Here is a 69210-nt window from a genome sequence, read left to right as displayed (position 1 = left end):
ACAAAAACACGCCAGTGAAGACGGACTGCCTCAGCCGAAAGAGCTACCTGCTGAGAAATGGCCTGCTGTTTTGGTATCTCAAATTTCTAGCCATGTTGATCTGTCTTAAACCAGGTGACTGCAACCTGGCGCCCGAGATCTGTTGCGCTCCATGGTAGAGAAAACAAATAAAAGAGCTGATGGGTCAGATCTCCTGTGATGACATTTTGATTTTCACTCGGTCACAAAAGATTTCCAAGACCCAGTGTTAAGAACGTGTGTAACAAGAACTGTTCTTGCTCACAAGGCTCACAGTGGAGGTCTTTCCTGACCCAGGTCTGGAACGTTAAGTCTGTTGCAGCAAATACGACACAGAGGGTGGTGGCACCTTAAAGGTGAAATGATCATGGGGGGGGGGGGGAGGCTGTGCAGGCTGCTTCTTCAGATGCAGCTGACTGAGTCTTTAAAGTACCACAAGACGTTTTGTTGCTCTTGATCCAAGCTCAACAAGGGTATGCTTGAATATACTAGGACAGCCTTGCCCAATCTGGGGCCTTCCAGATGTGTTGGGCTACAACTCCCAGCATCCACCAGCTGGTAGATGCTGGGAGTTGTAGTCCAACACATCTGGAGGGCCCCAGATGGTTTGACTGACTGATTAGCTTCAAATATGCCTCTTCCCTCTCCCAGGCTATTTTCTCTTCCAACCTCCCTCTTCTTAAAACTTCCCATTTATCTTGGGCTGTTGTCACCTCAGGACCCTCCTTTTTCTACTGCTCCATCTCTAGACTTTGCTAAAGAGTCACAGCAACTGAGCCTACCGGCCATGCCACTCCCCACTTAGTATAGGAGTATAAGAATCGCTTTCAGCCTGAAGGTCAAATTCCATTTTGGAGAAGCTTTCCGGGGAGGGAGGGAGCGAATTCCAAAACTATCAGCATGTTTTAGCTTGAAGCTCTTATCCTGCCAGTAAGTCGGCCTTAGGAGAGGCATTTCAACCTCCTAGAACAGAGGGAAAATATGTAACAGCCAGGAAAGCAACAGAGATTTAGGGTGAACTATATGAAGGAACGGGTGGTGACCAATGAACAGTGTCATCAAAGAAGTAGGCACGCTTGAAGCACGTTTTTAAAATCTGGCTCTTTTACCCATTTCAAGGAATGCTGGACACAAACACAGCCCAGATAATAACAAGTGACAAAACGTGGAGGGGAAATGGCAAAGCCAACTCAAAACATTCCCATCGCCCTGCTTTTCAAGCCACTGAGACAAGCCAAACTGGGATCTTGCCATTTTAGACAGCCACTCTGAAAGTGACAGCCCTTTGTCAGATTAAACTGGCTTGCATTCCGTCTCTTACACTAATTAACGGGGCTTTTTAAAACATGTAGCTGATGAGGAAAAAAGTCCCAGAGGGAAGTGGGTTTGTCTTGGTCTGGGAACAAAGGGAGCACTTTGGAGCCCCCTCCGGTAGTCCTGAGCAAATGCTTGGTGTCGAATGCCTCTCCCATTGCCCTCACTGTTGTTTCTACTGCAGAGCTGGGCCAGCTCCAAAATGGAGGGTTGGAATTCAGAAAACAAGGTGCTTTGGGTAGCAAAGCAAACTTAAATTGTTTCTGCTTGTACAGCTTTCTAGCTGCAACTGCAGAAGGGAGGAACGAAGCAAGAATAAAGCTTACGGCAGGATGCTCCTTTGTTCCCAACGTGGTCCCTTGAGAGGCATCTTCCAAAAACACAAGATATGTACATGGCTTTAAATGCAGAAGATGCCAAACCCACTCTGTGTGTGTGTGTGTGTGGCAAACAGGCCACTCTTTTCAAGCAAACATTTTACGGAACACCAGGAATGGGCCATGGCAGCCTCTCAACCCAGGAAAGGCCCCCGCCAGACAGGATTGATGCCTCTTGGCAAAATCTCCTGTGATCAAATCTGTTGAAACAGCCAACTTCAGGACATTCCCTGGCTTTTGCCATCACAGCAGTTCCCATATGCACTCTAACTGCACAGGCCACAACCAGGAGGCAGTATTCGCAGGCCCCGTCGCTAAGGCACATCCTTGTGTCTGCCTCAGAAATCCTCTTGGGCGGCTTTTTAAGGTCAGGAGACTGAACAGACAGTGCTGGATTTTTGGTCCGTCAGAGCCTGCTTTTTCTGAAGCTCCCTTGTGATCCGCCGCTTTATGCCAATCAAATAGAGTTCTCGGTCAAACTGTCCTGCAGCCAGCGGGATGCTGAAAAAAACCCACAAGGAAACCCTTAGGCAAACGTTGTAAGGCCCTGTGGATGTTATCTTCACCGGTTTATTTATCCCAATTGGTTTATTGTTTCTTGGTTTGGGGCTGGGATATATTTCCTGTGTGGTCACATTAGCTCATGCAGCCCTTTCCGGGAATCACATGACAAGGCCAGCATTGCCCACCTCTAGCAGGGCTTCCATGCAGATGTACCCAACGGTCATGGCAGACACGCAAAACCTGCAAATGTCAGGGTCAGCTGAACCACCATTCTACTTCTGAGCCTGTTTGGAGCCAAATGGCTGCTTCGTTCACCCTGGGCCCCTCATCTGAAATCCTGGATCAGCCTCCCGCAACCGAGAGCCTTCCGGATGCGTTGGGACTACAACTCCCAGAATGCTCTAGTCAGCATGATGCCGAGCAGCCTGGATTAGCTATAGGAATGATGGGAGTTGCAGTCCAACACATCTGGAGGGCACCAGGTTGGGGAAAAGCTGCTCTACGTTATCCGGCAGTTATCCGTTATCAAGGTGCCTTCCAAAGCCACCACACAGACACTTTGGTCCCAGTGTGTCATGTATGAGTGCTGCCTTAATACTAACTTGTCTCTTCCGGGTCTCACTTTGACACGAAATAACCCATATACAGGCCGGTGGTCTGACGTTTTGATCCCAAGGCAGGAGGTGTACTTTACAGCGTGGATTTCATCCTTGTGGCGGCTCCGGTATATCACTCGATCCTGAGGAGACCAAGAGTGGGGAAAGGTGAGTGAACTACCACAGGGAAGTCTGCAGAGGCAGATGTGCGAAGGATCGCTTCTGCTCGTGAAAAGGAGGACATCCTGAACTGGGCAGCTCCCAGGGGCAGCCAGGGCTTCCAGAATCTTCTGCAGGCTATGCCAGGGCCTCCTTCCCTTGTTTGTCCTGCCTCTGCTGATGTAGTAAGCTTTCTGTTGTTCTCCCTGCTCCCTAACTGGACTAGGGATGCTTAAGAACAAAAAACCCAGGAGATTATCCAATGCTCCACGCATGTGAAGAAGGTGCCCAAACAGTAGGCATGTAGCATATTTTGATCTGGTTCACACGTAATGCCAACCTATCATTTATTTAAACCATGGTTTGTTGCCCTACCTAGGGTTTGTCTGGCTGATGATCGAACAAACCATGGCTTGTTTTCTCAGTTTCTAGGTCATTTGTTTCCCTCCTCCTTCACCTGCTCCCTCCCTGTATCCCAACTGCCTTTGCAGCACTGCGATACCGGCATGTAAAGAGGCTGGGTTTTTTGACCGCTCTTGCCTGCTACCTCTGTAGCCTGGCGAAATAACCCACAAACAACCCATGCTTCTGGGTTCACACATAACATGGTTTAAGTAACCCACAGTTCACAACCCAACAACAAACCATAGCCTCACTTTGAAGTTAAACAACCCATAGTTAACCCATATTTTTGGGTTTCCACATAGCAACAACCCACAATTAAACCATGGTTTGTCATTACATGTGAACCAGGTCAGTCTATTAGCCAGTCCAAAAGAGCAGATTCACAGTGAGCCAAAAATTGTTCCATATCCTCAATTAAGCCAGCCCCTGGCTGCTGCTTCCTACGTCTTACCTCAGGGTATTATAGAAATCGTTTTGTTTGTGCAATGAGGAAGAAGCAGTTCCAACAAAGAGTCACATATGTCACTTACTGGATTTCCCCCCCTCCCTTCTATCCTGCCCTCTGGCTTAGGGGCATTCAGTGGTAAAAGGTTCTTTTTTCATTTAACTGAATTTATTCTTCAGTTGTGGAAGGCTCCAAAACAGACAAGTTTCTTCTTCTAGTGGAGAATTCCAGAAGTCCCTGGAAGTCCTGCCTCCTCAAAGCGGATGGGATGAGTCGCCCTTCTAAGGATATCCTCCTTTCAGTGGGCATAAAGATACTTCTTGGGTAAATCCAGTGTTTCTTTCCCATGAACTCCTCCTTTCGAAGGGGAGCAGTTCTCAGTTGGGATGCCTGTTTGTGGCTTACCTATAAGTCCTTACCGTGTACGAAGGTGTCCTCTGCTTGGAGGTAGTGTCGTAGGTGTCCCGCCCAACGTCGAACTTGTAGGAAGGACGGAAAAAGATGGGAGCCTCTTGGAACCCCTTAAAAATAGAACCTGTGGGAGAATGTAACATGATGAGTGAACTCTACCCTCCGCTAATGGTCCATCACGAAATCCCGCCCTGCATGGGAAGACCTTCTTAGTGGGTTGCTTGACATAAGAACATAAGCAAAGCCCTGTTGGATCAGGTCCATCTTGTACACACAGGGGACAAACAGCTGCCATTGGAAACCCACAAGCAGGACATGAGTGCAACTGCACCTTCATGGTTCAGTTCCCCAGCATACTGCCTCTGATACTGGAGGTACCATTTAGCCATCAGGACTAGTAGCCATTGATGGTCTTATCCTCCATGAATCGGTCCAGTCCCCTTTTAAAGCCATCCAAATTGGTGGCCATCACAACATCTTGTGGTAGTGAACTCCAGAGTGTAACTCTGCACTGTGTGAAGGACTTCCTTTTATCTGTCCTGAACCTCCTGCCAATCAGCTTTATGGGATGGCTCCTTTGGATACTAGAATTATGAGAGAGGGAGAAAAATGTCTCCCTCTCCACTTTCCCCACACCAGGCATGATTCTGTACCACTCTATCATGTCTATCCTGTACCCACCTCTTCTGCTAAGCTAAAAACAAACAAAATATACGAAGTCACGAATATGACAAGATGGCAGCTGAATCAAATTTTGGTGCAACACGCACGGTCATTGGCACTGCACAGAGATGAGTCCATGGAACGATGGAGCCATTCATAAGATAAATAAACAAAATTCAACATAGTCTACATAAAGGCAACTTGGACTTCTTTTGAACATGGAACAGGGTGCAGGCATGTGTCGGTACGGCGGTGGGACTGGGGTTCTCCACATCTCTTTCTCTTAGAAATTAAGAGTTTATTCAAGCCCAGCGGTTTGCCTCAGATGAACGGGGTCTGCCACTCAGCTAGCCAACTCGATGCAGAGAGCAGGGTACAAAAACATCTCGGCACGCAATTGCTGCAGCAGCTCGTCTGCATCTGCGTCAAGGAGCGGCACAGCCAGTTAGTGGGTTTTGGCTCTCAGGAGCAGAACTAGCCAGCGTTTGGGACGGGGAATGCGGTCACGTGGTTGCCCTTACCATTGCCCATTTCCTTGATCAGCTGGTCGTGCTGGAGCAGCTTGGACACGTCCAATTCTTTGCCTTGGTTCAGGATCTGCTCCACCACCTTCCGGTTCTCGTTCAGGCGGAAGTTGAAGTCCCCAAACCAGAAGACATTGTCAAAGCGGGTCGTGACGTCTGCTGCAAGGGAACAAGAGGGAGGAGACCAAATTCCACGTTAGGCATAATTAGGAGAGTAATGGAAAATAAAACTGTCTATATCAGACTTTCCTCCGGTGCAACTGCATGATATACAGTTCTGGTCACCGCATCTAAAAAAGGATATTGTCGAGTTGGAAAAGAAGTGCAGAAAAGGGCCACTGAAATGATCAAGGGGCCAGGGCATCTCCCCTATGAGGGAAGGTTACAACAGCTGATATTGTTTAGCTTGGAAAAAAGGAGAGTAAGGGGAGACATGGTGGAGGTCTACCAAATTATGCCTGGTGTGGAGAATGCGGAGAGGGAGACATTTTTCTCCCTCTCTCATAATACCAGAACCCAAGGAGTCATCCCATGAAGCTGATTGGTGGGAGATTCAGGACTGATCAAAGGAAGGGCTTCTTCACACAGAGCAGAGTTAAACTGTGGGATCGCTTCCACAACCTGTACTGAGGGCCACCACTTTGGATGGCTTTAAAAGGGGGTTGGACAAATTCCTGGGGGAGAAGGCTAGGAGTGACTACTAGTCCTGATGGCTGTGCGCTCCCTCCAGTACCAGAGGCAGTGAGCCTATGTGCACTGGTTGCTGGGGAACACGGGCGGGAGAGTGCTGTTGCGCTCCTGTCCTGCTTGTGGGTTTCCCACTGGGGCATCTGGCTGGCCGCTATGGAAACAGAAGGCTGGATTGGATGAGTCTTGGTCTGATCCACCAGGGTTCTTCTTACGTCCTTCACAGGAGAGGTGTCCTGGGCTTGGGCACAAGTCCTCGTTCAGCTGAAGACCGAGCTGTGGATCAGGGGTGCTGAACCTCTTTCAGCCCAAGGCTGAATGGGAGGCCACCTGCCTGGGGACCCCATGAGCGCCACCCTGAGGTCCCTGGTGCCTTCCAGATGTGGTGGACGACAGCTCCCAGTGCTTCCGACCACTGGCCAGGCAGGCTGAGGGTGATGGGAGCTCAGTCCAAAGCGCCCAGAGGGCACCGGGTTGGGGACGGCTGTTTTGAAAGAACGTAACAATGTAGCAATGGGGGGAAGCGGGCCAGAGAAGGGAGGCCCGGGTTCATCCAGGGAGCTTCCTGAGCAGCCAAGTACAGTCTTTCAGCCCTAAACCACCTGTGGGAATAAAATGGGATAAATCCATTTATTCTACTCTGAACTCTTTGGAGGAAGGCAAGAATACAAGTGTGATGGACATACAAATTTTTTAAATGCACATATCCCGTGGTGGGCAGGAGTGAAAGTGAAAAAATTGTTCATGACCGTTTAACATTGATGGTGTTATCTTTCGTTTAACGAAGGAACTCTGCCTGGAACCAGGTCTGGCATCAAGGGTCGACATGGTCAGGCACCTGCCGAGGGCCCATACCCCAGCCAGGGCCCATTTACAAGGCCCCCTGGAGCTGCTCCTCCTCTCCGCCACTGCGACCTGCCTGTTCCCCTGCCTCTCGCTCTGGCCCAGGCAACGGTGATGGTGGTGAGGAGGATAAGGATGCCATGGAGTTGCTCCTCCTCTTCCCCATCGCAGCGTGCTGGTTCCCCTGCCTCTCGCTCTGGCCCAGGCAACAGAGGTGGCGAGGAGGAGGAGCAGGAGACGCCGCGGCCATCTGGCTCCCTGCCTGCCCAGCAAGCGAGTGGGAGCGAGGAGGAGAAAGAGGAGGAGGAGCAACTGCAGCTGGTGACCGTGGTGGCGAGAAGGTGGACTCACTGAGGGAGGGGGCCCATGGAGGGTGTCCTGCCCCAAAGGCCCACAGAAACCTGGATCCGGCACTGCCTCAACCACCTACATTCTCTACCTCAACCCAGTTTCATCCCTTTGCAGCACATGTGATTCGTTTCCAAACCACTGACTAGTTTCCAGGAAAGAAAACCTTTTCCTGGTGGAGATAGTGACACAGGAAGGATGGATAAATTAGTGTGAGCAGTAATTCACTTTCAAAGGAGAGCACTTCTGAGCTGCCGAGTTACTCACAGGAGCTGGAGCGGTAGGGGTTTGTATCCGGAATGTTTTTGGGCAACGCAAGAGCCTGGATGGTTTTGTTGTAGTCTAGCACTCTCTCGTACACTTTGCCATCTCCAGCTGAAAAAGAAGAAGAGGTCTGCCCAGGGTGGGCCCTCAAGGGAACACAGAGATGGGGGCAGAGCCTGGGGACAGGTTCCATCGGATGGGTTAAGGCAGTTTTCGCCAGCCTTGTGCCTTCCAGCGGTGTTGGACTACAACTCCCAGCATCCCCCCAGCGAGCAGGGCTGGCTGGGGGATGCTGGGAGTTGAGGCCCAGCACTGCTGGAGGGCACCAGGTGGGGGAAGGCGAAATGAAGGGATTTTCTACCTGGAGAATAGAAGACAGACGCTGCCTCGAAACTCTGGCTCACTTTGAGAAAGCCTCCAAAGACTAACGCATCGTGAGGGTACTGCGAGGGGTGGGGCACAGCCCACAGGGCAAAGGTACACTCAGCAGTGCCGAGGGAAGCCCAGTTCAGCAGTCAGAATCCGATTGAGCAAGTTAAGCAACATTCTTTTACGAACCTGGGAAGCTGCCTTCGACTGAGCCAGACCCTGGGTCCTTCTAGCCCAGTACTGTTGACACTGACTGGCAGCAGCTCTTCAGGGCGTCAGGCGGGACTGCTTCCTCGCCCTGCCTGGAGCTGCCAGGATTGAGCCGGGGGCCTTCTGCATGCAAAGCGCGGGCTCGACCATTTCAAAATGCAGTTATCAAAGGGCAACATATTTCCCCCCCCACAACAGAAAGAGGAGGATGGTTTGGAGAACTGGGAGAGGGAACAGGGATTCCAGTTGTGGGACAAGGAGCTGTTCCTCCTCCCCACTGGCTAGCCCAACCTTCTCCCCTCCCAAAACTTCCGAGACTTCAGCAGAAGCATGTTCCGTTTTTCTCCTAAACTGGTAAGGATTACGACAACTTGCCTGAGGCGGAAGGAAGAGGAGGGGAACTGAGACACTCAGGATGCCAGATACTGCATCCACCCAGCAATCACACACCCAGGGGGACACACAGAACTCTGCCTGTGCAGAAGGGCGCATTCTCCTCTCTGCAACCCACTCCCCAAGGCAGGATCTCCATCTAATCCAGGTTTGTAGAACCTCAGGCCTGGGGGCCAAATCCGTCCCTCTGGGATTCCCCCAAAGGCCCCACCCCTCTCCGCAAAGCACTGATTAACTGGTATTGTCCTGGCTTTTTGCACTTTTCCCCCCATTCTGAAAAGCTGGAATGTCTCTCCAACTTTTAAGTTGTAGTTACTGGCAGTAATTGCTTTCAGCTACAATAGGCTGGTATTTTTGGCCCTGCCCATTTTGCTTTTGGCCCTGCCCTTCCTGGAATGCAGCCCCCAAGAGCTTCTCTGAAACGGAATTTGGCCCTCAAGCTGAAAGCGGTTCCGCACCCCTGATTTAATCCAGCTTTTGAGGGAAAATGTCTTTCCTCTATCATGGACACATTCAGAGTCCCATATCCCACAAACCTCCAGCACTTTTTTGGGGGGAAGGGCAAGCTGTGCAATCTTAAAAGCAGGCGCTGTGCATCGTCTGACAAATCACATTCAAAGCATGAATTAATTCTGGAAGGGAAATCCAAACCCTTGCTTCGGCATTTATGCCAGGCGAGCTACTCACATGTGAAATGGGACGTGATGAAAAGGAAGGACGTGCCGAAGAAGGTGAAGCTCACTCCAAGGGCACCCTTGGTTTTGATCTGAGACACAATGCGAGTTGTCACTGTGGCATATTCCACCTCTGGAGGGAGAAACAAGGGCTGTCAGGGGACACCTCAGAGAGACCCTTCCAAGATGCTGCTGGACCCAACTGCTGGCCCGCTGTTATTGCTTGCCCATTAATTTCGATGGCAAGGGTAGGGAATGTGTGGTCCTCCAGATGGATCACAACTCCGATCATCCCTCACTATGGGCTATGCTGGCTAGGGCTGATGGGACTTGAAGTCCAACCTCAGGAGGGCCAAATGTTCCCCATCTGGGTTCTATGGTGAAAAATGGGGTAGATGCCAATTACTGTGGTTAAATACTGGACTTTGGGTTACCGTCGTAAGGACAGTGGTGGCTCTTGCTTACTACATTTTGGGTTCTCTCACTCTTCTGAAAAGCCATCCACGATCATCAGGTTCCTCCAGAATGCAGCTTCATTGACTATTAGCAATACGTGAATTGATTCAAATGTATTTCGCAACTGAAAGACCATTCGAGAATACCTCATGGGCATCACGTACCTGAGCAGAACCAGATGAGGTCCCTCCGCAGGAAGACCGACATGTACAGCGCACCATGGGCAGCTGCATAGAGCATGACGTAATGCGGGCCCAGCGTCTCCTGCAAACGGGCCTCCCACTCTCGCCTGAGGAAGAGAAGCAAAGCAAAGCTGTGGCTCATTTCATCTCGTCAGGCCTCATATCCTACCGGAGGCAGCTAAAACTCCACAGGGTTGTGGGCGACAGGTCGGGCTTATTTACGTGATGGGACACATCTCTGAAATTGCTCTAAAGGTCAAATGTTCAGCATGCTTTGTTGACCCGGGCAGGGGATCCTCTGCTTTTGCTTCCAGTCTTGGGCCAAGCTCAGGTCTCAGGTCCATTGCAGGGAGCTCGGCACTGCACCCACAGTCCCTTGCAAGAGGCGGATGGGCTGACGGCCTCCAGCTACCGAGGCTTTTAGCCGTTGATTGTGTACACCAGGGGTGCAGAACCTCTTTCACCCCAAGAGCTAAATGCCATTTCGCAGAAGCTCTCGGGGGCTGCATTCCAGTGGTGAGCGGAGCCCAAGGCAAAAAGGGCAGGCCAAAAACACCAGCCTATTTTAGCTCCAAGCTCTTCCTGCCAGTGGCTCAGCCTCAGGAGAGGCATTTTAGAATGGGGGAAAACTGCACAAAAGCCAGGAAGCCACCAGACAATCGGTGGCCGGGGAAAAGGAGCCATGGAGGCCTATATTGGGACCCCAGGCAAGCCGGATTCGCCCCCCCAGGCCTGGGATTCTACACCTGATATATACCGATGACAAAAGATGAATGAACAAGGAAGGTGAATGACTTGCTAACATCCGGGATGGCCCTGTCCATTCCTCAAGGCATTTGTACAGAAGGGGGCCTGCACTTGCTATGCTCTCTCCCAAGACACAGCACCCTGTTTTAGCACAAAGCTTCCCCCCACCACAAGACCAGGGGACGTTGCTTGATCCAGTCCTAGCCCTCTATGACAGAACTCTCCTCTGCACAGTGGGCAGAGATCAGGACGGAGGCTGGGGTGTGTGACAGGGGAGGAAAAGCAGCCCTGCGCTTGGGAAGTTGCTTTGCTTTTGTTCCCGCACCTATCTGGGCAGCCTTCCTGGATCCCAATCACATACATGTCCTGGGCATAGTCGGGGTCGGATGGCAGCAGGAAGTCATCCAACATCTCCGGGAGTTCCTGCAAGGAATGGAAGACCTTGAGCTGAGCATTTAGGAGGGAGGGAAGAAGGGAACCTGGCCAGGTGACCAGGGGTGTAGCTCGGCCCTTAAAAGGTTCAAGGCCCAAGCCCAGGCCCACAGGGCACAAACCTGCACAACAGTTGCATTGGTTGATGTGTATGTATATATGCGACTGTAGAAATGATTAGTAGCATTTAAATTTCACAGCCAATTCATTTCTCATCCAAATCACTTCAAATAAAAAAATAATCCTTCAGCTAATTTGCACCCTCCTCCTGATCATCTCAAAGCAACGGGAAAAGTTCGGTATTTTTTCTCAGCTTATTTGCCATGCAGGAGAAGTGGGTTATTTATAGGGCAGGGGAGAACTGCATCAGGGGGGAAGGGGAGAGTAAACCCTTCCCTCCCGAGCTCCAGTCCCCTTGAAACCTGCCCCTGAAAATAAGCTGAGAGAAAAACACACACCCTCCACTGGCATCCACGGAGGCTCGGGGATCTGGGGAAGCGATCCAGGCCCCTGGGAAATACATTCAGGGCAGGAGCCCACGGTCCCAGACCTAGCAGCACCCCTACAGGTGACAATGACACACGTGCCAATGGGAGAAAGACCATCCGGAGCACGAGGCAAGTTTCTCGGGCTCAGGATTCATGTCCCCCGCCCCCCACAGCGTGAACAGCTCCGGGTCTCATCGAGGCTGTCCCACTTGACAGCCTGTCATCCTCTGCCAGGGCTCAGAAGATTAGTAGTTCTAATCCATGGATGGACATTACGGGTGGGACTGAAGGGCTGCTTGGCATTGTTTGCCCTCCCATGCACAGCAGGCTGCAACACCGGCCCCAGACGAATGGCAGTTCCAGTTCCACACGGCTTCAAGTGCCGGGGGCCGTGTGTGCCGGGAAGGGAGCTGCTGTAAAACAGAACTTCCCCAGGAATCTCAGCGCTGCCCTCTCCCCCTTTTCTCCTTGACGCTGCTGCACCTGCCTTGCCCTTCTGGACCTGGTACGCCGTCACGGCTGAGAGAGCGGGCATTTCGCCTGGGGTCTCCACGCGGCGCCTGCCAGGCTCCCTGCTGCTCCTGATTTTTATTTTATTTGTTAAGATTTCTTAAATTAATTCTTTCAACTGGGAGGCTGGCATGCAGCAAAGCAAAGTGCTGCCCCCCAGCGCCATCTTGATTTGGGTTCCAAAGACTGCTTTTGTGTGTTGGAGCTCAGACCCCCACCTCTGCCTCCGACTTCAGTTCTGGGGCAAGGGACTTTTCTTTTGGCCTCACCACTTTGCCTTCTGGGAAATGGGTGCTTTGTGACTGGTTGTGCCCAGTGTGGCAGCCGTTTTCTGAATGGGCAAGCCCCACCCCCATGACAGCCATTTTGTGAGAGCACCCACAACACTCTCTCAAAATTCCAAGTATGCCACCCACCGAAAGAGGTCGGGGACCCCTGATTTAACCTAACAAATCTCAGCAACAGGCTGCGGGCTTTCCTCCCTTTGGTTTTCACTTCTGCACCCCATCTCTCAAACTTGTCACTTCACTGCAAATGGAGCTGATTTTTATGCTTCTGCCCACATTCAGTTTTATACCTTGGTTAGGTTTCACAGGATTTGAAACCTAACCAAAAAGGGAAGGGGGGGAAAAGCCCTGGTATCCGGGCATGGAGGAGACGCACATCGACTTGGGCAGCATAGCCAACGGATCAATCACAAATCAGAGCCAAGCAGGTTAATTCAACCAGGAGCGTGCCATCAGTTTAGAAATGTAATTGCTAGCCTTCCGCCATGCTTTTCACAATGGTTTATGAAAGGAGTGCCAACTCTTTCAGTTTCAGAGAAACTCTTGGGGGCCTCATTCTGGTGGTGGGCAGGGCCAAAGGCAAAGGGGGTGTGGCCAAAAATGCCACCCAATTTTCATGAAAAGCTCTTACTGACAGTAACTAACTCTTGGGAGGCACATTTCGACCTTTCAGAATGGGGAAAGAACTACACAAAAGTTTAGCGTTGGAATGGGGGGAAAACTACCACACAAAAATTGGGACACCGCCCAATGATCGGGGGGCAGGAAGGGGATCACCTGATGACGTGGGGTAGGGGGGCGTGGCCATCTGGGGAACACTGGAGGGCTAGACTGGGACCCCAGGAGAGCCGGATCTGACCCCTGGGCCGAAGGCTCAACACCCCTGGTTTACGTAAGGACTAAACCGAAGACAAAGACAAAGCCAGAATCATAATGTGACATAGCCAGAGGAACGGCTGCATTCCTGATGATGCACTGCTCCGAAAAAGGGGAAGCGTTTCCCGTTCAGAAGTGTGTGACCAGCTCTTTTGCTATGTGTGGGCGAAGCTGCGCTGTCCCTGTGTCCTGCTGCCTTGTCTTTTCTTGGTTCACAGAAATGTGTGTGTGAGTGTGTGTGAGAGAGGGAGAGGGAGAGCGTGACAGGGGAGGAAGGCCTGGAACAATTCTGGAGCCCCCTGCACAGCTTCCAGGCCCTGGGAGTTTCAAACTGCAAGTTCTTTTTCTTCTCGACTTAGCTTAGCCAGGGTTCCTGGGGCAAGGGCTGACGATTAGACAAAAGCCCCTGGAACTCTTCTTCCACTCACCTTTTGCCCCTGCATGTTCCAGGTGGCTACGAAGATACCAACGCTCCGATCAGGGAAATATCGGTTCAGCTCTTCGGCTCCCAGCAGCGCACCGCTTGCAAGAAGGCTGCCTTCCAAATAACTCCTGTAGGAAAAGGACAATATAAAGCCATTTATCGGTTTGTTTTGAAGCAGGCCCCATCCCACCCTTCTGTGCCAAATGTTAAAGGCAGCTAATAACAGTTAAGTACAATAAAACAATTATTAAGATATAAAAGAGGCAGAGACAGCAGATGAAAAAGGCAAATGCGCATGCCTGGGAGATTAAAATCAGCAGCTTGACAGGCCACGCACATCAGGGAGGGGCCAAGGCAGGGCTCTCTTGGCAGAGAGTTCCAGGGTGTAGCTGCAGCTAAAGAAAAGGTTCTCTCCTGTCTCCCAACCAAATGCAACTCAGACGTTGCTGGGACGGGGAGAGAAGGGCATAATCGCTTTGTGGGCTGGACTGGGGTACCCAGCAGGCCAGTTCAGGCCTGCGGGTTCTACACCCCTGGCACAGTGGTTAGAGTATTGGACTGGGTTTAAATCCCAGCTCAGCCATGAAGCTCACTGGGTGATCTTGGGCCAGGCATTATAGCATCATAGAAGAGCAGGGTTGGAAGGAGCCTACAAGACCCTCGAGTCCAACCCCCTGCTCAATGCAGGAATCCAAGTCAGAGCATCCCTGACAGATGGCTGTCCAGCCTCGTCTCGAATGCCTCCAGTGTGGGAGAGCCCACCGCCTCCCCAGGTCATTGCTTCCATTGTCATCTTGATCTAACAGTATCTCTCAGTTTAACCTTCCCCACAGGATTGTTGTGAAGATAAAATAGGGATGGTAGCAGAAGCAGTTGTGCTACCAGCTTGAGCACCTTGGAGGAAACCAGGCATGTCACAAAAACAAATAAATGTCATATAGAAATTACAATATCTCAACTGGCAAGCAGGTTTATGTGAGAGGCAGCTGTCTTTTCACTATCCCAATTCCAAGCCATGTTGGGCTTTAAAGGTCATAAGCAGCCCTTTGAATTGCCTCAGAAACAAATTTAGGGCACAATCCTATTTATGTTTAGAGAGAAAAAAGCCTGACAAGTCCCAGCATTCCCCAGCCAACTATGGTTGGGGAATGCTGGGAGTTGTCGGACTTTTTGTCTCTTAATATGCATAGGATTGCGCTCTTAATCAATCAGTCCATGAATTCATATCCTGCCTTTTGGCCAGAAAATGGTGCTCCAGGCAGCTAACAATACAACTCAGATTAAAAGCAGAATCTTAACTAAAACATGACACAAAAACAAGCACATTAACAACATGTTTAAAAATACAATAAAAGAAATGAACAGCACCCAACCAATTAACACTCCCCCCCCCCCCCCCCATGAGCCAATGAAGCCATTGTAGTTGAGAAGGGAGAGCCTGCCAATACCTGCCCGCAGCATTCTGGAGCGCTGTCAAAGGCAGCCCCATGCAGAGTGTGCTACAGTCACCCAGTTGTAACTAAAGCATCACCAAGGCCAGATCAGCACACCATGGGAGCTGGCGCACTGGCCCAGCTGGCCACAGGCCCTCCTGGCCACGACTGTCACCTGGACAACTGCAAACAAAATTGCAGTATAACTGCCCCATACTTCCTCATTCCTTCCTTGCCTAGTGCAGAATCCAGCGGCGGAGGGGAAAACCAAACCAAATACAAATCCTGAAACACACCAACGAAAGCTTAAATGCTTTGAATAGTGAGGCTGTCCATTTTTGCATTTATTCCAGGGTTGCAGGACCTCTGGCCTGGGGGAAAAATCCAGCCCTCTGGGGTTCCTAGATAGCCTCACCCCCTTTTCCCCAACCAGCGATTGTGGGGAGGCTTCCTGGCTTTCGTGTGTTTTTCCCCATTCTAAAAGGTCGAAATGCCTCCCCTAAGGCTCAGTTAGGAGCCATAAAACTCCCTCCCTCATCATATAGGAACATTAGAACTGCCAGTCCTGCCTTTTGTCTAACCACCACCACTACCAGACAATGGAGAAATCCTCTTGTTTATCTTCAGCCCCCTGGTAATTATTTTTTTCTGAATGCAGAAGCTACGTTTCTGGTCATCATACTGGCAACCACTCGCAGGGAAATATTGGTCATTATTTTTTAAAGCATTCTGCATTCAGAAACAATTTAACCCCAAAGTCTCAGCCTCAATGTATCTGCAATATGGAGTTAACAGTGCTGGCCTACCTTGCAGGACTGTTGTGAAGAAAAAAAGATCACGGATGTGGAACACTTTGAACACTTGAACAGTCCATCTAGCCCAGCATTGTGTGGGAAGGGATCCTCAGGGTTTCCCATAATTTACTACCTCATCATTTTAGCTGGAAATGCCCAGGGATTGAACCCACAACTTTATGCATGAAAACAGGAGCTTTATCACGCAGCTATGGCTCCTTCTCCTCATGCCAGGGCAATGAGCAACTGATTTAGAAAGGAAGGGCAAAACTGATTGTTTTTATTTATACTCCACCAAGATAGGCAGTGCTTTCCAGAGTAGCATGAGCATAAAGATGCCTGCCCCAAAGAGTTTATAATCTAAAAGTTTAAACCCAATACTGAACATCAATCAGTCCATTCATCCATCCATACGCTTTATACTGCTTAATATAATAAAATCTCTAAGCGGATTGCACTAAAATGCATGTATAACACAATATAAAAACATAGAAAATAACAAATCATTAAAAACTTTATAGCAAAGACAACAATAAAACAGGGCAGTGTCCTAGTCCCTTACAGGTCAGGGAAAGCCTGCATAAACAAATAGGTTTTCAAGGGGTGTCTGAAGCTTCAAACCACACGTGGGTTCCAGAGGGCCCGCTTACGTGCCATGACCTAGCGACGTTCTACTGGTTGCAGAACAACCAATGACGTCTCCTTTGAAGATCTCAGGGGTCAACTGGGTGTATGTAGGGCAGTACAGAAATGAAATAAATAAATAAAAATAATAGGGGAAGGAGGTCAGCTGCGTACCCTGGCTCCGAATTATTGAGGGCTTTGTATGTCAACAACAAAACCCTGAATGTGGCTCCGTAGCTAATAGACAGCCAGTGCAGTTCTTTTAACACAGGTGTAGTATGCGCATAGCTAGGTGCGCCACTGAGCATCGTGGCTGCCGCATTCTGCACTACCTGCAGCTTCCAAACCAACTGCAAAGGCAGCCCCCAAATTTGCAGTGTTTTTTCAGGAAAGATCTGTGAATGTGAAACTAGATACTGGCCAACCCCTGTTCCTAAGACTTTTCTGTAAAATCCCCAGGGATTTTCCATTCCAACAGATTTTCCTTACAGGCTGCTCAATGTTAAGGAGTGCAAAAGGATTCCTGTGAAAGAAAACTCTGCCTTGAAACCGCTACCCCCCCATCCCGATCAGCATGTAAAACAGTTGGGCCCGCGGGTCCAAGGAGTGTACCTGTCCCGCACATCCCTGATGCGGATGGGGGTCAGAAGGCTGAACGTGGACTTCATGGAGGCAGTGGAGTCGTTGCCGCAAACCATGCCTCGGCTGTGGATCTGGGTGTCGCTCCAGCTGCTGCCTGCCCGCGGAAAGCAGCTCTGGGAAGAAAACCGATAATCCGCGCAATCTGGGTCGATCCGATTAGTCGTTCTCAGAGAAGGGAAGGTGCCGTCAAGTTCCAGAGGGGGTGGGGGCCGGGTGGCCCTGACTTTGCACAATGTCTCACGTGAGTCCGAAAGGCTCAACGTGCTCTGGCTGGCGTGGGCCGCCTCCGAGGCGCCCTGCAAGCTGCACAGAGATCCCTGGCCGTGGTGGTGATCACTGCTGGAAGTGATCCTCTGCTGGAGGGGGTTCCCCCCCCAGAGGGGTCCATTGGAAGAGCCTGTCTCGGTGGGCTCCATCAAGCTGTCCTGGCTCATTCTGAAGAGTCTCCGGCGGCGCCAGATCAGCTCATCGAGAGACGAGGTCCGCTCCAGCCTGGATTTGGGGGGAGGCTTCGGGGTGAATGATTTAAACTTCGCGTGAGCCTGGAATCCTTTGGGTTGGAATCTTAAAGTATTGTCAAAAAAGGAAGGTTTGGTTTCTTGCTGGTCCTTGGAGAGGAGGTCCCCAGCGTCGCCTGCCTCCTTTTTTGCAGAGCAGCCAAAGCCCTTTGGCAGGAGGTTTGGAGACCTTTTGCCATCAGGATGCTCCATCGTCCGCTGGGAGAATCCATGGGATGGAGCAGGTACAGGGAAGTCAAAAGATGGTGCTCTCTCTCACTTGAAACAGCCTAAGACATGTTCTTGCTCGTGGGAAGGAGACCCAAGAGAAAGGATGCGCAAAAACAACACCGCAGTCAGAAGGGAATGCTAATTCCGTCGTCTGCATAGTAAGATGCATTGTTGGGACCCACCTAGATATAAAAATAAGAAGAAAAGGATTAGCCACGTATTTTATTATTTTTAAATAATTTCCCAACTGAGGCTTTCAAAAGATAATCCACATATTTGTCAGGTCATGTCCATTTTACAGGTGCAGGTCTGAGGCTTACTTCCGAGTAATGAACTTGGGATGAGGATACAGGTCCCATCGGTTTCAAGTTTGGGACTTATTTCTGGGGAAGTACATTGATGGCAACCTGGAGGCTGCATTTGCAGAACTCTGTCACCAGCTCAGTCTCTGAAGTGCTTGGATCACCGAGACACTTTTGGCTGTATAGGATCTTCATGAGCAGAATATAATACATATTTCAGTGTTTTTGTTTTTAAAAATGCAAGTTTCCATCCCTTCTGTCACGGAGAAAAGCTTGCAAACCTATGGAAAGTTCTTGGTAAAAGCACACATGTTAGAGACATGAAGGACTGGACTTCCAGGGGACGGGGGTGTCAGTGCCCTGTACAATTCCTTGTCTAGTCAACGCTAACACACACACACACACCACAGTTCATCCATTCCTAACCTTGTATCAGTTCCTTTCTCACCATCTTTTGAAAACATGGATTGCAGAAGCAGAATTATGCAAAATGAGCACATGTTAACAAGCACATAATTTATTACAGCACATGGCTTATCAAGCTGACAGATTTTGCTTATTATTATTACTATCTATCTATCTATCTATCTATCATTCACACAAGAGTTCACAGAGCAGTCAAGATCTCATCTGATCTCGGAAGCTAAGCAGGGTCAGCCCTGGTTGGTACTTGGATGGGAGACCGCCTGGGAATCAGGCTTCCTGCACTTAGCAGAGGGTTGGACTCGATGGTCTTGTAGGCCCCTTCCAACCCTATGATTCTATGAGGTTCTATGAGGACACAGTCCCATTAGGGGAGGGATTGCAAAGGGCTGGATGTGCCTGATCTCGTCTGATCTTGGAAGCTAAGCAGGGTCAGCCCTAGCTGGGAGACTGCCTGGGAATCAGGCTTCCTGCACTGAGCAGGGGGTTGGACTCCATGGTCTTGTAGGCCCCTTCCAACCCCATGATATGATTCTATGATTCCTCTGAACAGTAGTGCGTGGCACACCGATTACGACAGTGTTTGTGTCCATGGAACCTGGCTGTTGGAGCTATGCCAATCAAAATCTTACACGAACCAGCCAGACACTATGACCAACATCTGAGGCCTTCCTCCAAGTGCCACCTCCAAGAAAGGCTCAACAAAGGCTCAAGAAAGGGCAACAAAGGAGGGCCTTCTGGGTGACCCCCCCCATGGAACTTCCTCCCCACCGAGGCCTGCCTGGCACCAACACTTTCATCTTCTGGCGCCAGCTTAAGCCTGCCCTCTGCTCCCAGGCATTGAGTGGCACATGACGGGGCATTCATGTCAACTGTCTTGAACAGGTCTAGTATTGAAATGGCCCCCTGAAACTGTTTTTAGCTGTTTAAATTGTTTTAAATTTTGGACGTTAAGGATTTTATACTATGCTTTATTATAACGTTGTATCTGTGGTTTATAGTTTTTGTGAATTGCTGTGAACAGCCCAGGCAGCCTCGGCTATCGAGAGGCACAGAAATAATAATAATAATAATAATAATAATAATAATAATAATAAAAAACAACCTCCAAGCTCAGTCACACCCGCCTGGTTCTGAGCAGGGGGCCATCGCCTGCACCACTGCGAGCAAACAAAGGGGCTCAGCTTACCTGGCAAGGAGGCACCCCTTCCACACACCTGAACAGCGCCAGGCTGGGGAGTCTCCTGAAAAGCCGCGGGCCGGCAAGTGGCCGCCTGCCGGCGCGGCCCTCCCCTTTGGCGCCCGGGCGCCAAGGGCCTCGCCATCCTTGGTCCCGCGCCTTGCGCGGCCGGGGCCGCTCTGCGCCGGGCGAGAGGGCGCGGAGCCCGGCGGGGGCGCCGGCGGCGCAGGATGCCCCCTGAGCGCCGGAGGGCGCCCCAGCGCGGCCCGCCAGAGGTCTCGGGCGGCCGCTCCCGTCAGCCCAGCGGAGGGGCAGAAGGCTGGGAGCGGCAGCCCGAACGCCCTGGGGGCGCTGGGCTCGGGGGCCGAGTCGTGCCCCTTCCCTTCCCCGCCGCGGCCAGGGCTGGGGGCGGCGCTGCCCCCCCGCGCACGGCGGCCTGCCTCGCGGGGCTGCTCCCGGCCGCAAGGGCCCGGCGCCGCAGCGCTCCCGCGAAGCTGGCGGGGCCCGTCCCGCGCGCCGCCCCTGCCGCGCCCCGGCGGCGGCGCTGCCCCGGCCCGGGAGCGGCGGCCGACCTCGCGGGGGCGGCGGCCGGGCGGGAGGCCGCGGGCTAGGCCCGAGCCAGGCCGCGGCCGCGCCTGCGCCTCGCTCACCCGGCGCCGGAGGGAGCGGCCGGTCCCCGTTCCCGCCGCCGCCGCCGCCGCTTCTCTGGCCGCGGCGAGGCGCCTCAGGGCAGGCCGGCGCTCGGCGGCGGCCCGCGGAGCCCGCCTCCAGGGGCTGCGCCGCGGCTCCCGTCGCCCCCGCGGCCCTCCGGGTCCGCTGGACTACGGCGCCCCGCCAGCCCGGCCCCTTCTCCGAACTGCCCCCGTCCCAGCTGTGTGGGCTGCGGCCCCCAGCGCCCCAGCTTGGGCCTTCCAGCTGTGTGGGCTGCGGCTCCCAGCGCCCCAGCTTGGGCCTTCCAGCTGTGTGGGCTGCGGCTCCCAGCGCCCCAGCTTGGGCCTTCCAGCTGTGTGGGCTGCGGCTCCCAGCGCCCCAGCTTGGGCCTTCCAGCTGTGTGGGCTGCGGCTCCCAGCGCCCCAGCTTGGGCCTTCCAGCTGTGTTGGGCTGCGGCCCCCAGCGCCCCAGCTTGGGCCTTCCAGCTGTGGGCTGCGGCCCCCAGCGCCCCAGCTTGGGCCTTCCAGCTGTGTTGGGCTGCGGCTCCCAGCAGCCCCCAGCCAGCACGGCCAGTGCACTCCCAAGACGACTGGAGGGGCACCAGGCTGTGGAGGGGCGTAAATAGACGTTGCCCCTGCAGGTGGTCAGGACTGCCCGCCTGGGGCAGGCGGTTGGACTCGACGGCCTGGCAGGCCCCTTCCAGCCTCACTATTCTGAGATTCAGCTATTCTACAATTCTGTGACCAGAGAAGAGCCGGGTTCCAATCCTGCCCTGAAGCTCTCTGGGCTGGTCAGCCTCTCTCAGCCTAACCTGGCCTTCTGCAACCTAGTGCCCTCCAGATGGGTTGGACTACACCTTCCACCTCTGCTGGGAAGTGTAGTCCAACTCATCTGGAGGGCAGCAGCTTTGGGAAAGCCTGGCTGAGCCTACTTCGCAAGGCTGTTATGAGGATAAACATGGGAACCGGCGGAAGCACATCTGGCTCCTCAGAGGTTTAACATGCTGCCATTTTATTTATTCCTTCACACCACATTTTCCTTCATACAGATGACCATGCCAAATTGGCAGACTGCTCTTGCAGGTGGTTAGGACAGTCACGTTTGCCCACCATGCAGGGTTGTCATTATGAAGATCAAAGGAGGAGGGGACGGTCATGTACTTCTGTCCCTTCTCGGAAAGGCTGGCTATAGATTTCAAGAAATTAATGTCGCAAAGCCAGGAGCAAGCTTTTGACTTCTCCAGGACATTTCATCAGGCAAGATGCAAAGCACTCATTTTTTTTTTCCTCCAGGACCATTCCCCTTTTTCTGTTCAATACTTTACCTGATGAAAAGGATTCACAAGCTTGCCCATGGGTTTGTGACATCTCCTTTGGCCCCAAGAAGGTACTGCTCGACTTGCAGCCTTCTCCAACCTCCAGAGATTTTGGACTGCTCCCAGCATCCCTGACCGTTGCCCATGCTCACTGGGGCTGATGGGGGCTGAAGTCCAAAACATCTGGACAGCACTAGGCTGGGGAAGGCCAGACGATGCCTTCAGTTCTAAACACAGTTATAAGGGAGTAAAGTTCCACCGATCGTGGGGGGGGGGGGGGGATGTGCTGCATGAACATGGCTACCACTTAGCTTGCCACTTTTCACACAGGATGCTCCTGGGTGCACACCAGAAGGAAGTCGTAAGTCAGTGCCTGAAAATGTACAGTGTGATGGTAGCAAATCCATTCCCGGAAACAGGCCTGCCTGATCATATGGAAGAAGTCACCACATGTGGACAGTGCAGGTACTCCAGAGAGGGGGGTGATCAAATCACCTAAAGGTGTAGAGTCTAAGCTAACCTGGTACCCTCCAGATGTTTTGGAGTACAGCTCCCACAATCCCCCAGCAGGACTAATGCTCAGGGAGTAGGGGAGCTGTAATGCCAGATGTGTTGTCTATACATCTGTAGGCCCAGATGCCGTTCCAGAAGGCCAAGGTAGAGGCAGCGTTGTCAACCCCGCACCCCTACCCTGATTTCTGAGAAGCAAAGCCATAAAAGATCTAGTTCAGGACTGGTGGCCAAGCCATACATACGCACACACCCCATAGCTGAATGAGAACACCTCGTACACCGGATGAAATGGATTCTAGACCACCAAAGCTTGTGTCGTAACCAATGTTAGCTCTTAACTCTTATTTTTTACCCCAGAAATACTAAGTTTCCTCATCACCAGGTGATCATCGGTAGGACAACACAATGTTGAAAGCATCCGTTTTAAATATATGGTTTCTGGCTTCTTTGGCTGCCTGAAACAAATACAGAACCTTAAAAAGTGGGGACTAAACTCAGAATTCGCTATGTAGGGAAGAAAGTGCATTACAGTGTATAACGAGGCATGAAAAGTCAGGTTTCTAGCTCCGCATTTAATAAACAGAACTGTAGTGACGGTCATATTGTGCTCATGATGAGCCTGCTGATGTCTCCTCCTCCAGGGTAAAGCTCGTTTGAGGACCAAGGCTTGTGATCAGCACAGAGAAGCTTCTTCGATATACAGTGGGCTCCCCCCAATAACCACAAGCCAAGTAAAATGTGAAAAAGTGCTCCAGAGCGCAAAACATTTTATTTAAGAATGTACAGTGTCAATTCTAACATTTAGGACAGAGAGGGGCTCTCTCTGCACTGAGAAAACCTTGATGTTTGGCAGTCTATGTGGAGGGCAGATAGAAAGCTTGTAAGGGGGGGGGGGAACGGGACCCAGATGTTTCAGAAGGCTTGGTGACAAAGACTGCCAGGACAAGTCCAGGTTCTTGACTGCAGATGGTGAGCAATCCTCCCAAACACAATCCCTTTGCAATATATTTAAGGCGTTCCAATTCCCAGATCTGTGGGGTTCACCCACGATGAGAGTCAAGGAACAACATGAATAAACCTACACGAACACTGCTTCTGTCATAAGCAGTACTGGTGGCGGTAAGACTGAATCGTCTCTATCAGAGCAAACTTTACATAAATATTTACGTCTCCTCTGGTTGCGTTTTTCAAGCTGATGTGGACACGACTTCTCTTGAAAGACTCAGGGAATTTCCTGCCCCAAGCAGAAACGAGTTTCGTGTCCACTGCTGGAGAGGCTTTGCGGAATCCAAATCCACTCAGATTTAGTAGCGGTGTGATGGTTAGCCAAGTAAGACCTCTGCCATTTTGATAATGGAGGAAGTCCGAAGCAGAAGAGCAGAAGCAGACCCTGAACACTACACTTTAAAAAAACAGAATGCAAAACCCTTGTGAGCTGTTAACTGCCTTAAATTAGGAGATTGAGAGAGAAAGAGAGAAAGGAGCCATATTGCACTTCAAGAGGAATCATCAGAAAGAAAACAGCACCGCCTGCTATACAAAGAGCTTCTGTTTTGGACTATACAGTTCGCTTTACAAGGAGCCTAAACACAAACAACATACATACTAAAGAAATTCCACTTCCAATTAAATCTTAGATTACAAATCACAGTTTTGTTTAGTTTCCTCCCCCCCCCCCGCAATTCGTTATACATCTGTCTGTTTATTTGGATGAGCTATGTTCCCCCTCCCCAAGAGGTGGAGGGGAAGATCGACAGGAGAAGAAAATCCCAGCCAAATATCTTAATGCTTCAAATAAGCAATAAACCCAGCTGGCAGTTAAGATGCATAAACACTGGGCCCCAATCCCTGTAAGGCCACTAACTGTAACGTGAAAAGGTGAAATGTACTCCCTACGTATCGGGAAAGGCCCCTTTCCTTAAAGAATTCATGAATCGCTGGAGTATCCAAATTCTAGAAATTCAGCCAAAGGAGAAAAACAGCTCTCCTGCTTTCTGTTTCATTCCTGTTAACAGAGAGCAGCCCTTTCATTCCTGATGGTTCAGTTATTTCCACTCCCTCTGAAGTTAGAATGCTCCAGCCAGCTTTTCTATAATGGGGCACGCTTGGCTGCAGCCTCGGTGGAAAACCCACACCAAACAGCCATCCCCTCAGCAGGAGAGAGGGTGGGTTCCCTGCACTGTGGGATCTTGAATTAATCTGTCAAGGCCATGCGTGATGGGCCCAGATCACAGATTTCCTGGATGCTATTTTAAGGTGGGGTATTTCCTCTGTCCAATTCTGTTGAGTCTTAAGCTTCCTGGAGCTGCAGCAGGCTGAAAAAGACAACACAGCAGGTTTAAATCCAGTGTTTAACTGATGCAACAAGAAACAAACAATCCTGCAAACAAAACAGAACCTCAGGTTGTTGTAAATATACAGAACCACTTTCCTCTGACCTTGGGATGTTAGGGAAATCCAGAATGGATTCACATAAGTTTGGATTTCTGAGAATCTGACCTGCACATTCTGCAGTGGACTAGCTTCTTCCTAGTTGCGCAGACTTACGGACCTTTTTTTTTTTAATGGGGGGGGGGGAGCAAATTTGCAAATTGAACAAAATTCCCAAATATCCCTAAAAAAATATCTGATTCTGCCAATGAGCAGATGGCGGAACGAAAAACACTGGACAATCCATGAAGCAGAGATAGAATGGATTTAACACCATCTGTACATCCATACTCTGGCTATGGATTTAAAACATAACGAACACAAAACAAGTGTTTCAAATTTGGTGCTGAATCTATCTCAAATTCTCAAAGCTGAGAGGCGGTGGTTTTTGCAAGAATATTCCCAGCAAGGCTATGGTTGAAGGGAGTTTCCAATAAAAGCCTCTCACCCTCCCCACCCCCACCCTGGGGATATAGATTAGGGATGCAGAACCTCTGGCCTCCAATCTCAGACTGGAGGTAACAGTGAGAATATGAATCATGGGTAAAATGGAAGCTCTCTCTCCCAGGGAAGTTGCAAGGATGCATGCCATTACCTGTGCAAAGTGAGATGGGTTGTAAAACTGGACAGCGCCCGTCGGGGGTCCTCCCAAAGGAGGCTAAAAGGAAAGAACTGTCCATTAGTGAGATGTGATAAAGAGACTTAATGGTTTGTTTGTTTTTACCAATACTCATTCCGTATACCTGACAGATGAAGAGACAGCACAACACTGGTGCCCCACTAAGATACAGAGCAGCAGACTGTCACACATGGATGCAAGAACTGAAAACTAACAAAACCCACATGCCCCCCCCCACACACACACACACACTTTGGGAAGTTTCCGTGTTACCCACAACAGCAGCAGGAGCGATGCAGTCGTCACAAAACAAAAGGCACATGCACAAATCTGAAACAGCTCACATTGGGGTGGAGAGGCGTCTTTGGCATGCAAGAAATAGACTGAAAAGGTTAACTCTGCCATGGGCCCGAAGGAGCACCAGCCGGTTGGGTCAGTCAGCCTCATGCCTTGCTTCAGTGAGCCCCCACTTGGGGGAGAGAGGCTCTCCTTCTTGGCACTGTCATGACAGCCCCCCAAAGATGGAAGTATACAAAGATGAAGCACTTGGTTCCTTCTTCTACAGCAGGGGTGGGGGACTGCTTTCAGGGGTGGGTGGGGCCAAAAAGGCCAAAACCCCCAGCATGTTGTGGGTTGCAGCTCTTAAGTTGCTAAGCTTTAGGAAAGGAATTTCAATCTTTTGGAATGGGGGGAAAAGCTGCAGAAAAGCTGGGAAGCTACCAAACAATCAGAGGTGCAGGGAAAGGGGGAATGAAATGGGCCTCAGCTGGGCCAGATTTGGCCCCAGGGTCTGAGATCCCCTGTCCCAGTGATGGGGGCTGAAGCAGAAGGTCAGTGTTGCTCGGACGGCCTTTCCCAAGCAGGTGCTCCTTGGACGTGTTGCATTACAACTCTCAGCAGGGCTGGCTGAGGCATGCTGGGAGTTGTGGTCTAATACCTCTGGAGGGCACCCCCTTGGGGAAGGCTCTCCTAGTATTTTAAAGATTACAAAGCCCAAACGGAGGGAAGTTGCTTTGAGGGCTGCTCTAAATGCGACAGGGAGGTGGCCTAGATAAAACTTCCACGCAGTGGTTTGTTGACACTACAGGCCTAACCCACAGCCTGGCTCTTTGTGTGGACCCCAGCGTGACGCAAAGAGCCAGAACAAGGGTCTCTGCGCATCTGCCGTGAATGCCATGTACAGCAGCCGAAAAAGCGTTCCTCTTTTACGTTCCCCTCTTCTTCCTCGGCACGGGAGGAAACTTGCAAGCTGCATGGGGACCTGGTCACCCTTCACAAATTCGGCAGCTACAAAACTATGCATTTCATGGGGGAGGGGGACAAAAATGGCACTTTTGGCACTACAAAAGGGTAACATTTCGCTTGTTTGTAGACTGTGCGGTGAGGGTGCAGAGGGTGGAAATGGCCTGAGGACCACCTGCAGTAGCCTCCCCTGTCCTAGGGCACAAAGGACTTCCACAACAGAGAGAGGGAGAGTTAGGGGTGTGGGCATTAAGCAGAACAACAACATGTCCTTTGGGAAAACGCATGTTTATTATTACATTAATATCCCGCCGTTTTTCCTCTTGCAAAGAACCTGAGGCAGCTTACATGATCCTCCTCCTCTCCATTTTATCCCCACAATAGCCCTGTGAGGTAGGTGAAGCTGAGAGTCACTGACTGGCCCAAAGTCACCCAGTGAGCTTCATGGCCGAGGGGGGACTCAAAACCAGGTCTCCTCACTGCGAGGATTGCAAATAAGCTCAGAGGGAAGAAGGAAGCCTGAGCGGGGTGGCAGATGACATCAGTCTCCCCGCTAATCAGAAAGTCCCAGGGCTTGACCTGCAAGCCCAGCCTCCGCTACCCCCTTGTGACTAAGGCAGCTCCAGAGCAACTTGTGCCCCACATCGAGAGGGGGATGTCTTGTGCATTCAAAATCTGATGGCTTCAAGGAAGAGTTACTAGGAGTGCTATCCTATGCATGTTTAGACAGAAAAAAAGTCCTACAATTCCCAGCATGCCTCAGGAGCAGCAAATTGAGTCTATGATAGTTAAGGCAACTGCAAGTATCTGAAGACCTTTCTTTGAGGATTAGAAGGAACGCTTCATCTTTATGGTTTCCTGTTAGTTACATGAAACACAGGTGGAAGGAGATGAATGGAGGCAGTATTAGTGAAACTGAGCAAATGTAAAATAAAAAGAGATGGAGGGCGAGGAGAAGGAGGAGTAAAAGAAAAGGGTAGCCAGGGTCAGTGAGAACGGCCAGCCAAATGTACCTGATTAAGATGCTGGCTTACTTCACGTGACAATGAACTCATTGAGCTAGAGCGCGAAAGCTACAAAACAGCAAAAAACACACACAACACATACGAGAAAAGGAATCAAAAGTCATCATGCAGGCCACTGCCTCAAGCTCTGTTATCCTATTTTGTTAAAAAAAAACAACACACACACACACAGCGGGGGGCGGGTACAGTCTTCCAGTGCCAAGGATTAAATGATATGAATTACAAAATGAAAATTAGCTTAAATCAAAATGGGACTTTCTGGGTTATAAACACCTAAGATGCATCTAGAGATAATGGCTGCGTATGATCTGTAACAGTTTAAGCAGCATTTTCATGGCATTTGACCTGCTAAATCAGACTCACGCACAGGAGAGAGAAACCCCATTTCACATTAAAAGAAAAAAAAAAGGGAGCTACTTGGCAAGGCAACTTCTTCTGAATGCGCCCTTCAATGTTTGTTCAAGTTCTACTCCATTAGCATAAGGTTCAGTGGCAGGATACTAAAATGTATCCGAGAAGCTTCCATCACATTTTTGGCCTAACTTCTGATCCCGACTCTGGAATAGATGAATTTTTGTTCCCCATCTCCAGCGGTTATCAGCTCTTGGACCAGTAACCTCACTGCAAAAGTGCCTACAATCTAAAGTGCTGAACCTCTATTCGCACGAGGGCCGAATTCCATTTTGGGGAGTCTCTCGGGTGCCACATTCTAGTGGTGGGTGGGGCCAAAAGCAAAAGGGCTGGGGCCAACATACCAGCGTATTGTAGCTTAAAGCTCTTCCTGCCAGTAACTCAACTGTACAGGAGAGGCATTTCAACCTTTTAGAATGGGGGAAGAACTGCACAAAAGCCAGGAAACCACCAATGATTGGTGGTCAGGCAAAAAGGGGCGTGGCCATCTGGATTTGGCCCCAGGGCCTGAGCTTCTACACTCCTGATCAAAGGGTTCAGGATATGCTACCAGGAGTCTTGAACATCCATCCACAAGGCAGACCTACCTCTCCAGACTGGGATCCCTCTGGATTAGACTGAGGGAGCTCAGAGTCGGGTGGAAGCGTGGCAGAATTTAAGTACTAAAAGGAAAGAAACGAAGAAGCAATTACATGGTGGCGTAACCCACGGAACAGGCCCAAAGGCCCAAGTGACTGCTCACAAGATGATCAAACAAGTAATAAGCAAGTACTAATGTGTTTGTTAAACCGAAATCCTGCTGAAGGACAAATCTGCATGACTTTCCATCAGGAGTTTTGTAGTCTTCCAAGAAGACAGGGATCATGTAGGAAACCTTTTCTTCATGAGGAGCACTATTCCCTTGGGGGTAACCAGTCTGGGCCAGAGCCAAAACTGGGCAACCCCCCCCCCCCCGCACGCACGCACGCACATACACGCACATCATTCATCGTGTTTCGCATACACCCATCCCTTGATTCCTACACGCACGCACACAAATTCATCATCCGTTCACCCCAGATTCTCATTCACTCTCTGTCTCTGTCTGTCTGTCTGTCTCTCTCTCACACACACATACACACACTTATCCATCCTATTCTTCAATCCTCCCTTTTCTCTCCCCCATCCCTCCATACACACACACACACACACTTCATAACCCATTCAATCCACACTCTCATTATCTCATACACACACCTCAATCCATTCTTTCTCCCCTCCACACATATTTCCATCCCACCCCACCTGATGAATCTGCTCCTTGCCCCAACACCTGTAGCAATTAGGATTAAATTTTTTTTAGAGCAAGTGGGACCTTGGAAAGCATCCCGAGATTAAGCAGCATATCTTTCACGCCCTGGCCTTTGGCACAAGCAAGAGAAAGCTCCTCTTGGTCTTTAGAGAAATCTTTCCCAGCCTTCCAGATGTGTTGGACTACAACTCCCATCATTGCCGCCTGATGGCTGCAAGGGGGGGGCAACACTGTGGGGAGGCCGTGGGCCAGACTCAAAGGTACTGCGGGCCACATCCAAGGGTTGCTCCCCCTCGCCACCTTTCTGCAACACCAACTCACGGGACGTTCCGCAGCCGTTGCAGGGCTGGGCTCATTTCCGGGTGCCATCTGCTCTTCCGGCACGGTGCCCTCCAGAGGTTGCTGCTGCTCCAGAGCTGGATGAAGAGACCACGAGCTTAGTGAACAGAGCACGCTTCGCATCCCCGTCGGCCAGGGTGGGCAGTGGACACTGGCCGGTGCGCCCAGGGAAAATAGCCCAAGGTTGTGTACTGTGTCTTTCAAGAACAGGCCTTCGGCACAGGGCAAAGAGAGCTCCTCCAGCCTTCCCCATCCTAGTGCCCCCCAGATATGTTGGACTACAACTCCCATAACCCCCTAGCCATGCTGGGAGTTGTAGGACATTTTTCTGTCTAAATATATGTAGGACTGTGCTTTTAAACAGGTATAACTGCTGAAAGCCTTCCGTTCTCTTAAAGCAACAGTTACAAATCACAACGTGCACGAAGAGTCTCTCCAACATGCCTAGAAACCATAGTCCCTATTAAGTCTCTGACCAACGCAATCAAATTTCTTTCTCGTCTATTGTTCTTCCATCTCATGTTCCAAGCAAGCCCCAGATTTCCCTTTTCTGGGGGATTTGAGGTATAGTATAAATCACCTTTCCGAATCTGAGGTTCTCCAGGTGTGTTGGGCCACAACTCCCATTGTGGGGGATTATGGGAGTTGTATCCGACATAACGGGGGGGCACCAGATTGGGGAAGGCTGCTTTAACATTTCTCTGATCTGTTAGAACACTATTGTCTGTCAACATTTAAGTTTTTCTTAAAACAAAAGAGAAAAAGTGTTGCTATTCAAACGTTGTGCCAACCATTCCAGAAAATGTCAAAATTCAAGAAAAGCTTATGCCATAAATGAATGCATGATGTCTTTAAGGTGTCGCAAGACTCTTCACTGTTTCTGAAACAACAGACTAACACAAGGGCTACCCTTCTGTATATATTTACATCAGCTTTGTCCAAGCACACACCATCCATATGTGTTGGACTACACTTCCCATAATCCCCCACTATGGGAGTTGCGGTCCAACACATCTGGAGGGACTCAGATTCGGAAAGGTGATTTATAGTATATCTCAAATCCCCCAGAAAGGGAAATCTGGGGATTGTTTAGAATGTCAGATTGCAGAACAATAGATAACGAAATTTGATTGTATTAATCAGGGACGCAATAGGGACTATAGTTTCTAGGCACATTATAAAGACTGTTAGTGCACCTTGTGGTTTGTAACTGTTGCTTTAAGAGAATGGAAGGCTTTCTGCAGATACACCTGTTTAAAGGTCACAACCCACTTCATCAGGTGCTGTAAGAGGAACTGGAGACTCTGAGTCTGAAGAGACAGAGCACAATTCTATGCATGTTTAGACAGAAACAAGTCCTACAATTCCCAGCATTCCCCACCCAGCCACTTCTAAATTTCTAAAACTTGTGATTATTCCTTCCTTTTCGATCTCTCCCTTCCTCAAAGGACTGGAGGGAAAGCGGTACAGCTGCCCACCTAACCTTTCTCTGGACAGGAAAGCAGGCAGGGAAACAGCCACGCAGACCCGCCTCTTTGCCCGTCGCTTTCATCTGGCTTTACTCACCTGGGTTTGGTACAAACAGGTTTGCCGGGATGGGCATCGGGGCCAGCGGAGCAAAGAGGTCTGAGGGGGCGGGGGCAGCGCCAGGCGATTTAGCCCTGCTCGGATTCAGGATGTCGACGTATCGAGCTCTGCTTCCCGCTGGAAAGAGGCAAGCAGGGAAGACAAGTCGTGCTGGGTGGAGGCTCAGTACAGAGACTGGGGCGGGGGCCGCCAGGAAGCAAGAGCAAGCGCGCCTTAACTGCTGGCGTCAGGATGGCAAAACCTACATTGCTTGTTGCTCCATAGCAGGGGTGTTGAGGGCCAAATCGGGCCTATCTGAGGTGCCACTCCGGCCCTCCATGGTCCCCAGATGGCGCCTTCCCCCTTAACCCTGAACACCTATCGCTTGATGGCTTCGTGGCTTTTGTGCAGCTTCCCCCCTCCCTTCTTAAGGGTCGAAAAATGCCTCTCCTAAGGCCTAGTCACTGGCAATACGAGCCTTAAGCTAAAATAGGCTGGTATTCTTGGCCCTGTGCCATTTTGCCCTTGGCCCCCTCCACCACTGGATCGCAGCCCCTGAAATCTTCCCTGAAATTCAGCTTGGCTTCAACACCCCTGCTCTGCGGTGCCAAGTCACTGAGGCTCTCAGGGTACCGGGCAGCGGGAGAAGGAGGAAGACTCAGAGCAATATATGCAAACGCACACATCTCTGCCTACCAGCACAGCCAGCGGGGGTTTGCATAGCACCGAATTTAGTACCAGGGTTAAGGACCTGACGTGGAGTCGGTGGGTGTAGCCATGCCCACTGATGTTATCGCCACAAACTCCGCCCACCAGCACATCTTAGTCTTCGTCCATGCTGAGAGAGTTCCGTGCCTCTTTCAGCGCGGAAAGAGGGGCTCGGGTGGTGCTGGGAGAAGCAGTTGCATCCCCCTGCACACCACTCCCCCTCCCAATGGCAGGCTGGAGGAACCGATAGCTCCGTGGACCGGACTGGGAGTCAGTAGGCTGGATTAGACCCGCACACTGGGGGTTCGTCACCGCTGCACTAAGGGAATGCCAGAAATCAAGACTCCTTGGGCTTGACCGGAAAGGCCACAGCTCTCTAGCACAGGCCGTGCTTTGGATGCAGGAGGTTCCAGGTTCAATTCCACACAGGTCTACTGAAAGGCCCCTCTCTGCCCCAAGCCTGGGAGCCACTGCTAGCCAGAGGAGACAGTTCCAGCTAGATGGACCAAGAGTCTGACTCCCTTGAAGGTAGTTCCAGAAAGGTTCACCTGCTCCAGACTACAGAGGAAGTCTCACAACTCTGCAGGTACCTGCTCTCCTGGAGAACATGTTGACGGAGGCATTGGGAGGACCCCCTGGTCCAGAAGGTGCAGCCGGAGGAACCTGAGGGAACCCTGTGGGAGGTGGAGGCGGAGGCTTGCTCTGCAACGAAAAATGAACAAAGACCCTTGGACCAAGCTTTTCCGGAGAGTTTTGTGTTGGGATGCCTCGAGTTAGGGTCATCGCAAGGGGACTTCGGTGGGACTAGACAACAAACTCCCTCTCCTCCAACCCACAAAATCACCTTGGGAGTGGGGCAGTGTTGCAGAGATGGGGCAGAAGGACAGAACAGGCTGAAACTGCAGAGTTGGAAGGAGGAAGGTTGCCCCCTGCCCACCTAGGGACCCCACTGGCTGTCATGGCAGGTTTACCATACCCTGGTAATGGGGGGGGGGGGTGGCTTGGCAAAAAGGTGTATGTACGTACACACACACGTGCACATGCATGCATGCGCGCACACACACACACAACTGTGTTTAGAGACCCCTGATCTAAATTACAATTGCATCCCTTAACAGCTTGAATGATGCTAATTACAAATCTGAACTCGTCACACCATTTTACCTCTTCTTCCGGTTCATCTAAGTTGACCCACCGCTGTTTCTTTTCATCCCAAACGATCTGTGTTAATAACACAACAGTGCAGAGGTTACAAGGAGAATCAATCAGGCACGCAGACAGTTACACAATTCCTCGGAGGAGGGCAGGGATTCAGGTCAGCATCTGGGTAAGGTGGGGTGGGGCTTGTTTTATTTAAAAAAGAACCCAGAGGTCAATTGCTACATGAATCTATGCACAACATTTGGATTATGAATTAAAGAGGGTTAAAACAATCCCAGTGAAAGCTGTTGCACAAGCCAAGGCAGGTGCCATGAGGGTGGAGAGGACTTACGGATTTGTTCTTATCATCGGGGAGGTGGGCTTCATTCTTGCCTTTCCCCATCAGCCAGCCAAACCACGTCGCACCGCTCTAAAAACAAAGATGTCATTTGGCTTATTTCCCCCCGCCCACATATCTGCTGCATGCCAGCGTAAAAGAAACATTTTCTTTCAGGTTGTTTCTTATTTCTACAGCGCCTACACCTAGGTCAGGGGTAGGGAACCTCTTTCAGCCTGAGGGCTGCGTTCCATTTCGGAGAAGCTCTGGGGAGGGGGTGCATCCCAGGGGTGGGCGGAGCCAAAGGTTAATGGGGCAGGGCCAAAAATACCAGCATAATTAAGCTTAAAGCTCTTCCTGCCAGGAACAAAGCCTTCGGAGAGGCATTTCAACCTTTCAGAATGGGAAAAAAACTGTGTAAAAGCCAGAAAACCGCTAAATGATCGGTGGTCAGGGGAAAAGGGGTGAGGCCAGGGGAAGGGGGAGTGGTCATCTGGGCAACCTCAAGAGAGCCAGATTGGGACCCCAGACCTGAGGTTCTGCACCCCTGCACTGAATGAACAGTGCCATACTAAGTCTGCAATAATTACTGATAATTTATTACATTTCTATACTGCCCCACAGCCGAAGTTCTCTGGGTGGTTTACAAAGGTTACAACATCAAGGTTAAAAGCCATTTACACAAAAGCGTAAGGACAATATATACAAACAACATATAACTAAAAACAACTTCCAACTAAAAACCATTTAACAAAAAATAAAAATCCAACAATAAAACAACACAGCTTAAAAACAGTATACCAGAGTCAGCAAAAGGAACAAGAATGCTAAAAAGGGAAGGCCTGCTGGAATAATGAAGTATTTAATGCCTGCTTCAAAACCTTCAAAGAGGTCAGCAGGCACTAGCCTCTATGTATATAATACTCTCACATAATAAAATGCTTTTCACTTGGAGATCCCAGAGTCAGCTCTGCAGTGCTATTCCTCCACTTCATGTATGCGGAAACCCTGAGCAAGTTGCAGGGGAGATTGGGGGTGCAGGGCAGGGTTACCCAAGGCCACCCAAAGCAATCCCCTGGCAAATCTGGGGATGAGAATGGAGCTGTTCTCCACCCTCTCTTTGGAGAGTTTGCAAGGAAACATTTCTGGTTAGCACCATCAGGTCTGATCTACCTTCCGGGGTGGCGCTTCCTTTTTGGCTTCCTTATTGGCTTCCTTCCCCTCCGGGATCGATGGTGGCGGCGGAGAGGGCTGCTTGGCTGCAGAGCTCCGCCTCTCGCGCCCAACAGAATGCACAGAGGATTCCGAGGTGGTCCGAGAGCGCTGCCCAAAGCCCTGGGATTACACAAGTGATCAAGGTTACATTTTCGACTGACGCAAGGAGGCAGAGGGGGAGAGGAGGAGAGAGAGCAAGTACTAATAAACCATGGAGAAGTGAAGTTATGCAGAAAAGAGTGAAATGTAAGGAGAGTGGGTCTAACTCCGTGGCATACCGTGTGGGCTGAAGACTGGGAGGTAGTTCTGGATCGCCGGCCCGGGCCCTGCACAGATACAAAGCCAGCACATGAACAAGCAAGCACAGCCAACTCCCTGCAAGAGGGCACGGTTAGGTCTGTATAGCTCCCTCCCGCCCCGGGTGGGTTTGTCAAGCAGCAAGGCCCAGAAGGTGGGGTTCCTCTGTCTGGTCCATGACGTCTTGCATAGACTCCCCTCCTCTTCCAGATGATCAGTGGTGTAGTGGCATATTTTGAAGTGCAGGCTGTTATCATGACAGTCCTTAGAGCCACGCTGTCAAGGAGAGACCAAAACTACAGGCCGCTGTATCGATCCGTCACTTTCTATCTATGTATTATATATTTTTGGAAAGTTCACGAGTTTTAACTGCCCATTCAAGGCCAAGCCACCCCATAATACTTTGCATAACAGTAGGGATAGCTCACAAAAATGTACTATTGCTGGGGAAAATCCATTTTCTCCCAGCCAAACTGCAGATTTCAGCTAAGCCTGTACGGTGACTCAGAAAATGAATGAATAAATAAAACGGAATCCAGAGTCACCTGACTTCAAGAGGGCTGCTTGACTGCCCACAAAGCTAAGCCAAGGTTCACAGGGTGTGTGTAAGCTTTCAAAAACGGCTTAGGCAAAATCGGCCTGCAAAATGAAGGCCACTAAAAGTGCCTAAGGGAGAGGGAGTTAAGAGAAAGGCCGTTACCATGCTTGCCATCTTCCCATAGAAGTCGTCCTCTCTGGATTCCGGTACAGATTTCCAAAGTGGGGTCTCCTGAGGGACACGCTGCACTGCTTACATATATAAAACAGGACAGGTCAGTTTCGCTGTTCGTAGACGAGTGGAAATAGGCTCCATAATCACTTCATCGCTAACATGCATCAACTGATCAATAATTCTAACCTTGCAGGAACCTAACCAGTTGCAAAGAACTAAGATGCCTATGATTTCACGGATAATCAGCCAGGAAAGCCCTTCTTGAAAAAGTGGGATCCTTGAAGAGCTCCCCATTAAAGAACGGAAAGCACAGTAGGGAAATAGGAGGGGGAACTGAAATGTCTTGACCTGGAAATAAAATACGAGTGGCTAATGCCATTAATGCGTGGTCATCTGGGAAAACCTGGAAGGCTGGATTGTGACCACAAGAGGGCTGCATTTAGCCCATGGTTCGGTGGCTCCACACCCCTGCCCTAGAGAAAGGCAGCATGGCACAACCCAGACATAAGCTATAATAGACCACGAGAATGTAAAACAGGAAAGCTACCTCATGACACACCACCTTAGCTCCTGAAAGGACAGACAACCCCAACTGAAGTCTTGCAGCATTCTTGCAAATTGTTCCATTCCCCGAAGGGAGGAAATCTCGTAAGGAGGAACAAGCAGATTATTCTTGTTGATTGCTTAAAATTGTTTTAGATACGTATCTGCCTCTGTGTGTGCTGTCTGTTTATATGTTTGTATTTCAATGGTTTTTATAATATATATTTTAAGGTTTTGATCTTTATAAACCGCCCAGAGAGCTTTGGCTATTGGGCAATATGGAAACTGAATGAATGACTAAACAAATAAATACATGTAATAATTGTAATAAATGAAATGTAATAAATAAAATTAAATGAACCACCAAGACAGCCTCGCTGTGCACCAGGCTGCAGGTAGTATATTTTTCGCAGATGTTGCAGCCCATAAAGGGGCTCCGCAATAAACATGCGTCAGCAATGCAGACCATGGGCAGGTGCGTTCTAAACACAGGTGTGTTCTAAAGCTATCTAAAGGAGCTTTAGCTATCTAGGGCCCAAGGTGCTTTGTTAGGGGTTTTGTCCGGACAAAAGGGCAAGGCACGGATTCTTCCCCATCACCCAACGAGGGAATACCTGCTTCCTGGCTGAACTGCTCCTGTGGCTGAAATTCACTGTGTTGAGGCGGCAGACCTGGTGGAGGCAGCATGCCCCCTGGGTACATAGAGCCCTGTTCTGCTGCATAGGGGCTTGAAAAGCCAGGCCTGAGCCCCACAGAGGAAGGAGCCATGGGGTAGAATGGGACCGTGCCAACAGGCTCTTGCTGGGAAGCTGGCGCCATGGTGGCTGAGCTGTCGAGAATGGTCGGAGGAGCTACAGAGAGGATAAAATGTATACGTATTATACCAATTGTTAGGGAGTGACTTTATGTATTTATTTGCAGTATGTTTATCCCGCTCCTCGGCCAAAAAGGCTCCCAGAATGACTTACACATAATCAGTAAATCAAGACAGTCCCTGCCCACAGGCTTACGACCTGAAAATACATGGCACGCAAGGAAAAAGGAGTAGGGAAGGAAGAGGGGAAAAAATAAGTCTTCCAGCAGGGCTGGTGGAATGGCCCTGCGTCCCCTTCTCATCTACCACCAGCTCCCTATTCACTACTGAGCCCAATTCAAGGGGATGGTTATCACTTTTAACGCCCTAAATGGCAAGCAGCTTGAGACTTAACCACCTGAAGGACTGCCTCCTCCCATACGAGGTTACCTCAGGGAGCGCCTCACCCCTCCTCACGTCCCTGCCCGATCTCTGCGATCACCAGAGGGAGCACTTCGGAGGGCGCCACGTGCTCCAGGACGCCTCAGGAGCACGTGCAGCACAGCAGCCCCCATCCTCTGCAACTCTCCACCAGTTGACATTAAACCGCCCCCCACAATTCTGACTTCCAACCGTTTTCTTAAAACTTATCTCTTTCCAGAGGCTTTCCCTGAAGCGTGACCCAGTCAGCTATGGCTTGTAGCACACAGGAGAGCATGTGGTTTTATTCCTGATTCATTCGAATTGTGTTGTTATCATTGTTATATTTATTGTTGTTGCTATTTATCATCATCATCATCATATTTATACCCCGCCTTTTCCCCAGTACTGGGACACAAGGCGGCTTACAAATATTAAAACATATACAATTAAAACAGATGAAAATATACAAAAGTTAAAATATAATTAAACAGCAGTACAATTAAAATTATATTAAAAATATTAGAACAGCATTTCAAAACAGCATTTTAGCAGCTTACCCCCAGATTCCAACTATGTCCCAAAGGCCTGATGGAACAAGAATGTTTTAGCCTGCCTCCGGAAACACATCAAGGAGGGAGCCATCCTAGCCGCCCTGGGAAGGGCATTCCACAGCCGTGAGGCAGCCACTGAGAAGGTCCTCTCCCGGGTTGCCACCAAATGTGCCCATGACAGTGGTGGGACTAAGAGAAGGGCCTCCCCAGAGGATCTCAGGACACAGGCAGGTTCATAAGGGAGGATACGGTCTTTCAGATAACCTGGACTGGAGCCATATAGGGCTTTATAGGTCATAGCCAGCACTTTGAATTGTGCCCAGAAACAGACTGGAAGCCAGTGAAGCTGTTTTAACAAAGTTGTATGCTCCCTGTAGCCAGCCCCAGTCAACAGTCTGGCAGCAGCTCTTTGGACCAACTGCAGTTTCCAAACACTCTTCATAGGCAGCCCCTCGTAGAGTGTGTTGCAGGAATCCAAACAGGATGTAACTAAGGCATGTGTCACCGTGGCCAGATCAAACATCTCCAGGAACGGGCGCAGTTGGAGCACTAGTTTTAACTGTGCAAAAGCACTCCTGGCCACCACTGAAACCTGAGCATCCAGGCTTAGGGCTAATCCAGGAGCACTCCCAAATGCCGAACCTGAGTCTTCAGAGAACCTCTGAAGACTCAGGTGAGTGCAACCCCATCCAACAAAGGCTGAATCCCTATTCCCTGATCTACCTTTGGACTGACCAGGAGCACATCTGTCTTGTCTGGATTAAGTTTAAATTTGTTCTCCCTCATCCAGTCCATTACTGATGCTAAACACTGGTTAAGGACAGAAACAGCTTCCTTGGAATCTGGTGGAAAGGAGCAGTAGAGCTGGGCATCATCAGCATATTGGTGGCACTGAACTCCAAAACTCCGGATAACCTCTCCCAGCAATTTCATGTAGATATTAAATAGCATGGGGGACAGAACAGAACCCTGAGGGACCCCGCCAGCTAACAGCCATGGAGTCTAACAGGCATCCCCCAACACCACCTTCAGAGTTCGCCCCCCTAGGAAGGAATGGAGCCACTGTAAAACAGTACCCCCAACTCTCATCCCAGTGAGGCGTCTCAGAAGAATACCATGGTCAATAGTATCGAATGCCGCTGAGAGGTCCAGCAGAACTAACAGGGACACACTCCCCATGTCCAGTTCCTGGCGTAGGTCATCCACCAAGGCGACCAAAGCTGTCTCCGTCCCACTCCCAGGCTTGAAACCAGATTGAAATGGATCAAGATTTCCTGTTCACTGCTTTGATACCGTCTTGTGGAAAGTGGAATATAGATTTGAATAATAAATAAAATGAAATGAAATGAAATGAAATAAAATAAAGTAACAACAAAAGGAGGGAGATGAATCCCTCTCCATGCCACCCATGGTGAGGCCCTAAACTTCAAGCACAAAGAAATGACAGTAGTGAACCTGGGACACATGTTCAATCTGCTGCAGAGGCCGACTGGTTTTCTATCCTCCCCTCTGCTCTGATTTTCTGCAAGAGACCAATGAGAGACATGCACCTGAAGGCATCAGTTGGACACTCTGCATAGGCGGCTGCAACGAGGCCAAGAGCGGGTTGTCGGGGCCTGAGTTCATTTCCTGGCCAGCGCCCATGCCCTCATTTTGACTAACGTGGTCCAGTTCGGAGCTTGGCGTGCTGCAGGTGTACTGTTGGGGCGTGGACCTGCCTGCATGGTACACTAGAGAGCCCTCCTGGAAGGAGAAAAATACAGCGGGGTGGATTTCACTCTCAAAGAACTGGTGACACATTGCAAATTCCTGTGCCTGACGACACCACCCCAAAATGCTGATCAGATGGAAAGCTTGTGGTGGGTGGGCGTGCGAGCAGGCGTAGAGATGTGCAGGCTTGGGGGAAAACTGGGAGCAGAAAAAATAAGAGAAAACAGGGTCCCCCCTCCCCCAATTTTCCCAAAATCCATAGGAAAAACCGATTTTCCTAATTTTTCTGGTTTTCCCCTTTTTCTGTTTTTTCCCCAGGCCTTCCCATCTCTAGGTGTGTGTGTCTTACTCATCCCACCCCCCATGCCTCTTCCCCACAATGTGGGGAGGGGCCACTGCACAGTGGTGGAACAACTGCTTTTCATGCCCAAGGTGGCTGGTTCAATCCCTGTCACCTCCCGTTAAAAAGGATGATGTAACAGCGTGCGCTCGCTCCCCGCCCCCCACCCCGGAGGGCTGCTGCCAGTCAGATTAAATGAAAAAATTGTGGAAAAGACAACAGGTGATCTGGGGAGAGAATGAACGAGGAACGGACACAGCGATACTAAGGCCCAAAAGAGGCAAGAGGAGAAAGATCGAATCGCTCTGTCTGGGTGAAGGCTGAAGGGGAGGGGCGAGTGACAGGCCAGGCCAAGGCCTTCCTGGGTGGTGACATAACCAGTTCTGATGCCTCCTCACACCAAACAGCCTGACCAGGTGTAAAGCTGCTTCCTGTGTTCTGAGGGACGGCTACCTTTGTCTCCCCACGGATGCCACTTGCTACACCACTGCATCTCCCTCCTTGGCTCTGCTTCTACTCTCTTGGGGTCTCTTGGTTCCAGTGTATGGACAGGTATTGTGGGGAGAGGCTCCCACACATGCACATCACAGAGATGTTTCTAGTCCTCTCCAGGGGCTCAGAATCAGGTCAGTATCCGCTGGAGTCTGCTGCAGCCTGGCACTCTTCACAATCTGTTCCCAACGTTCGCAAGAATGGCAGCACCTGCATCACAGGGCTTGTGGGAACCCTAGGAAGCAGGCCGGGACTTCTGATGGGGCTAAGAATGCCCTTGAAAATGGCCAGCCAGCAGCAAACGGCCTTATTTTTTTAACCAATCTGCATGTTAAGTCATGGAGTGTATTCCCCTTTATACAGGTTTCCATTAACCCAGCAGCACCTCTACATGCTTTTTTGGTGTTTTACATGGATCTTAAGCTGCAACTCACTTATGAGAGGTGAAGTCCCTCAGGCTCGGGGTCCCAATCTGGCCTTCCTGGGGTCCCAAAATGGAATTTGGCCCTCGTTCAAGGGTACAGATGCCACTGAGCACAAGGGGGCCATCTCATAAACAACCGCAGTTAGGATCATGCTGCTAACGCCTGGAAGGCCAACACGCTCACCTTAATTTGTCCATCTAAGCTTCGAAGTCGCAGTAACCAATCGGGCTCAATAAATAATTCTTGCTCTGGTTTCTCTTTTATCTGAGGGTCGAAGAGCCGCAACTGAGAGGAGATCTGTGAAGCAGAGCATTGAAAGGAAGAAGTACATCATATGAGAAGAGAGATCGCACAGACGCTTCTGGGATGGCTAAATCAATTCTCAAAGGGGGCAGGACAGCCAGAGACTAACAAAAAGTGTGTGCTGCATTCAGAGGATGCTCCAGAGGAACGTCAGAAGTGGCCTCACCCAGAGTCAGACCCTGGGTCCATCTAGCCTAGTTTGATCATCACAGACTGGCAGGAGCGGCTCTCCAGGGTTCCAGGCAGGGGTTTTTCCAGCCCTACCTGGAGATGCTGCTGGGGACCAAACCTGGGGCCTTCCGCATGCAAGGTTCTGCCACTGAGCTACAGCCCCTCCCCAGTAAACAAATGCCTCTGACCATGTGCAGAGTGAATTACCTAAGAAGCTGCCTTGTACTGAGTCAGACCCTGGGTCCATCTAGCCCAGTATTGCTGACACTGACTGGCAGCAATGGCTCTCCAGGGTTTCAGGGAGGAGTTTTTCCAGTCCTACCTGGAGATGCTGCCGGGGATCAAACCTGAGGCTTGCTGCATGCAAAGCAGGGGATCCACCACTGAGCTACAGCCCCTCCACAAGCCAGCCAATACAGGAAAGGCAACTGCCCCCCCTTCCAAACACAAAGTTTAGTGGACGCTGCTGAAACACTATTCCAAGACCTTAACAGGGCCCGCTGGAAGGCTGCACCCCCTGCCTCCCAAGAGGAACATCATGCCAAGCGGGAGACCAACCTGGCCCCCACACATCAGCCAGAGACATATTAGTTTGTTTTTTTTCTCCTCCCTCCTAATCCACTTTCCTTTTGTGTCGTGTCTTTTAGACTGTAAGCCCGAGGGCAGGAACTGTCTTAATATTGATCTTGTAAGCCACTCTGGGAGCCTTTTTGGGCTGGAGAGCAGGGTAAAAATGCAGCAAGTAAATAAGCAATACTGTACCTTGATCACCTGGCCGATGAGAACAGGGGAATAGTAGCAGGGATTTCTAAGGATGGCTCTGGCTATCACTTCGCAGTAATGGAACGCCTGTGCGGAGAGCCCCATCTCGGCGAGCCGGCAAGCATAGATGAACTTGAAAACCTGCAAGACCCAAGAGGGGATTACGGAGCGCGGCATAACGGAAGCAGCAGCAGCACTGCTAAGCACCAACATGCCCAGCCTAAACACTGGTCACAGGCAGTGCCAAAGTTCTCAGTCCCGAGGACTACTCCCAAGTCTTCTTCTGGCCCAGAACTACAAGATGCACACTGCCTAGCCCAGGGATGCAGAGGCGTTTTGGCCCCGAGGGCCGCATCGAGCAACCCCAGAGGGCCCCCCCACACACACACACACACACAGAGGACCGCTTCCTCATCTCTCAACTGGGGGGCACTTCTTGCACCCCGGCCTAGCCCACGACTCTCCCTGCTTTTTCTGCCGCTTCTCCTCTCCATCGACAGCTCGGCTCAGCCCACCTGGAACCTTCCAGCTGCTGCTGACGATCACTTCTGCCCTCCCCGATCTCCTTCCTCCCTGACTCCTGCAGTGCCAGCGTGTGGCCTGAAGAGGGGAGGAGGCAAAGGCAAGCCTCCCCTCTCTCCAGCAGACGTGTCAACATGGAGCGGCCTTAACACCAATTCTAAACATTTCCGTCAGTGCCAACTGGCCAAAGGTGTGCAGCTCCTGAACCACAGCCAGCCACTCCTGTTCTGAGCTCTTCCACTATGTGCCGGGAGCAGGTCTGAGGGCGTCTGCGATCCCAGCGCAACTGTGGCGCAGTTTAATGAGGCACAGGAAGCAGCCACTGCCTGGACCACCTTTGCCCAAGAGAAATAAGAGAAAAAAGGAGACTCAAACCTGGAAGTTGGGCAAGCAGGAGGGCTGAGTCCCCAGCGATTGTGCGTATTCATAGGCTTCGGTCCTTCGAATGGCTTCATTGGTGGCGAACTTCAAAAAGGGCAAGCTAAGTGAGCACAAAAGGAGAAAGCGAGTTTATTTGAATGAGACGAGGCCCCTTCCAAGAGTCAGAACAGTGGTCAGCCACTGTGCTGAAGGCAACGTAGGACCCCACGCCCGGGTACAAATCCAGCCTTCCAGGGGTCCCCAGGTGGCCCCGCCCCCTTTCTCCAACCACCAATCATTTGGCGGTTTCCCGGCTTTTGCGCAGTTTTCTCCCCATTCAAAGAGGTTGAAACGCCTCCCCTAAGGCTTCGCTACTGGCAGGAAGAGCTTTGAGCTAAAACGTGCTGCTATTTTTGGCCCCGCCCCTTTTGCCACCACTGCAGTGTGGCCTCTGAAAGCTTCTCTGAAATGGGATTTGGCCCTCAGGCTGAAAAAGGTTCCGCACCCCTGGCTTGAGGGCCATTTAGAGTAGGGAGTTGTGGGTGTTTGTGATGGGGGGAGGGGGTGGCAGAATATGATCCACCCCAGCCCCTCAAAGTCCCCCACCGACACGTTTTATTGCCACTGTCCTCCTTTTGCCTTGGGAGCTGGGAGGGCCAAGAACCCAGGCCTCAGCGAGGCCAGAACTGGCCTAGAGCTCGACTGGGATTGTTTAGCTTGTAAAAAAGGAGGGTAAGGAGAGGCACAATAGAGGTCTACAAAATGATGCCTGGTGTGGAGAATCTGGGTAGGGAGACATTTCTCTCCCTCTCTCAAAATACTGGAACCCAAAGGGGTCATCCCATGAAGCTGATTGGTGGGAGATTCCTGCACTGAGCAGGGGGTTGGACTCAATGGTCTTATAGGCCCTTTCCAACCCTACTATTCTGTGATTCTATGAGATTCAGGACAGATCAAAGAAAGTCCTTCTTCACACAGAGCAGAGTTAAACTACAGCACTCGCTACCACAGGCTGTAGTGATAGCCACCAATTTGGACAGCTTTAAAAGGGGGTTGGACAAAGTCCTGGAGGAAAAAACTATCAATGGCTACTAGTCTTGATGGCTATGTGCTACCTCCAGTACCAGAGGCAGTGAGCCTTTGTACACCAGTTGCTGGGGAACATGGGTGGGACAGTGCTGTTGTGCTCATGCCCTTCTTGTGGGTCTACTGTTGACAGTTGCTTGGCCACTGTGTGAGCAGAATGCTGAACTAGATAGACCCTTGGTCTGATTCAGCAGGACTCTTCTCATGTTCTTATGTGACCCCTAGTTTGCAGCATATTTTTATTTCAATATTTATTTGTTTAATTTATATCCTACCTTTCTATCAACAAAAAAATTGCACTCAAGGAGGCTAACAGCAATAAAACCGAGATTAAAAACAAGATCTTAATTAAAACAACATAAAACCTAATAAATTAAAAATACAATGATTAAAAAAAAAGAAACTGCACCCAACCCTTTAAAAAACCCTTCTGCAACAGAACAGCATAAATGTTAAAGGCCTGCCTGAATAAAACCGTCTCTGCCTGCCGGGGGAAGGAAGCATAGCGCATTGTTATGCAGGTTTTGTGGCCTGGAAAAGCAACACTGTGAAATGTGAGAACATCTTGCAAGAAACAACCACATCAGAGCAGAACGGGGCCCCATGGATGCGCTTCAGATGTGGGGACTTGAGAAACAGCCTGTGACAGTGAGTGTCGCCTCTGCAGCTCGGTGACAGAAACAGCAGGCCAATGCAGCACGGATTCCCAGTGTGGGGGGAAACCCGACCCCCTGGCCTCACAGGAAGCAGAGGGGCGAAGGAGTGTGAGAAGGGAGGCCAGGACTGGCAAAGAGACAGTCAAACTGCATCAAAGTCTGAGGATGAGGATGAGGCAGGGCATGGGCAGGGCACCGCTCTCCACCCCAAGGCCGAATTCAAGGTTGGAGCAGCTCTCGGGGGCCGCATTCCAGTAGTGGGCAGGGTCAAAGGCAACAAGGGAGGGCCCAGAAATCCCCCCAGTACCAACATATGACAGCTTACAGCCCCGGGACGCTGGTGGCTCTGACGTCAGCGGAGCAGTGAATCCGCTCCCGGTTTCAGTCAGGACCAGTCAGAACCCTAAAGGAGCTCTCCAAGGTGCAAAGCAGGAACTCAGCCTTCGGAGAGGCATTTCAACCTTTTAGGATGGGGAAAAGTGGAAAACTGCCACGCAGTCAGCGGTCGGGCGAATGGGGTGAAGCCAAGGGAATGGGGTGTGGCGACCTGGGGAACCCAGCGGGCCAAACTGGGTCCTCTGTTCCCACCCCTGAGATAGCCAGCGACAAAGGCAGCGCTCAGGTCCGGCCTAGGCAGCGCTCAGGGAGACCCTTTTCCCCCCGACCTGTGATTTGAGCCAATCAGCACCAGCTTGGTCGTCTTCTTCGTGTAGACCCCAAATTCAACCTGAGCCATCAGGTAGCAGAAGTGCGCGGCATCCAGGAGGCCTTTCGAAACTGCAGCAGTACACAAAAAACAAAAGGGCGACCCTTAAAAAGAAATCGTGTCTGAACGGGAGCGCTACCGGGGTCTGGTCTCTCAGAATCTGAAAGACCTGATGCAGGGAGGACAAGAGTTCTGATGCTACTGCATTGCTATGGAGCTGGCTTGTGATGTTCCCCCACACCCCCAATCCCCGACAGTGTGGTGGTGTCCCAGCTTTTGCATGGTCTTCCCCCGCATACTCAAAGGCTGAAATGCCTCTGCTCCTAAGGCTGAGTTACAGGCAGGAAGACCTTTCAGCTACAAGATGCTGGTCCTTTGGCCCCGCCCCTTTCACCATTGGCCCCTCCCACCACTAGAATGCGGCCCTCGATAGCTTCTCCGAAATGGAATTCGGCCCTCAGGTTAAAGAGATTCTGTAACCCCAAACCAACTCTGAGAGCAGCAGCTGTCTTCCTGGGTAAGAAAAGCTCCTGAAAGAACCGAGGGGCAAGAGGGGTTTTGTGTATTTTTTTAAAATCAGTCCTGCGATTTTTCTGTCTTTTTTTATGATGTTCCAATTCTGGTTTGTTAGCGGAATTCGGGTTCCAATTCTGGTTACAACTGTAACAATCACAATGTTACCATTGTGGTTTCTATGGATGGATGGATTTGATTTGTGCCCTGCCTTTCTACCAGGGAAAATGGCGGTCTAGGCAATTTTCCCCTCACGGAAGAAGAGCATACATCTTCTGATAAATAATGACACAGGGTAGCAACATCTTTACAGTGTGCTCTCACAGTTGTGACATTTCTAACATAATGGGTAAAATCTAATGCAAGCCCTACTTACAGCGGGCCCACTGAAATGAATGGGACTTCAGTTAGTCATGATTAACTGAAGTCCCATTCATTTCAATGGGTCTTAAGTTAATCATGACTAACTGAAGTCCCATTCATTTCACTGGGTCTGCTCTAAGTAGGACTTACATTGGATTGTACCCAGTGTCAGCTATTTAAGCTCCATTTTACCCAACGCCAGCCAGACAAGCTTTGTTTATAAAATCCTACGCCTTGCCTTCTGCTTTTGGCCATGTGAAGGGGAAGGTGATAAAGGAGACAATGCAGGTGATAATATAAACAACTGTGCCCTTGCAGAAAGCGGACTGAGTGTGGGTTGGACCTGAGCCTTAAGGGTCCTGGGGGCAGCGTGATTGTGTGTGGGGAAGGTGATTCCTGCCTGGGGCAAGAAAGGCCTTAGAAGAGGGGCATCCTCTCTGGGAATAGGTGGGAATGTCACAGCAGCTATTCCCAGAGACTGACTGAACCCCCTGCTGCCTCCGTGGGTTACCAAGCGTGTCGCCCATGGTGACGATTGTCCTCGACTCCACATCCATGTTGTTCGTCAAGTTGGACAGCACCATCGCCAGATGGGGTCTCCAGTCACCCCATTTCTCGTCCCCGCAGCACTAGAGAAAGAGGGGGAGAAGCTGAGAGGGTTCGCTGCTGGGATGGCGAGGAACAAAAAAGAGTGAGGCATTGACAAAGCAGAGGCCCACTTGGGGCCCTGGGTGTGGATTCTGGTAAAGGTGGGCACAGAAGAAACAAACAGCTCTTCGCCCCATTAGGGGTTGCACCTCGGCCCGACAGGGACAAGCACAGATGGGCCTCCGTGGCCGCTCGCTTTTGGGACTCACCGTGGATGCTGCGGGCATCCTCCCAGACATGAGCTGGTACACCGTTTGCAGGGGATCATTTATCGGAAGGCTGTTGGCAAATCTAACAACGCAAGAACACACAGAACAGTGCTAAGTTCCAAAAAGGACCCTGCGTCAGGTCTCCCTCAGCAGAACAACAAAAGAATCCCATAGCAGAACCACTGGCCCCCCAAGGTTCCCAATCCAGGCTGCTGGGGTTCCCCAGAAAGCCACTCTCCTTTCCCCCCACAACCGCCAATCACTGGCTGATTTTCTGGCTTTTGTGCAGTCCCCCTGCCCCATTCTAAACACCTGAAATATCTTTACTGAGGCTCGGCTACTGGCAACAAGAGCTTTAAGAGAAAATAGGCTGGAGCCTGAGCCCCGCCCACCACTGGAAAGCGGCCCTCGAGAGCATCTCCAGAATGGAACTCGGCTCTCGGTCTGAAAGGGGTTCTGCACCCCTGTGCAAGAGGTGAGCAGATTTATTGTAAAGGCGCTGGCTTTCCCCAGGAAAGAGCTTTCCTTGCCAGATGGATGACCAAGAGGCATTAGGTAGCCGTTTTTGTTACTGAAGCGCTGGCTGAGCGAAGATGCCGAAGGAGGATGCTTCTCACCTGGTCATCACTCTGGCGTGCGTCCTGCTGTCCATCTTACTGGCGAGCAGCAAGGCGTGGCCCCAGAGCCCGTGCTTCATGGCGGATTCGAGGGCATCCTGTCGAGAAAGAGAGGGGAGAGGATCTGCAAGGCAGGGTGGGAAGCCTTCGTGCAGGGGTGGGGAACCTCTTTCCGGCCCAGGGCCAAATCCCTTTTCGGAGAAGCTCTCGGGGGGCCGCGCTCTGGTTGTGGGCAGGGCGGAGGGCAAAAGGAGTGGAGGGCAAAAGTGGTGAGGCCGAAACCACCCCAAATACCAGCATGTAATTTATTTTAAAGCTCTTACCACCGGTAACAAAGCCTCAGGAGAAGCATTTCAACTTTTTAGAATTGGAGGGGGGGAACGCACAAAGCCAGGAAACCACCAAAGGATTGGTGGGGGGGGGGGAAGGGAAGTGGGTGTGGCCATCTGCAGAACCCTGGAGGGCCAGATGTGGCCCATGGGCCTAAGGTTTCCCACCCCTGCCTTACTGGATGGCCTTAACACAATGCTGCCCAACCTGGTGCCCTCCAGAGGTGTTGGACTTGTGGTCTAACACCTCTGGAGGGCACCGGGTTGGGGAAGGCTCCTGCCTGAGCACAAACACTTTTGAGACCAGCTGCTTCTCGCCTTAGCAACAGCCAAAACATGCCCGAGAGGGGAATTCAGCCGCTCACCTTCTTGCGACCATAAAGTAGGAGCTCCCGGAAGCGCTCCGTCTCCTTCTCAAGGCTGTCGATGGTGGCAATGAGGCTGTCGGTGAGAAAAGACAGCTGAGCTTCACCGGACTCCTCTGCCTGCTCCACAGCCTCGTTGGTAAAGTCGATCAAGTTCGCTTCGTTGGGCGATTTCCCCGGCAGCCACACGGTTTTGTGATCCTGCAGCAGCAGCTCGGCGATATCGGTGCCCACCACTGTCTACAAAGGAAGGGGACATGGTCACTCTTAACAAAAAAGAAAAGAGGGCTGGTCAAGGACATCATAGCCCACAAGCTGCCTGCTGGAAGATAAAGAGGAGAAGAACACCTCTGGTTACCAGTCATGCTGGCTGTGTTACCTTCAATATCGGAGGCAGTGTGCTGGGGAACAGAACCCAGAGGGTGCAACTGCGCTCGTGTCCTACATGTGGGTTTCCCACAGGCAGCTGGTTGGCCCCTGAGTGGACTAGAGAGGCCTTTGGTACAATCCAACATAGCTCTTCTTATGTTCAGGGTACACGGCTCTTCCTTTCCCCCATCAAATTTTATCCTCAAAACAACAACCCTGATACTAGAATCCAATGGGGCCCTTCTGTGAAGTGGAATTGTTGGAGACTCAGGACAGATAAAAGGAAGGATTTCTTCAAGCTGCGCAGAGTTCAGCTAGGGACTTCGCTAACTGAATGGCTTTAAAAGGGGATTAGACATATTCAAGGAGGAAATGAAGGCTATCAATGGCTACTAGTCCCGATGGCAATGTGCTACCTCCAGTACGAGAGGCCGTGTGCCCATGTGCACCGGTTGCTGGGGAGCATGGGCAGGGCGGGGGGTGCTGTGGCACTCGTGTCCTGCCTGTGGGTTTCCTGTGGGCAGCTGGCTGGCCCCTGTGTGAACAGAATGCTGGGCTAGACAGGCCTTGGGCTGATCCAGCAGGGCTGTTCTTGACTATGTAGCCGCCGCAGTTGTGGCCTGGAAATCCTGAGCCAGAAATGGTGACCTGCTCTGCTCCTGAAGGTGCCAGAGATTGAGCTATAGGGCTCCCCGGGGCTTGTCTCCCTCCCACTTCAGCCTCTGATGCCACACACAAATCTCAGCCATGGGCGCGCATGTGCGGAAGGGCGCGGGAGGTACAGGAGATGAAAAAGCTCTGACCACAAGAGGACTTGAGAAAAATGGGGAGGTACTAAAGACATAGGGTTCTTGGTCATGCATCTTTCATTCAGTTATCAAAATTAATCCCTTCGTAGATCCATCTATATGTCTACATTCAGACACCCTCTACAGCAGGGTGCAGCACCCGCGGCCCCTGTGCTGCAAGCAACCCCCGTTTCCCCTGCCAATTTCCCACCCACCCAGAAGCGGCCGGCATCACTGTTTCCACGCAGCTAATGACAGTGCAAGAAGCAGTGCTGCCCGTCAGGCTGGGGGGGGGATTTAGCCTCTCCCTCCCTCAGGGACCCCGAAGTAACCTCCCACCCCCATCCCATAACCTCTGGGATGGGGTCAAGGTTAAAGCCTCCCCCCCAACACACACATGGGTTTATGTGGCCCTCAGGCCCCTGCCTACACTGGCTGTGGTCCTCGGAGCCAAACAGGTTGTGTACCCCTGCTCCAAGGCTCGAGGTGGGGGACATCTCCTCACTGCACTTTTCCTTGTAGCTGCCCTGAGAGACAGAAACGACTTTGCTCAAGGCAGCCCAGACGTCCAAGGCTCCATGAGGGAGCTGCTCTGTCTCTCCCCTTCCGCCGACTGAATTGCTACGTCTGAACACGATGTGACAGAAAAGCTGAAATCGGAGTTGGGGAGTTCGTCTCCGAGGATGGCACAGGTGCAAAAGACTTCAGAGAAAGACCGGGATCCATACCCCATTCTGCCTACACAGGAGAACAACAAAGTCCCAGAGCAGCCGGGCGGACTCCTTGTCGAGCAGAGCGTCGTTCTGACAGCACCGGGCGGCTTGGTTCTGGGCGAAATTAATCACATCCACTTTGTGGGCGTCGTCTCTAGAAGAAGAGGAATAGAGACAGCAGCAAGGAGGCTGAGGACCAGAATGCAGAAACCCCGGGTCTGGGCAGCAGTCACAGTTACGGAGAAGCCCAACGGCAAAAGGTAAGCGGGAACAGCAACGGGGATCCTCTCAGGCCGTGGAGAGCTGAATCCCTGCAGTGAGGGCAGAATGCCACAGCCGGGCAAGTCACAGCAGCAGCTGGTTGCCAGTGTATTACGCTGATACTGAGGGGAACTGCGCCGGCTCCCTATATGCTGCCAAGCCAGGTTTAAGGGTTTGGTTCTTGGCTACCAAGCCCTAAACAGCTCCCGAGCAGGATATCTAAGAGATCACCCGATCCCCTATCGGCCTGTGCAGTTGCTGGGCTCACCGGGAGATACCCCCCTGATGGTACTCGAGATGTAAGAGGTCCGGTCCATCAGGAACCATTCTATGATTCTATGATCTCTTCTTGATCATCCCAGAGTGCAGGACATGGAATAATGGGCTCGAGTGACAGGAAGCCAGATTCCGGCTGAGCATCAGGAGAAACGTCCTGACTGTTAGAGCAATACGACAATGGAACCAATTCCCTAGGGAGGGAGGTGGGGGGCTCTCCCACACTGGAGGCATTCAAGACAAGGCTGGACAGCCACCTGTCAGGGATGCTCTGACTTGGATTCCTGCGTTGAGCACAGAGTTGGACTCAAGGGTCTTTGTAAGCCCCTTCCAACCCTACTATTCTATGATTCTATGATTCTACAGCTCAGAATAGGGCCATTAGTAGCATAGCAACCACTTCTCTGGAACTCCCAACCACTACAAATTAGGAGTTGCCAACCCTGCAGGGTTTTCGGTGCCTGAAGGAAACATTCTTTTTCCAACAAGCATTCCAGGAAGGTCATCTTGTCTTCTCCATACAGTAATAATGTGTCTTCTCCATACAGTAATAATGTGCAGTATTCAACTATGCTCTTATATGGTACTGTTATATACATCACTTAGAAATGTCTACCAACGTAAGCGATTCATAAATATCGCGAAAGAAATAAATCAAACTAGGGGTTTGAGACTCCATCAACGCTTGCCCCGAAGGACGCCTTGATCCTGTTTTGTGCTATTCTGGGGGAAGAGCCTTTCCTCGAGCTGGCTGCTTCTTACTGCACTTTTTCCAGGGTGCATTTTCCTTGGAAATGACACCACGTGCCAAGAAACCGGGGCTGCTGTTCCTTGGGGTGCAGGGGGTGAGGTTTACCTGTAGTTATCCCTTCTCAGTCCTCAGGATTACTATTTTAATCACAATGGCTGCATTACTGCGGATGATAATGGGAGGACGCCGCAAAAAGAGCGGACGACACCCCAAGGCCGTAATCAGTGGAGAGCAGAAGGGCAGCGAAGCACGCTCTGGCTTCTGCCACTGGCCAGGGAACCAAGAGCCACTGGGGGGCTGCACCCCCAGCTTCCCAGGAATGACAGGACAAGGGGGAAATCAGCCAGACCCCCCCCCCCCTGCCCCATGCACTGGCCAGAGAAGGAGCAGTTGCAGGGAACTCACTTCCTCCTCCCTGCTAGAAAGAAGGCTTGGATTCTCCAGTGGACAGTTGCCCTGGGACTGCAGAAGGACTGAGGGGAGGGAGATGCTCTGGCCACAGGAAGAAGAGCCACCAGTTGCTATTCAAGCAAGGGCAGCAGCAAGGGAAGATCAACCTGGCATTAAGTGAGTTAAATGCCCGCTTAGAGCTCACCACCTTGACAAACTGACCTTCCTTTTTCCTTCCACTCCCCTTCCGTTTCATTTCAGTTTTTTAGTGGACGTGAGCCACTTTGGGAGACAATAACTGATGGGAAAGCAGGATAAAAATGCAGTAAATTAAATGAATAGATTCACTTAGCCCACCAGAGAGTTTGGCGGCACTTGCCCCTGAGAGTTGCATTTGTTTAAACACTGCCAAGTGTCAAAGACGTAATATCATGCTTACACTGGCTGGGGAACAGACACCTATTAAAAGGTGGAAGTGTGAGAAACACATGCTCTTAAAACCCAGCCAACGTACTTGGTGAGAGGGCCAGGGAATGCTCTCATCTCCTCCTGTTCTGAAGAATGCTGCATCACCATCTACAAAGGAAGGCAAAATGAGAATCAGGTACAGCATGATCAATGGCAAATATGCCTTCTGTGGGATCGCCCCGCACTTCAAGCACAAGCCACGAGCACCAAAAAGAAATGGTAGACTAAACTGGAAGCTGACTTGAAAACATTGGCTGGGTTCAGACAACATGATAACCCACACTCATAGGTTGGGCATGGGTGGAGAGTGGGTTGTTGTTGAACTGTGGGTTGTTGCTGAAACATGGGTTATCATGTTGCCTGAACCCAGCTATGCTAACAAATCATGGTTTGTTCACCACGAACAATCCAGTTCGCAACCCAACATGTCTTCTCTTCATGGTTTGTTTGTGGTTAACAAACCATGGTTTGTTAGCGCGGCTGGGTTCAGGCATGATAACCCACAGTTCAACAACAATCCATGGTTCAATGGCAAAGCATACTCAACCCTTGAGTATCGTGTTGTCGGAACCCAGTCATTCTTTGACAGTTTAATTCGGCCCTAATTAGTCAAGTTCTGCAAATAAGGGTGCAATCCCATCCATGTTTAGACAGAAAAAACTCCTACAACTCCCAGCATGCCCCAGCCAGCCATGCTGGGGCATGCTGAGAGATATAGGACTGTTTTCCATCTAAACATGCATAGGATTGTGCCTTCAATGAAGTTCTTCCAACAAAGCCCATTTTTCCTTTTTGCACCAAGAGTTTGTCCATCTCTGTTAGATTTTACATTATATGAGAAAAGTCTAAATGGTACTGGGTTTGACCTACAAACTTGGGAAGGGGACGCTTTCCCAAACCAGGCAAGGAGGCTCTGTAGCATTATCAAGAAAAATTGCTTAGGGGCATGACTGAGGGGACCCCACAGAGGTGTAGGCCAAAAGCAATGTGCCTTTACAGCAATAAATGCACAGCGTTACCATAGTTCTCCATTTGCCTTCACAAACATGAAGGAGATCAGTATAGTGGCCATCTTACAGATGGGAAAGCCACCAAGAGCCAGCGTGGTCTAGGCTAGGACCGTCCCCCCTTAGTCATGAAGCTCACTGATGGACCTTTGGCAAGTCACCAACTCCACTTAACATCTAGGGCTCTCCAGATGTTTTGGACTACAACTCCCATAGGCCCCAGCCAGCATAACCAATGCTCAGGGATTATGTGAGTTGTAGTCCAAAACATCTGGAGGGCACCAGGTTGCCAGGTCCTGGATTAACCTACCTCACAGAATAGTTGTGTGAAGGAAGGAAGGAGGGAAGGAAGGAAGGGTGGGACTCTGTCTTGATCTCTTTGAAGCAGCCTCCCCAACCTGGTGTCCTCCAGAGGTGTTGGGACTGCAACTCCCAGCATCCCCAGCCAGCATGGCCAGGGATGATGGGAGTTGTGGTTCAAGGTGTCTGGAGGGCACCAGGTTGAGGACAGCTGCTTTGGAGGGTAAAAATGCCAAAGTAGTTGTGGCTATTAGTCCATGAGGCTCTGGCTGAGGAAGACTGGAAGCGAAGTCCACACTTCCCTGGATCGTGTCCTGTTTTGGCTACAAGAGTCCTTCAAGTCTACTATTAGATGCCCCTGGTCTGTCTCAACACTTGCAAGTGGTTTACGTTTGCCTTGTTTACTCAGTGGGGTGGAATCCAAGACCATTTGACTTGCAACAGCAGGAAACACACTTTGCACTGGAAAGCTATGTCTGCCAGTTGCTTGGTCCATTTCCCTCATTTACCTCCATGCTGTGCACCTCGACCAAAGCCGGCTGTCCCTCGGAGGGCAGGTTTGATAGGACTTTTATTAGGTAACCCCCAGGACCGAACCTTGCACAGATATGAGGCACTGAAAACTTCTCCGGTGTCAGAGGCCTTGAAGGGACTGTAATGGGGAAGGAAAACAGAGAGGTGGGTTAAAAATACACAGACAATCGCCTTGGAGGTCTTTGATTATCTATGCTCACCCCCCCCCCCGGCTGCTAGAAAGACCAGATGCAAAAGGCAGCTGCTGAATTTGGCTCGAAACTTCAACCACACTCCCAAAATGACCTCTCTGCAAGGTTACTGTTTTGCATTCTCTTCTTGCAGAGAAGCAAACACAGAACAGTTACGTCACACTTCAGCCTGTATTTTGCTGGCTGCGTTTAGAGCTTGCCCAAGCTCCTCTTAAAGCCCTCTGGAGAAAGAGAATCCACAGCTTCCCTGAGCAATCCGGTACATACAAGCATAGTGTCACAGAATAGTAGGGTTGGAAGGGGCCTATAAGGCCATCGAGTCCAACCCCCTGCTCAATGCAGGAATCCGAGTCACAGCATCCCTGACAGGTGGCTGTCCAGCCTTGTCTTGAAGGCCTCCAGTGTGGGAGAGCCCCCCACCACCCTAGGGAATTGGTTCCACTGTCGTATTGCTCTGACAGTCAGGAAGTTTTTCCTGGTGTTCAGCCGGAATCCGGCTTCCTGCAACTTGAGCCCATTGTTCCGTGTCCCGCACTCTGGGACGATCGAGAAGAGCTCCTGGCCGTCCTCTCTGGGGCAGCCTTCCAAGGGCTTGAAGAGCGCTTGATGGAGCAGCTCTGCCCTTGGAGCAAGGCGATTGTGACCTCATGGAGCTGTCTGGATAGGAACCCTCTTGGGCTGTGGTCTCCAGAGTGGTGCCTGCAGACACTTCTCTTGGCACCTTCCAAGCGCCCTGCCCCTCTGGATTTCAATTGTACTTTTTAAAAGGTTTTATAAAAGACATGTGTTTGACTGGGAGACCACCATGCTGGAAAGCACGGTGCCGCCCTCTGGGGCCATCTCTGTTTGGGTTCCAAAGAGCGGTTTTGTGTTTTGAAGCTCAGCCCCCACCTCTGCCTTGGACTCAGGTTCCTGGGCAAATGGCTTTTCCTTTAACCTCACCATTTGCTTTCTTTCATGCCCACCACGGCAGCCGTTTTATAAATGGCCAAGCCCCACCCCATGGCAGCCATTTTGTGAGAGCACCGACCCCTGCTCCTGGGATCTAGAGGCAAGCCACTCCAAGCTCCTCCAAAGACAAACGTGGCATACATAAAAGCTTACACAGCCTTTGAAAGAAGACTCTCAGAATTACCTTGTGGTCGGTAGACCATAAGGACACGTCTATCTATTTACTGGCTTCTTCCCAGCGTGATGGCCTGTGAGGCAATACCTTGTTCCGCAGCTGGCCAAGCAGGCTGAGCTGAGTGGTTATAATCGGTCAGAGGCTGCGAGGTGACGTAGTGGGTGTACCCCCCAGAGGGATAGTCCATGTGGAGCGAGCCGGGCTGGAGGTCAGTGTTGTAGGCATTGGCTGTCAGGTCGTGGTTGCTTCGGTAAAGCTGGCTCTAGAGCAGAGGCAGAAGCACTCTCAATAATAAACAGAACAGCAGCAGGGGATGTAGGATAGTCGTTTTTTAAAATTAGTATTAGCCGCTGTGTGAAGGGAATGCTGGACTAGATGGACCCTTGGTCTGATCCAGCAGGGCCCTTCATACATTCTTACATTCATGATGGTGCATGGATATTTTGAGCCAGGGTGGCTTGCTGGATTTGGAGTTGAGAGATCAGGATTCAAATCCTGACTTGGGCCTCCTAAGCCAGCCTTCCCCAGCCTAGTGCCCCCAGGCTTGTTGGACCACGCAGTGTAGATTTGGCCGTAGCTCCATGCTGGAGCCCCCGCTTTGCATGCAGAAGGTCCCTGGTTCAATCACTGGCAGCATCTCCAGTTAGGGCTGGAAAAGCTCCTGCCTGAAACCCTGGAGAGCCGCTGCTGCCAGTCAGTGTCAACAACACTGGCCCAGATGGACCAAGCGTCTGACTCAGTAGAAGGCGGCTTCTTATGTCCCAGTGGCCATGCTGGCTGGGGATGATGGGAGTTGCAGTCCAACACAGCTGGAGGGCACCAGGTTGGGGAAGCCTGGTTTAATTTAATTTATATCCTGCCTTTCTGCAAAAACATGGCACTCAAGGCGGCTGACAGTAAAATCCAGATTAAAAACAGAATCTTAATTAAAACAAATAAATTAGAAACGCAACAATAGACGAAAAAACCAGCACCATTCCAATAAAAAACCCCTTCAGCTTGAATGCCACAGGCCTGCCTAAATAAAAAGGTCTTGCCTGCCAACAGAAGGACAACAGAGAGGGAACCAACCTCGTCTCCCTTGGCAGGGAGTTCCAGAGCCTGAAAGTGGCCACCGAGAAGGCCCTCGCTCAGGCCCCAAACGTGCCTCTGATGGTGGTGGGACCACCATCTGGGGCCAAGCAATGCCAACACTTCAACTTGAAGCCTGACTTTGAGGTCAAACGGCTCCCTGGGGGCCAATTCAAGCACTACAGTCTCACCGATAAAAGCCCCCACATAGTGGCACCTCCATGCTGGGCTGTAAGCCGGAACATTGGAAGCTGCCTTCTACTGAGTCAGGCTCTGGTCTGCCTAGCCCAGTACTGTTGACACTGACTGGCAGCAATTAGAGCCAGTGTCAAGAGAGAGGGAATCCTCCAGAGAAGCGTCCAAGAGTTCTTCCCTTGATAAAGGCCTGTGTCGAAATGCGCTGGGAATTCAACTGGTGCAGCTGTTCCTTTCTTGATTATGCTTGTGTGTTTCCCCCCAAGAGCTTCTAAAAGGCCGAAATGCCCCTCCTAATGTTTAGCTACTGGCAGGAAGAGCTGGTATTTCGGGCTCCACCCATTTTGCCTTCAGCCCTGCCCACCCCTGGAATGCAACCCCCAAGAGTTTCTCCGAAACGGCATTTGGCTTTTGGGCTGAAAGAGGGTCTACAGACAGTTGCCGCCAACGTACGTAAGCCTAACCCTAAGATGCTTTTGGGTAGAAAGACCCACTGGAAAGGCCTCGTTCAAGGCACAGGTATCACAGGACAGGGAAAGACAGAACTGGTGCTTGGGGCTTCTCTGCCCCCCCAAGCCCACCGCGAAGAGCAGCGGCCGTGAAGGGCCCCAGGCCCCCTTACTTGCTGAGACCGAGAGCTGAAACTGCTGTGGCGGCTGTGGGAACTGTGCAAGCTGTGGCCAGAATGCTCGCTGTGGACGCTGCGCCGGTCAAAATCGTCCCCATAGGGGTCCCTGCGGGGCTCCAGCTCGTCTTCAAAGCTGCTCACGTAACGTGGGTCGTAGCGCCAGTAGTCTTCATGCCGGTCATGACTACAGGGCGGGTAAGAAAAGCACACACAAAAAGCCGTGAGATAGGCCTGCACCCCAGGGAGACCTTCAACCCAAACACTGGCTTCCATTAAAGCAGGGTGGGGAATCTCGGAGTGGGGAGCCAAATTCCGCCCTCCGGGGAGCCAAATCTGGCCCGCTGGAGTTCCCCAAATGGCCACTTCCCTGGGCTCCCCCACTTTTCCCCTGGCCTTTGGTGGTTTTCTGGCTTTTGTGCCATGTTCCCCCATTCTGAAAGGTTGAAATGCCTCACCTGAGGCTTTGTTACTGACAGTAAGAGATTTAAGCCAACATCTGCCAGCATTTTTTACTCTCCTCTTTTACGTTTGGCCCCGCCTGTCACTGGAATGCAGCCCCCCAGAGCTTCTCTGAAATGGAATTCGGCCCTCAGGCTGAAAGAGGTTCCCCACCCCTGCATTAATCGGAGACCCCCATTTTACTATGCCAGTGCTAAGCAGGCCATTTGAGGAGCACTTTAGCTCTGTGCAACACTCAGAATCGACTAGCTCAGAAGAGCCGAGAAAGCCTGGCAAACAGCACTCAACCAGGGTGCACCACACACAGACAATAGCTGTGTTTGCACACAAGACAAAACAGTAGTTTTGTGCTTCATACATGAGCAGGAAGGGCCCCGTGCAAAGCGATGGGCTCCCTGCTCCCCTTCCTGCACAACTGGGAGGAGGGATAAACCAGACTGACCATCACTTTAGCAGGGAAGCTCAGGCCCGTGGACCAAATGCAGACCTCCTGGAGTCCCAAGTCCAACCCTCTGCGGTTCCCCAGATGGCCGTGCCCCCTTCCCCTGGGCTAGCTCCCTTTCCTCTGGGCACCTAACTTTTCATTTCCACCATGAAACTGAACTTCCACACCACTGCAGGGAGATTTCCACACCCGCAAAAGGCACTCAGTCCATTCAAAGTGCTACCGCCATTTATCTCAGGAGAAAACTTTTAAGCAGGCACATGGCTGGCTGCAGACGCCCAGCTGCAGAGAGAACCCCAGGTGTTGCTGGTCCTTCTGCCCTCACTGCTACAGGCAGGTCTTCAACGGCCAGCCATCTGACCCTGAGCGCCCCATTTCAAGAAGTGCCTTTATTTTGGCCCGGTTCGCACAACACAGCCGGCTCATCGTGGGTTACATAACCCACGGTGAGCTGCAGTGTGTGCCGGGTGCACGCAGCCGCCACTTTCAATCGCAACCCTCACTGGGGGTTGAGCAGTGTTGTTCAAACCCAGCCATCATGGGTTGTTCGAGGTTAAGCAACCCTTGAATAAATTTCCATTAGCAGTTCAGTTGGGAGACCGCCTGGGAATCAGGCTTCCTGCACTGAGCAGGGGGTTGGACGTGATGGTCTTGTGGGCCCCTTCCAACCCTGTGATTCTATGAAGGTCTATGAAGATCTATGAAGGCCTATTCAAAAAGGCAGCCCCACACGCTGCAGCTCATCGTGGTTTAAAGAAACAATCCATGATGAGCCAGCTCTGCCAGGCGAACCGGCCCTTCCTTTCAATACAGTGGCCAGAATGTTATCCTGTTGCCTTGCAAATTTAACTCCTGCTGGGGGAACACAGTGTTTCAAGGAACATTACCAAGAGCCATTTGGCAGAAAGGATCTGACCCCTGGAAGCTCCTCGGATATTTACAGACCTGTTTCTGGTTGGATAGACCTCTCTCTTTTGGTAGGGGTTCTGTTCCGAGTCGTACCAATAGCGCTGGTCCCTGTACCAGTCCTCATACACTGATGGATATTGGCTTGGATCTTAAAAGGATGAGGACAGTCAGGTCAGAAGCAGCCATCCTCAGCCTAATGCTCATGCCGCACTGCGTCTGCTAGGATTCTATCCCCTGAATGCCTATCGTTGCTGCAGCTGTGCCGTCTGTTCAAGACTCGTGTGACCTGGAGATAGTTTGGGCTACATCACGTTCTTCCTTCCGAAAACAAATGAGGTCACATTTGGACAGAACGGACAACCGTTCCCTCTCTTTCTCTCTCCCCATCAGCGTTCTCCAACCTGGTGCCCTTCAGATGTGTTGGACTACAACTCCCAGCATGCTCCAGCCAGCTGAGAGTTGTAGTCCAGCACATCTGGAGGGCACCAGGTTGGAGAAAGCTGCTCTCTATCTTTCAGCTGAACTGATTCTTAGCCAGATCTGATACATGCGTACAGGGGAGCAATCCAACTCAGGGAATCATCCCACACAAGTCTAGATGGAAGAAAGTCCTACAGCTCCCAGCATGCCCCAGCCAGCCACACTGGGGAAGAGCTGAGAGCGACCAGCTAAACAGCACTCAGCCAGGGTGCACCACACAGAGACACTGGCTGTGTTTGCATGTAATGCAAAACCATAATTTTGTGCTAAATAAATCCCCTATTAAATAAATAAACAAAGGGCACCTTCCCTTAGGCAGATTCAGGATCCAGCCCCATCTCTATGCAGCCAGCACTGCTGGCTTGTTCTTTATATGTCTGCAAATGTTACCATGGGCCTCAGAGGATTGGGGAAAGAGAATCTCATGCTAGTTTTAATGTATTAATCAATTATTTTAAAAACGTGCTTTTTCGGAGGGCAAAAGACCATCAGGAGCCCCCTACCTGCATAATCAGAGGCATAGTAGTTTGTGTAGTAATCGTTCCATCCACTTTTGGGGTTATAATAATCGTCGGGATACCCTTGTCTAGAAAAGGAGAAAACAGTAGTTTGTTTGGAAGAGACATAAAACCAGCAGACACAGAGAGAGGTACGCCACCACTGAAAGATGCAACATTGTGCTACTTGTGGTTGTTAACTGGTTGTTTCTTGATCAACAGCCCAAACCATTTCCAATCTCTCATTTCTTCCCAACATTTAGGACCTTTCCACAAGCACTCAACCTTTGCTAAAGCGTTTTGCAGTCCCCACCCATTCCCCGAATACTGCACATGCCCGTGGCAGGGGCATTTGGCAAGAAGTCTACTTTTCTTTCTAGAACCTGCACGTTTCTAGAGCTCCTGCTCAGTAGCAGTAACTTTTAGGCAGCATCTGCCCAGGGACCCAGCGCTGAGCGGGCAGGATCCCTTCTCCCTACGTGGGAGCCCACCCTTCCTTCGCAGTCTTTGGAAGCATCAGGTTTCGCAGGTACTTCCACAGATGAAGAGGTACCAACAGCAGTACCGATGGCTGATACACAACCCCCTGCAGGGGGAAGAGAACCTCAACTGCAGCCAACAACATGGAAGACAGGCAAGCTACTGCAGAGCAATAAGGGGAAGCATGAACTCTGAATGTGCTTTGGACGCAGCCCCTTCCTCTTCAGGAAGTTATTTTAAAAGGCTAGAGGAGGGAGAGGGGGCTGAAATGCCTCTCAGAAGGGATAGATACACAACACCTCTGCGAGACGCATCTGGGAACTGCACACCTTGACGGAGGCCTGTCGGAGGTGTGGCTCGCTCTGGAGCTGGGGCGCTCAGGCTCCACGTGCCGGTAATTCCCAGGGTAGGCAGCCGCGCTGTCATACAGATGGTAGGGAGGGTCGTATCGGCCAAACACATCCTGCTGGAGCAAAGGGGTTTTATATTACTCAGCAGCAAGTTTCAGAATTGTAAGAACGGAAGGGGTGCCCTGAGGCTGGATCAGACCACGGTCCGTCTGGTCCAGCCCTCTGCTTCCACAGTGGCCAACCAGAGGTCTGTGCGAAACCCACAAGCAGGACATGAGCGCAATGATTGTGTACACTTCTGTCATGCCTCCCAGACAAGCCAGAATTGAGTGTGGGCTGTAACAGAACCGTGAGTTGTTACCTTGCCTGTGTGAACCCAGTCATGCTAACAAATCATGCTTTGTTAACCATGAACCTATGAAGACAGCCCATGGTTTGTTTTGGAGTTGTGAACTATGGGTTGTTCAACCCATACTCTGGCTTCTTGTGTTGTGTGAACCCAAGCACTGGCTTCTAACTCTGGGTTGTCCCGGAAGAAACAAGCCAGAGTTGCTGTCTCCCCATGGAGCCTCCCTGGGTGGTTTAGCTGCTTCCACTCGCGGAGGGAAGCATCTGGCAACATGCCCTAGCACACTCACTAGTTCATAACAACCCTGGGTTGTTGTGATGAGTGAACCAGGCCAATGGCTCATAGCTTTTTTTAATCCGTTTTTACTGAATGGGACCAATGTGGAGGGTTTGATACTATGAACACTTTAAATTTAATCCACTGACTCATCAACGTATCAATTCAAGATAATTTCATCAGTGAACAGTCCCAGTTCTTCAAGTCATGCAACCAAACTGCTGAAATGGATTCAAAGACCATCTCAAGCCAAGGTTTTTGCCCCAGGTCAAAGTTCCTCCAGACATTAATGCAGCGCTGGGCAGAAGCTAGATCTCCAGATGTTTTGGACTTCAACTCCCAGCATTCCTGACTATTGGTCATGCTGGCAGGGGCAGCTGGGAGCTGAAGTCCAAAACATCTGGAGATCTAGCTTCTGCCCAGCCCTGCATTAATCCATAACTACGCTACCTATTCAATCCAGATTACAGGAAATCCGAAGAAAAGGAATGAACAGACAACTCCATGTTAGCCCTACTGGATCAGACCAAGCTGGGTCCACCTAGCCCAGGGATGTTGAATCTCTTTCGGCCTGAGGGCTGGATTCAATTTCAGGGAAGCTCTTGGGAGCCACATTCCAGTGGTGGGTGGGGTCACAGGGTTGGGGTCAAAAACACCAGCATATTTTAGCTTAAAGCTCTTCCTGCCAGCAAGTCAGCCTTAGGAGGGGCAATTCAATGTTTTAGAAGGGGGCAAGCGCTGGGAAACCACCAAATGGTCAGTAGCCGGAGGAAAGCGGCGGGGCCATCCAGCGACCCCTGGAGGGCCAGAGTGGGACTGCACGCCTGAGGTTCAACATCCCTGATCGAGGGCACCATCCTATTACAGTGACCATAAATCCAAGAACCCGGAGGCTTACGGGCATCCAGTGCAGAATGGGAGGAGTGGTGGAGGCAATCTTCGCCTCCCTGTCCTCCCACCCTGCATTTTCACTAGTCCGGCTTTTTTGCCCATCTAGCTGGGACGCTTCGGAAGGGGATGGAAGGAGGCTGAAGAGGCCTCAGGACAGCTCATATCCTGGCCTCACCAGTCTCCTTCCCTCCCCACCCACTGAAGCACCCCCTTTACCCCCTCCCCGGGTCACTTTCCTGACCTTGGAGAGCAGAACAGCCCTCCTGGATCAGACCAAGGGTCCATCTAGTCCAGCATCCTGTTCGCACAGTGGCCAACCAGCTGTTGACCACGAACCCACAAGCAGGGCATGATGGCAACATCACCCTCCCGCCCATGTTCTTTCTATGCCAGCTGCAAGGGGGGTGGGGTGGAGCTCTGATTCCTTCCTCTGAGGTTGGAGCACTGTCTCCGCCCTCCCTCTGATGCTGTCTAGGGGCACAGGATTGCTTTCCTAGTCCATCACTGCGTTTCCAGCAGAAGCTGTTGCATGCACATACCTGGGAAAAGCACATGGAGCTGAACCCCATGCTATTCAGCAGAAGGAAGATCTCTACTTGGCTGCCTGCCCTTCAGTAACGATTCCCTCCCCATACCAAGCATGACAACAGTATCCACTTCAAACTTGAAGCGAACCCCCCTTTTTCACGGAGCAAATACTCCACCCGCCCCTCTTGTGCTTTCTTGGGCTTCCCCATAACAAGTCCACCCCAGCCAGCATCCCACCCACAATCACAACTCTCGATGGCACAGACAGAAAAAGAGCTGGACGAGAGGAGAGCTAAGTGCCGCTCTACCTGGTAGTAAAGATGAGCTGCCCGAGGATCCACCGGAGGATAAGGCGGCTGATATGCCGACGCGTAGGGATCGTATGGGGGCCGGTAGTAGTAGTAGGGGTTTGGCTGCGGAGGAAAGGCATTGTGAGGTGTCTGAGAAGGCTGCGGGGCTGGCTGGTCTTGCCGAGAGGGGGGCCGAGCCAGCTGACCGGTGCTCGCAGCTGCTGCGGCAGGAGGCAGGCCTGAGGACCCCTGCTTGTTATCGGCATCAGCTTGAGCGTGGCTCGCCGGCGGCTGTGCAGAATTCCCTTCGAACGGTGCTGGAGCAGGACTATTTGCAGGGGGTGCCTGGAGAGTCGGAGGAGCTGGGGGCTGCTGCGGGGGCACCACCTGCGATGGCAAGGTGGCCTGCATCGGCTGCTGCGAGGGGGGGGCGCCACCCGATGGCATGGGAGGCTGCCTGTCTTTCGTTACCTGTTGATAAAAATGCTGTGGGTCGTGAGCCCTGGGTGCTGCTTGACTAGGCGGCTGAGGAAACCCCCGGGGATTAGGAAGAGACGGGTTATGCACCTGGGTATAACTTCCCACGGCGGTGTGCTCCAGGGTCTTGGTGACTGTAAAATCAAGCCCTCTGGACAGCTCTTGGCTGTTTGAAGTGCCTTTAGTCCTATTGTGATGGCTATTACCAGCCCCTCCTGCAGGCCCCAGACCGCCTAAGCCCGCACTCGGGTTGCCATGGGAGCCAGCAGCATTAGCCCCAGGCTGGCTAGCAAATTCAGGAGGGAGCCCTTCCAAACTGGGGCCCTTTTGACTTTCCAGAACCAAATTGAGTGGGACTTGAGAGGCAGGCTGTGCCAGCAAGTTTGCAGAGGAGTTGCAAGTCATTTCAGAAGCACTCAGAGGAGGGCCTTGGAAGAAATTAGAATTTGGGAGAGCAGAAGCAGCAGGTGCATGCACAAAAGAGCCGGGCAGCGAGACACTTTCTGCAGAAGGGTTTCCGCTACCGGGCACGCCCGACAAGGGCCCGCTGCCCGTTCCAGGATCGTTCGCTGATTGATTCTTTTCACTCTTGCTCAGTTGATTAGCCAGAGAGAGATTAACCGGCTGAGCCAAGCTACAGCTCTGATTCGGCTGGGCAATCAGGATCGGCTGGTTGTGAAGTGCCTCTGTAGGCGGAGAGGAAAGCAGGCTTGCATAACCTGAACTTGCCTGAGAGCAGAGTGCCTCCTCGTCCCCCATTTTGGGAGGGTTCTCCAGGTTCTCAGAAGAGACGTTCGTGGCCTGAGACAGCGGAGGGAGGACGGAGCCTGGATTGCTTGGCTGCTGCCCAGGCAACCCTTCCTCCGGGGGTTGAACGACCTGAACTGTCGTGGGCTTGGCTGGAACGTACACCGCCGGGGCCGCCGGGGCCAGAAGCACATTCCCCCCAAAATTGGGCAACTCGCTGTGCGCCCAGAGTGTCGTGGCTGGGCTCTCGCACTTCTTAATGGTCCCCTGAGCCCGGGTTGATGGTCTCTTCTCGGGTACGGATTGCATGTTTTCCATCACAGATCCACCGATGGGTTGCAGCAAGTTTCCAGGGTTGCCTGCAGCTGTCAGAGGCAAAGGGTGGGCCTGGGGCAGGAAAAGCATTTCTAGGTTATCAGGAGGATGCTCAAGATTCCCTGGGGAGGCAACTGGCATGGCTGGGCTTTTCTTGGTACTCCTTTGGTTCGGGCGATTCTCTCTCAGCTCAGCCACCATCTTCGCCTGGTCAGCCTCCGGAGGTTTGATGCCCAGACCATGGGAGCGGACTGGCTCAAATGAACTGTTTGCGCTGGTCTGAAAGACTCCCATTGGTTTTGGGGGGCTTGGGGTGGGCGCCTGAGAGTGACTGCTGCGATAACTCTTGCCAGGGTTGTGCTCACTCGCGTCTCCTCCCAAAGGGGACGAATCAATCTGCTTGAAGAAGCCCATCGAGGACTCCTCGGGCTTCCCACTTTCCTGCTGGATGAACGTGCCCAGCTCTTGTGGCCAGGCAGAACTTGAAACACTCCTATGGCTCAGGCTGCTGTAGTTGGATGAGACGCTGTCAGGCCGGACGGGTTGAGGGAATGAGTCGGGGGCTTCGAGGTTTGGTCCTCCTTCCAGGTGGCTCCCCAAGCTATTCTTCAGAAGTGGCGGCCCCAACAGCAAGGCGTACCTGTTTGGATCGGCAACAGCACCCGGGGATGAACAGCTCTGGGCCGGTGGCTCGCTGGGCAGAACCTCTTGATTCTGGACACACTCCTGGTTCTCAAAGTTTTCGTACTGCGGGCCGATGCGGCCACCAGCATCAGCAAGGACAGGTGTATATTCGCTAGTGAAGGCAAGGTTTTCACCGGCCCAGGCATCATGCTGCATCGCTGTCGTTCTGAAGGAATGCTGGACATCCTTTGGTAAAGCCTCAGCCACCGAAACCGGATTAGCCTGTGCTGGAGAAAAGGGAGCTGTTGGGATCTGGTGCGCATGTAGTGGCTGGTAATACGTATGTCCCATCGTCTGCTGGAAAGCATCGCCATCAGCTTTCCCAGCCTGCTCGGTTATTTCCGACGAAAGTATCTCCTCGTTTTCAGCCTCGTCTCCTTTGAAAAACATCGAGACCGTCCCTGGGTCTGCATCGGCTGGGCACTGCCCGCTTGCCGTTTCAGATGTGCCTTGCATCTGGGCCAATGGGCTGTTTTCCTGAGCAGTCAGATTGCTGGAAGGGTAGGTTGTTTCGAGGGGCTGCAAATAGAAGTGTTCTTGAGGAAGCTGACTTGGCCAAGGACTCGCCCCTCCTGCATTCTGCCACGCAGTATGGTGGGGGGCAGTCACGCCAGACCCGTCCCCAAACATCAACGGTGTCTGCGTGGCATTTTGGACAGCGGGGTGCTGCAGAGGGCTTTGCTGGGGACCCAGTTGGGAAATCCCAAGCGCGGACTGAGTATAAAAGGCAGTTTGGGACAGGGGCTCCAAGCAGGGAGAATAAGCGTGACCTTGGGGCTGCACGCTGCCTTGGGCAGGCACCCGCTGAGGCACAGTGTGCTGCACAGGGAGGAAGGCAGGCAAGGATGTGGGTACCGAGCCAGGGTCACTCGGATGGCTGCCGATTTCTTGCTCGCTTGGTGGCCGGTCTGGCACGGGAGCCAAACTCTGGTGTCCCCGGACAGAACTGCCAGGAGCCATCCCCACGGAATCAGGCTGTCCCGCGGGATAGCAAGTGCCGCACTCGACATTTGGACGTGCCTCCACACTGTTTGTGAGTTGCGCAGGAAATGACGGGGGGGCTGCAGTGTTTGAGAACGTGCCATCTGCTCCGGAATGAGAGGTGGGCGCTGGTAGAGATAGGTTCGAGCCATGAGAATGTTCCCCGCTGGGCAGATGTGCAGGGTGGGAGAAAGCGGGCGGAGGAAATGCCAGAGGAGAGTAACCCGACAGAACAGGGGGACCCCCTTTGGCTGGGTGGACTAACGGGGAGCTCTGCGTGGGTTGCCTGCCGAAGGCAAACGGGTCTGTCACAGGCTGCACTGGCCCAGCTGCGGCAGAGGCAGGTGCATTTGTCCGCCTGCCGAACAGGCCATTCCGCCAGTACATGCTCCCCGACGTCGCGAGGGGAGGCGGGCCACCTGACCCTGCTGGGGCTGCCTGTGGCGGAGGCTGCATCGCAGATGTCTCGCCGGGTCAGATACTCCGTGTAGGACGATCGGTGGATGCTGTGGGAACTGGCTCGTCTTCACACACACTGCAATGGGGAGAGAGAGACACACACACACACAGTTAGAGAGTTCCCATTACACGAAGGGCACTAGGATGGGGAAGGATGCTCCATGCCAGGGCTGCAGAACCTGTGGCCTGGGGGGCCATATCCAGCTCACCTGGCCTCCCCATCCAGCCCTCCGGGATTTCCCAGAAGGCCATATCCCTTCTCCCTGGCTCCAGCCCTTTCCCCCCAACCACAGGTTCCCAGCTTTTGTGCAGTATTTCCCCCCTATTTTAAAATGTTGAAACACCTCTCCTATGGCCCAGTTACGGGCAGTAAGAGCTTGAATCAAAAGTAGGCTGGTAGTTTTGGCCCTGCCCCTTTCGCCTTTGGTTCAGTCCCCTTTTGCCCATGGCCCCGCCCACTACTGGAATGCAGCCCCCCAGAAAGTCTGCAAAACGGGATGGGCCCCCGGCTCTACGCTGTTCCCATTATAATACTGGTGCAGAACGTTCTACAGGCCACAGTTAAGTGTTCTATGAAACACAATCCGTTCATTTGCTTCCTCGCCCGCCTGCAGTTTGTGTATTTCAGTTATGTATCTGCTCAGGGTTACTTTCCATGCCATCACCATTGTTCACAGAAGAGCCACCTCAGAGCCAGTGTGGTGTAGTGGTTAAGAATACTGGACTGGGGAGATCCAGTTTCTAGTCCCCACTCAGCCATGAAGCTCACTGGGTGACTTTGGGTCAGTCCCTCTCAGCCGAACCTACCTCACAGAGTTGTTGTGAGGATAAAGTGGAGAGGAAGAGTACTATGCAAGCTGCCTTGGGTTCCTCGCAAAAGAAAAAAGGCAGGATGTAAAGTAAATCAATGTAGCCTTAAGCATTATCTTCCACTGGCCGGTGTTCTATAGCGTGGGGAAAATGTCTCAAGAGTTGCAGGCAATATTTTTTACTTCTCATCCATCAGTGCTGTGGGTTTCCTGGACACTTCTAAATCAGAATATCTTCCAGAAACTTTCCACTATCCTAAAAGGATGGGGATCTGATTTGGCATGTTTCTTTGAAGGAAAGCATGGTTTGACTCAGGAATTGCCCGTTCTTTCTGGGGTTTTCATACTGCCACAACTTGTTGCTTCTAAGTCGCCTTGAGAATCATTTGATGGGAAGGAAAGGTGTTAAATCTTCAAAATAAATCAATTAATTGTGTAAGCAAAGGCTTAGTTTAGAAGCATGTCATATTAATTTTACATGCCATATAAGTATCTGAAAGTGACTCTCAGGAAATACCTGAAAGCATCCCTTTTTCTATTAGCCAAAAGCAGTTGAAATATTTCATGGAGGTTGGTGGGATTCAATAAAATACACTAAGCCTGGTTTAAACATTATATTCAAAGAAATGTAAACATTTGCTTGGATCATTATTATTTTAATACCTGCAAATATTTCAAATGACAACCCATTAGCACATACTTCCTTTATATTATTTAGATTTTAAGAGAAAAATTTAAGGCCCCGAAGACAGTTCACATACCAATTTTAACTTTCTGAATTGCTGTATGCATAAATACATGCACTTCCTAAGGACAGCGACCTGGAAAAAAAGTGAATTACAACTCTGGTTTTAGATCTGAGTAGCACTGAATCCATTCTAGTTGTCCACTATTTTATGAAACAATGCATTTCTAAAAGTGTGGGTGGGGAGAGCCCATGGAAAAATATAGTAGTGGAAAATTTACCAATCCACATTACTGACAATGTACTCTTAAACTTGTCTAGCTTCACTTGTCACTTGCTGCCAAATAATTTCAATTACAATTATTAAAAGATAATTCTCCTCTCACAAAAAGTAGAAAATAGAAGATAGCCCATCAAGAGAAAAGGCTCACCGAACAAATGCTACTGATGCTACTTCATCAGGGTGGAAACGTCCTTATGATTCTGATGGGATGATATGCAATAACCTGCTAAACATAAGCTGCTTAGGCTGCAATCCTGTAACATTTACCTGGGAGTAAGCACCACTGAACTTAACAGGGCTTAATTCTGAGTAGACACG

General features: G+C 51.2%; 3 protein-coding genes and 1 long non-coding RNA gene across 13 annotated transcripts in view; 2 read left to right on the top strand and 2 right to left on the bottom strand.

Annotated features, from left to right (window-relative positions):
- Window positions 1-248, top strand: part of PMPCA (peptidase, mitochondrial processing subunit alpha) — a 12219-nt gene extending 11971 nt beyond the window's left edge. The window contains exon 13 of one of the 2 annotated variants that reach the window (XM_084820663.1): window positions 1-248. This exon is cut by the window's left edge and continues 373 nt beyond it. The gene's annotated coding sequence lies outside the window, so the exon portion shown is untranslated. The other variant, XM_084820665.1, reaches the window with a different exon arrangement.
- Window positions 249-1086: 838 nt separating this feature from the next.
- On the bottom strand, window positions 1087-18009 carry INPP5E (inositol polyphosphate-5-phosphatase E). Of its 2 annotated transcripts, none has more exons than XM_084820661.1 (10): window positions 17070-18009; window positions 13611-13734; window positions 10915-11012; window positions 9825-9949; window positions 9218-9337; window positions 7562-7669; window positions 5414-5575; window positions 4238-4353; window positions 2816-2952; window positions 1087-2210 (listed from the first exon to the last, which is right to left on the bottom strand). In XM_084820661.1, exons 1-10 carry the CDS (start codon window positions 17807-17809, stop codon window positions 2078-2080), a joined length of 1863 nt encoding a protein of 620 aa, XP_084676787.1. In that variant the 5' UTR covers window positions 17810-18009; the 3' UTR covers window positions 1087-2077. The 2 variants fall into 2 exon arrangements, with proteins under 2 accessions (XP_084676787.1, XP_084676788.1); XM_084820662.1 differs by having other exon boundaries at window positions 10951-11012; window positions 17070-17809.
- Window positions 18010-21127: 3118 nt separating this feature from the next.
- On the top strand, window positions 21128-23853 carry LOC146335527 (uncharacterized). Its single transcript, XR_014785856.1, has 3 exons — window positions 21128-21639; window positions 22029-22163; window positions 22853-23853. It is a non-coding gene; the product is annotated as an uncharacterized LOC146335527 (long non-coding RNA).
- Window positions 22945-67190, bottom strand: SEC16A (SEC16 homolog A, endoplasmic reticulum export factor). Of its 8 annotated transcripts, none has more exons than XM_084820659.1 (32): window positions 63924-67190; window positions 63471-63575; window positions 61098-61234; window positions 60295-60377; window positions 59348-59459; window positions 57493-57682; window positions 55692-55866; window positions 54263-54405; window positions 52493-52554; window positions 50316-50454; window positions 48431-48670; window positions 47737-47834; window positions 47120-47201; window positions 46774-46891; window positions 45346-45457; window positions 42954-43059; window positions 42057-42197; window positions 41004-41117; window positions 39404-39596; window positions 36701-36937; window positions 35532-35620; window positions 34813-34860; window positions 34493-34654; window positions 33335-33412; window positions 33007-33063; window positions 32433-32544; window positions 31135-31272; window positions 29551-29645; window positions 28526-28600; window positions 27516-27575; window positions 25237-25299; window positions 22948-24526 (listed from the first exon to the last, which is right to left on the bottom strand). In XM_084820659.1, exons 1-32 carry the CDS (start codon window positions 67110-67112, stop codon window positions 24458-24460), a joined length of 6822 nt encoding a protein of 2273 aa, XP_084676785.1. In that variant the 5' UTR covers window positions 67113-67190; the 3' UTR covers window positions 22948-24457. The 8 variants fall into 8 exon arrangements, with proteins under 8 accessions (XP_084676782.1, XP_084676784.1, XP_084676783.1 ...); XM_084820660.1 differs by having other exon boundaries at window positions 64020-67190; XM_084820653.1 differs by having other exon boundaries at window positions 63471-67190.
- Window positions 67191-69210: the final 2020 nt, after the last annotated feature.

This window comes from Heloderma suspectum, chromosome 14 (genome assembly GCF_057233095.1).
Source record: "Heloderma suspectum isolate Gila_16-S chromosome 14, 16-S_ref, whole genome shotgun sequence".
NCBI classification, from domain to species: Eukaryota; Metazoa; Chordata; class Lepidosauria; order Squamata; family Helodermatidae; genus Heloderma; species Heloderma suspectum.
The sequence above is the reverse complement of the archived record's forward strand: the minus strand, read 5'-3'. Positions and strand labels throughout refer to the sequence as shown.

Coding starts and splice junctions, on each gene's coding strand:
- INPP5E (XM_084820661.1), bottom strand. CDS start 17,809: ATGGAGCATCCTGATGGCAAAAGGTCTCCAAACCTCCTGCCAAAGGGC. Junction 13,735..17,069: donor ATCAGGGATGTGCGGGACAG/GTACACTCCTTG, acceptor CTTTTCCTACAG/GAGTTATTTGGAAGGCAGCC. Junction 11,013..13,610: donor GGAACATGCAGGGGCAAAAG/GTGAGTGGAAGA, acceptor CATTCCTTGCAG/GAACTCCCGGAGATGTTGGA.
- SEC16A (XM_084820653.1), bottom strand. CDS start 67,112: ATGCAGCCTCCGCCACAGGCAGCCCCAGCAGGGTCAGGTGGCCCGCCT. Junction 43,060..45,345: donor CTGATTGGCTCAAATCACAG/GTCGGGGGGAAA, acceptor GTGCTCACTTAG/CTTGCCCTTTTTGAAGTTCG. Junction 36,938..39,403: donor TGTCCAACTGATGCCTTCAG/GTGCATGTCTCT, acceptor TCCTCTCTGTAG/CTCCTCCGACCATTCTCGAC.